Source organism: Falco punctatus, assembly GCF_963210335.1.
Source record: "Falco punctatus genome assembly, chromosome: 6".
Lineage (NCBI taxonomy): Eukaryota > Metazoa > Chordata > Aves > Falconiformes > Falconidae > Falco > Falco punctatus.
This window is the reverse complement of record NC_137585.1, coordinates 53,952,153-54,024,241: the sequence shown is the minus strand read 5'-3', so window position 1 is coordinate 54,024,241 and position 72,089 is coordinate 53,952,153.

Genomic DNA, 72,089 nt, shown 5'->3' with positions numbered 1-72,089 from the left:
GTAAGGTAGTGTAAAAATATAGTGTAGCTGGTGGAGTCTGAAATAAACGAGTGAAGAGCAAATCACTCCCATTCCAGTGTGGGTATCCTCCCTCCAGATAGGAGAGGCAGTACAGGCATTTGTCTGTCACTCTCTCTCTCTCTCTCTCTCTCTCTTTTAAATCTGATCCTCACAGATAGTGTACTGGGTCTGGCTGCAGAGTCCATTTTCTTACAGCAGCTGTTATGGTGCTGTTTTGGATTGGTGATTAAAACGCACCTGTTTTTTGACTATTGCTGAAAAGTACTTGCACGGCATTGAGGCTTTCTCTTTTTTTCTCCCTGCCACCTCCCACCCTGGTGAGTAGCTGCGGGTGGGCAAGAAGCTGAGAGGGGACACAGCGGGGTCAGCTGACCCAAACAGTTGAAAAAGATATTCCCTACCATAAAACATCATGCTCAGTAGTAAAATTGGTAGGAAGAAAAAAATGTGGGTTTTGTCTTCTAGTTGTTGTTTGGAGACTATCTGGACTTGGTCTGCTTGTGGGGTGTGTATAGTGATTGTATAATTCTCCCCGCCCCCCCCCCCCCCCCCCCCCCCTTTTCTTCACTTGCTAAACTGTCATTATCTCAGTTTATGAGTTTTCTTGCTCTTCTTATTGTGTTCTCATCCTGCTGGGGGCAGGAAGCGAGTGAGCAACAGTGTGGGTGCTTAGCTGCTGGCTGGGGTCAACCCACCACAGAAAGCAGGCTGCAATGTTATTGGAAACACCACTCCATGACCCAATTCCTAGTAAGGCTGCTAGTAAAATGGGAAATAGCTAAAGAAATGTGCTAGAGTTGTTCCTGCCTCACCAGTCTCAAACTATTCCAACTTCTAATCATGCTCTTTGCCTCTGCTGTTTGTTCAGCACAGCACAGGTCTGGTTCTGAAAACTGCAATCAATTATTTTCAGTTGTCTAAGCTCTGTTAAAATTAACCTGTGTCAGAATACTGATCTAGAATTCAGATATTTTCATGCAGTTCCTTGGTGAGAGCAGGCAAAATCAGGAAGGTGAATGGTCCCTACTGGGCTCAGCACAGGAAAATTTGACTTTCACTGTCATGGTGCCACTAGTCTGTATTGACCAAGTATAATGCATTTTCAGCCCAGATATCAAACATGGTAGCAGGTGCAGGGCTGAAGAACATGTCACTCTACGCTCTTTGAGAAGCTGTTATCTTCATGTATAGGCTGGAGCTTCTGCATTGTGTTTTTTTAGGGGAAGAACAGAGGTGGAGTGGGGGTGGTAACACGAAGAATTGAGAAGGGCTGATAAAGGTAGCTAAGATAGGAGCAATGATTGGGAGATCTCTAGCTTCAGGTGCCATACGTTCAAAGATGTGTAAGAACTAAAAGATTAAAGCAGTTTTGTTTCTTAAAGCATGCAAGCAATACCTTTATGGACTCAGTTAATCATCCAGAGAAGGCACAGGTCACCTTTGGTGTGCCATCCATGTCCAAAACAGGAGGATCTAGTAAGTAAGCAAGGTAAAAAAATAATCTCAGTGTTCTTTTGTAACACAACCTTCTATGTTTCAGAAGTAATCTGATCTCTACCAGAGCAGCAATAGCTAAGCCTTGTATCTAGTTAGCAATATAGTTATTTAACCCCACAAATCTCCTGTGGCTTCTTAAAAAAAACCAACAACCCTTTTATTCCAGCTGTGCTATTTTTCTCTGCTACGGTAACTCTTGAGAAAGCTGTATAGTGTAAGACTGTATTCAGTCTATCTTACCAGCAAATCACTTTCACACTTGGTCAGGTCTCTTTGGACTGGTTGTCTGCATTTACGCTCCTGTACAGAGCATCCTCAATTTGGCCTCGAGGCAAACCAGTAAATCATATGCTGACAGCATCAGTCTTGAGATCTGTGATGGCCTGTTCCTGCTTGTCTTCTGAAATGAAATCCTAGGTGCATCCAGCATGCTGCAATCACATCTGCTATGGGGAGGGCCCCAGCAGCTGCTGTGGAGGCTGAAGAGGGAAATGCTGGCACATCTGCCTGCATCTGCCACAAGGTATGATGGGGCATTCAGGCTGCAGGATCTAAACTGAGTGGAACCTGCTTCCCCTAGGTCTGGATCTACCTCAGGAGCAGCATGAGAATGAGTGCTAATGAGTAGTATGGTTGTAGCTACCTTGCAGGTTTCTCTGCACTTCGAAGTTTTTCTGGCATAGACTTTAGCTGATGGTAGACCCAGTATCATGGGCAAGCACTGTTCCTCCAGGATCACTTACCTTTTTGCAAGGAGAGTTTAGTGAGCAACTGAGATAATTTGTTGACCAGTGGATAAGTCAATCATTATTATTTCCTCTTGGCAATACTACACCTGTAGCATATTTACCTGGTGTATTTTCTAATGTCACTATTTAAGTAGTTTGTAAGCTAGTTTCTAGGCAGTATCCCCCAGATGGGGAAGTACTGATTCTGTGCCCATATAAACTGTGGTGCCACTTAAAATATAGCCATATCAGCAAAAATCTGCTAACTTTAGATTAACCTTAGATAGCTCTGTGATGTCTTTGCAGACTTAACAGACCAACAGCTCTAAGAGATAAAAAATCCCCATCAAATCTTAAAGCCAGCAAGTTCAGACTGGGGTAGATCACTATAATGGATTCCACATGTGGCTGCTGTTGAGAGCCAAGCACAAACTCAATAGCAACTTGCCACCATGACAGGCATGACTATGCATAGACAGCTCACTCAGATGGAACTATTTATTTTACCCCTATTAACTTGATGAAACTGAGGTACTTTTGTTGACATATACAGTACTGAGGTAGCATTGCAACACAAGAATTTAAGTTTCAAGTGGTATAGTTGCTACTCTTTATCTGTTGATTTTGCATATCCTGGACAAAACTAAAGGTAATCTCTCCAGAGTGGTAAAAATGCTGTCTGTTAAAAGTGGCAAAGACAAGGAAAAAGTACCATTCTTTCAGAGGGGGATTCTAGTCAAGGAGTTCTTTCTGCACTGAGGCACAATCTCCTAGCTAAGAAAAAAATACTCTGTTACCTAACCAATTGCATATGTTATCACTTGGTGTTACAGGGACTGCAGAGGAAGAAAAGATAAACCAGCTGTACATTATACTTGTGAGCAACATTTTTTTTTTTTATCTAATCATAAACCACATGCCCCAGTGTGATGTTACTCTGTCCAAAGACTGTCTGAAGAGTTCTTTATAGGCATGTTACATGAGGGCTTTTCTTGTTTATTTTGTACTCTTTTGGGGAATTGTATTCAGACTTTTGAAGATGGATTTTTTTATGTCGTGGTGCATACCAGAAAGTCTTTTTTTTTTTTTCTTCTTTAAATTTAGCCTAGTTTTCATTAGCAGAGTCACTCACATGTCCCATTAATATGTGAATTTATTATTCTCAGGTGCTTCTTGTGTGAGGATTTATTTCAATGTTTCTGGGAACTCAGAATAGCTGTGTAGGTGCACTAGAATCTGCTGCAGAAGCAGGTGAAGTGCTTTGAAGTGCTTTCAAATATATATTTTCTGATTGTTTTTCCCCTCTGTCTCTTTCTGCTCTCTTCCACCCTATTTGGCTCAAATTCCAATTTTTTGCTCACCTTGAGCAGTGCTTGGATCTCTATTTGATATTTGTTGGCCTGTTCTAGGCACAGGTCTTCATTGTGAGCTGTGGTCTGAGTATTTTCTTTTCTATTGCAACACCTACGCATTTTTTTTAGGTTTTTGTGCCTTTTTATTTTAATAGGCTAATAGATGTCGTCTATATGAAAGGTGCTAAAAGTATCTCAGAATAAGGCTTTGTGTAACTGTTGAGTAGGGGAACATTTGAAAGTGCTCACCTTTAATATGTAACATACTGTAGCTGTAACACAGGACTAGTATGCTCTTCAACATGACTCTTTGTAGTCTTGTGCCTACATACAAGGTAGATGTATCTTTCTGTGAACACCAAATCCTTATGCATGAGCTCACCTTGAAATGTGCGGATTGCTTGGCCCTTTTTGCTCCTGAGTTAATACACCAAACTGCCTTGTGGTTTCTGAGATGTTACCTGAACCTCAGCCTGCTTGTTTCTGCTTTATGCACTGTTTACTAGCTGATCTTGATTACATTTTCATGTCATCTATTCTAATAAATTGAGGCTGTCCAATCAACCTGTTCTTAACTGGACTGAGAAACATATCAGGTTGTGGTTAATCTTTGGTGTAGACAATGTGGGTCCCTAACTTTGAAAGTGGTAGGAGACCTGCACCTACACAAAAAGGTGCTTCCAAATGGCAGAATTAGAGGATGAGCTGGGTTGCCTCTCTGTAGAGGGAAGGTGCTAATCACTCGTGCGGGATTAAAATTTGAGATTGAGACACTTGAGTTTTATGGGTATACAGGTCAGTGAGGTCCACACTTCTGTTACAGCAAATAGGCACACAGTCCATTCAACCAGTGGAGCCTGGGGAGATATTTAGATCAACTGATGCTAAATATGAACTTTATGATGAGCTGAATTGTTCCACTGACTGTATTGGTTATGGTGGGAGTTTAGACATTAATATTCATATCTCTTACTTTGAAGTTATCTCAGCATTTAGATGTGTTCTAATTGCCTAAATACAGATGTCTTAGTACCATTAGAGATGGCCCCATGGTGATCAAAGCATCCACACAAGTCTGCCATATAGAATGTAGCATCTACAGAAGACTCTTGTCCTCAGGAGTGGCAGCCAGAGGCCTGCCAGTGCACATTAGTGCATCTGAATTGCCACCAGACATCTGTGTTGAGGCATCCAAATCCTATTCTTTGCCTGTCTATCAAGACCCAAGTGGTGGAAATGGCAAGGCTTCCTGGTGCCAGCTTGAACTGCAAAGAACTGGGGTGTGCATTGTTTTCAGTACAGCGTAGTTCTCTGATCTTCTGCTACAAAAAGAATATATTCTTCAGACTGCAGGAAATCAATCCAGAGAGGGTCTGAGCTGAGCATGGTTTTGAGGGTGACTTGATTAATAGGGCAGGATATTCTAAGACATGTGTTGTGACCAAATGGAAAGTGCTGTAAGTGGTTTTCCATTTTTTAAGTTTTGCTTATCTGGGACTTCAGCAGCATTGGTGGCCATATTACCAGTATCGGTCTATAGCATGTTGTGCAGAGAAATGCACAACATTTGAGTTGGATGCATTACTATTTTCTGCTGTAGGAAACAGAAATCAGAGAAAGAGGGAGGAAGCTAGAAGTTCTCTACAAACTTCCACATGTCAACTGCCTGATACGCTACATTGTATGTCTCTTTCCCCACAGAGCTGTCCGGCAAGGAATATTTACTTTTCGAAGGGATTTTCTTTTGTTCTGTTTGTTTTGTATTCACTCAGAATTAGAGCAAATACAAAAAATTTCAGTCTCCCTCAAACCTTTGAAGTTTTCTGCCCTGCAGCTGGGAAATGACTGGGTTTTTTCAGTGTTGAGGCCAACGTCATGCCATTTTCCAGGGAAGCTCTGTGGTCTGAGGAGCTTCCAAGGAGCTCTGCACATTTCGAAATTTTTGGGGGTTTTGACTTATCCCGAGCAGGTAGGAGGCAGGTATTAGAGCCTTCTGGCTTGGGACATATTGGGCAGAGCATGTATTTGCTAAAGCTGAAATTCTGAAGCTATTTCTAGATTATTAGTGTCTTTACAGCAGACCTCAGCGTCAGAAAGCCACCACTTCCACACAACTTAGCTTTGTAGCACACATGGTAAGTGCAGACAATGTTACCTTAAAACCTTGCCTTCAGTGCAAAGAAAATTACTTGTTACCAAGACATTTAAAAAAACATATTTTGGCCTTGGTGAACCTAATATTTTTATAAAAGTTTTTCTCCTTTAAAATTTCCAGGTACTTCTATCCCCACAGCAATACAGATTTTCTCCATTCTAATTCTGCATTGACTGTAATTGTAAGAAAAAAACCTGACAATTATTTATTACAGTGGAAAACAGTCATTACAGCAGAAGGAAATTGTAACAGAAATGTAACATCACAATTTTTTTAAATGATTTTCATTTTCCTAGGCAGGCTTTGAAGGTGGGTGCTGCTTCTTCCTACCTGCTCCAAAAAATAACACTAAAAAAGATTTTAGACTTTTTTTTTTTCCCCCCTCTGTTGTAACCCTGGTATAGTCCAAGAAAAAGATGGGTTGAAGAGTGTGTGTGAGGATTTATGCATGTCAAAGATTGTCTTGTCATACCAGAGTAAACATTTTCTGTGTTACCTTTCAAAAGCTTAAGATACTGAGTATTTGAATCGCTAATGCACAGTATAATTTTACTGTTGCCATAAGTAAAGCCTGTCAGATATTTGAGTCCCAGATGCTTTCTTCATTCAACAAAGTGATGTGGTGGCAGTTCATGTCAGTTGACTCAGTGCTTGGAACCATCAGTGGCATTGGGATCAAATATGCTAAATGTGACAAGCAGATCCCCTTGTGAATAGCAACTGAAAGTAGAAATTGTATTAAAATAACCCCCTAATGCTATTTTCAGATTAAAATGAATTTTTTTGTTATCCTTTCTGCTGCTTTTATAATCTTTGCTCCCAGAAGAGTAAATTAAGGGCAGTGGCCTAAATAACAGAAGAAACTTGATGGTTTACTTTCAGGGGGCCCAACCTCTGGTACCCAAAACAAGCTGAATTTCTGGGAGACTGTCTGCCTTCCCTGTAATGAGTGACACTGGCTTTCATGAACATGTAATTTCTTTTAAGCTTAAAGCTTCCCAGAGCAGGAGTTTAGATGCCATTTTTTAGTATGTTTTCTACCTCAGGAACCAGACAACTGAGGGCACAAAATCTCTGCTGGATAGAAATAACATGATGTTCAAGAAATCCCCTTGTGCTTATAATCCTTGGTCTTCCCATCCCCCTTGAACCATCCCATTCACCAACTTACAAACACAAGCTGTGCCACTGATGCTTTCTTTTCCATGCTAGCCCCTTACTGTACCCATGGGCGTGATTTCTATGACATTTTTGACATTGTAGAACCCTAACAGCTGTAACATCCCAGTGTTTGGAAAGCCCTCAAAATATGTAGTGCCAATGCCTAACGTGCACCCTGTGCAGGTGCCTGGCTAGGAGTACGAGATTGATATCTACAGTGTTTATCCTGGTTACTCCTTAGGCCCAAGAACAGTAACTGGTGCTGTCCAGATGAAGGTCCTTGCTGGTAGGCTCCGTGCAGCTGCACAGTTCTACGTTGCCCCTGCTCAAGGCATTTCTGCTCAGACAAGACTCGTGAGCTGTGGCAGTATGTGGCTGCAGGAGGGGACAATGAACAAGTGATAGTGTGAAAGGTCACTAGTTTTTCTGTGGGGAGAGCTTGGCACAGTAGGGAAGGGAAAAGGGTATGGAGGAGAAAGGCATATTAGAGAAGTGCAATCAGTTAACAGAGGGCTAAAGCAATTGAAGCTATTGGTATAATGTTTGGAGATTTCCTTGACCAGCTTAGAACTTAACACATGGTTTGCCTCAGGAGTAAGAAATTTTAAATGTTTCTTTTGCAATGTCTTTTATCAGCTAAGCACAATGCTGGTTACAACTGTTGCAGGGCTGGTGTAGGATGCCCCACAGGATGCTCTGGGGCACTGGCTATATTTCAAGTCACCAGAGACTTCAGAATGCCCAGAGCTCCCATCAAAAATAGGCCAACTGTGACACAAGGCAGTCCCTGTGTAAGAGAAATTATAAAGAACCACAGACACAGATTGTAAAAAAAATAAAATAATATATATATATGTATAGTATTTACCAGGTGCCAAGGATGGAGAATAAACAGTACAGTCCATAGTGAATATTTCTGCTGCTGCCGACAGGTTAGACAAGAAAATATTTTGCTGTAGCTTTCAAGACTCTAAAGCCATTTCAGAAGGGAGCCAGAGGACAGACAGGGTACGCTTAGCTGGTAGTAAATTATCTGTTTATTTCCTTGGCAAAAATGTTGGTATGTAAATCTCAATAGGACAGACACGCAGGGGCTGCCTAAGCTCTTCTAGCTCTCCTAAGATAGTAAGCCTTTTATGCATAATCTAACTAATCTGTTTTCAACTTTGTAGATTCTGACTTCCTGATCATACATCTAGTTGTTATCTGAAAGAGCCTCCTGTGTACCACATATGATGCATATCCAAATTGAAAATCTGACAGCTTTTCTTCACCCTCCCCCCCCCCCCCGCCCCCCCCACCCCCCCCCCCCCCGGCCTATTCATGCTTTTGTCTCTGTTTTAGGGAGTATCTAGTATTTGGTTTTTGAATAATCCATTTACCTTTCAAAGTACTTTAGAGAGAAAAGGAGTACTACAGGGTTTCAAAACTATAGTGACAAGAAGAGAGGAAAGGGCTGTGTTTCCAGCTGATACCTGGCACTTCATTGTGTTTAGAAATGTTTGCTGCTCTATGCTGTTTGACTGACACCACCAAGGAAACAGTATTTTTTAATTGCTGACTGCCTGTCCTAGTTTTGTGCTGATGTAAACCACTGCCACTAATTATCTTATTACAAGAAAGGGTTTTTATTCTCTCTCTGTCCAAATCCCTCCCTAATTAAGACCCTGGCCTTGTTAAAATCCACCCTACATCATTTATTTCCCTTATTAGTACCTTCCTGTCCCCTCTTTTCTTCTGCAGTGTTCTTGTATTTTTTGTGTTCATGTTGACAATATCTTAGGTTATAAATTGTTTCGGGGGCAGAGAGGGTAGTTTCTGGACTTTTTTTCTTTTTTTTTTTTTTTTTTATTTGTTTCTTTTTTTTCCGCGAGGATGCTGAAAAGGTTGCTTTTCAGGGCTACAAGGACTTCCAAGTATGGAAGATTTTCACAAATATGACTCTATGAATGACAACTGTAATAAAAATAATCAAATGCAAAAAAGTCTAGTTCCATATGAACTGATTTTATTTTTACTTCTCAGAAAGTAACATCTGGAAAGAATTGTTTCAGGAAAAATGCAGGAAAATGTCATGTGTCTTTTAGGAGTTTTGAATGAAGTCAGAGCAATGAACATGAAAGAATGAAATATATTTAAATAACCAGTAAGGAGATAAAGGTCCTACCTTTTATACACAATAAAACACTAGTCAGGACAATACTTTCTTGGTATTGAGCAAATACTGGTTAGTACCTGATGGTAATTTCATCACATAAATGTGCAGTACTTGAAACACTGATTTAGCAGGTTCTCCTGAAGGATGAGGATGACCCAGCCTATAACAAGACTCCAACACATTTCTGAAAAGGTAGTACAAACTAAAAGTTTCTGTAACTTTGTAAAGAAAACACTGTTAGGGCTGTCTTTGTAGAGGTGGGAAATGAACAGAACTCTTTGCTGGTCAGTGAGGCATATATCATCTTCAGTGTAAAGAAATAATGGGTTATGACTACTTTTACTTTTCACTGTAAGTGTTGTACAGAAGTCAATCTATGATGTGCTAGTAATTCCAAGTATAGTTTCTCCCCTTTGGAGTTATATGGGGGCAGATCACCATCTGATTTAAATAATTTTCAAATTTCATCATATTAATCTGAGTGTATTTGGCTTACGTGGCAATGTTTTAGTAGCAGGTGAGTTGCAGGGTGGCTTCTGTGAGAAGACACCAGGAGCTGCCCCCATGTCAGACTGAGCCACTTACAGCTGGCTCCAAAACAGACCCATTGCTGGACAAGGCTGAGCCTGTCAGCGATGCTGGTGGCATTTCTGTGATGACATATCTAAGAAAGGAAATGGTAAAAAAACACCATGCAGCAGCTGTGAGAGGAGTGAGAAAATGCAAAAAAACCCCAACCCTGAAGACACCAAGGTCAGAGAAAAAGAAGGGAGATGAGGTGCTCCAGGCACTAGAGTGGAGATTCCCCTGCAGCCCATGGAGAAGACCATGGTGAAACAGCTCATGGAGGCCCACAGGGTAGCAGATATCTTACCTGCAGCCCATGGAGGACCCCATGCCGGTGCTGCCACGGTATAAGCTGTTCCCACAGTGCGGTACCTGTAATCAGGACTTGTAAACGCAGGTAAGTTTGCTTGATGGAGCACAGTGTTTTGAAATACTTTGGTTTTGTTTATTTATTTTTAACAATTGGTATTATCTTTTTGATCATTTACTCAAGACTTTAACTAACTTTCTCTTGCTGGAACTCAGGCACTGAGAATATTATGGGGGTGACACGAGAAAATATTCATAGCACCAGTGTTTCATATGATGTTCTCTAGGGAACGATGAAGACTGTTGGAGAGTTAATGCATCTTTTGGGGGGTGGAGAAGAAAAGATTATTTGAGTATCAGAAGCCAAATAGAAGTATAATGTAGGATTTTTTCTTGTTTTCAAGATAAGTATCTTTTACATAGAAATGGTTGATCAGCCTTAAATGTGATGTACTTAGTCTCAAAGGGGTTAAAGTGACCAGTAGGAACTAACAAAGATGCACAACTTGGCAAGGATGTGTGATATGTATATACAGTGGCATTTGCCTCTTGCTAATCACTTGGGTATGTGAAAAGTTTAATTACTCATGTCATTTCTTCTCCTGTGCTCTAATCCTCCTGATCCTCTTTTGTGAGGAACAAGGATGATTGGGCTAGTAAAAACAATTCCCAGTGGTTGGGTAACCAACCAAAGCCAAAAGTTGGCTTTTTCTTTCTGCACAGGGAGGTCAGTAATGACTCTTGAGTAGCCTCTCATGATTAGGACATATCAAGTTTTACTTTTAGTGTGAATTTTATTGTTTTGATGATGTGCCTTCTAAATTATGTTGAGTACTCATTCAGTTGTTCCTTTTTTTAACTAACATTTTGAATGTTTTTTTTCATTGGGTGAGTTTCTCCAACAGAGAAACTTGAAATAAATTGTTAAACCAGTCACAGGGTAGTAGTATGTTTCTCAATGTTGGTAGTAACAGGATTAAGCTATCAGCAACACCAGTCATTTCTGATGGGGCAGAAAACTTCACTGAGTAGAGGGAAAATTTATTACCTTATTGGTACAAAGCTTTATTTGAACCTAATATGGAAGAACGCTGAGTGGTGTGTTCATCTCATTTTTGAACATTTTGGTAAAGAATTTTTCAGGAAATTATTATAGATATGTATTTTGCAACAAAAAGGTTAAAAACGTGTTCCCCTCATTTTTGAGCTAGGTTTACATGATGGTGGGATGAAAAGGCTGGTAATGCAAGTTTTGCTTGTGGAACAGGAAGAAAGGAAATTAGTATCAGAAAATATGGCCTTTAGTCTTTTCAGTTGGATTTTGAAGATCATTATTTTTGATGTTAAGTTTTTTTCAAATTAGCATTTTAATATTATATAGCTACTTTTAACTCTCCAACCATCTGTGACTAATTTCCTTTTGTCAAAAAAACCCTCTGCTAACATCTGTTTATATGCAATTACAATGGCAAGCATGTAGAACATTACCTCAAACTTAATATTTGGCTAAAAGCTTGGGACTCTGGAATGATACTAAAATTAACTTGCAATTTATTATGCTTAGACATGGGTTAAGAAAAGCATATTGAGTAAACAGTATGTCTGTTGACGCACTCTTAAATCTATAAAAGCACATTACTATCTTATTTTAGTTTTAGCCCTTTTAGATACTTGTTAGGGTAAAAAAGAATAGTAGTATGCAAAATTTTTCTTAATTATTCTAATTCAAAGAAGAGTATGCAAAATTGATCTTGGTTATTCTAAGTCAAAGAATTTTCCAAAACTTAAAAGCTGCTTGAACTTCTGATTAATTTCTTTAAATATTCAGGCTTATTTTGGTAAATATTTTAGTAAACTAGGAAAAAACCCTCAAAAGGGAAAATATATAGTGACTGTAGAATAGAAAACAATTTTTCATAGCTCTACAAAAATGGCTTATTTTGTATGAAAGGATTTCTCTTTCAAGGTATAAAATTTTAAAATTAATGAAATGTCTATGCTAACATACAGAAATTATTATAAACTGGAAGTGGCCCATGAGTTATTCTCCAAAGTGACTAAACTAGAAACATTTTTTTTCCCCCCATAATTTCGGTTTGCGTAGCCTAAACTGTAAAACATAACCATGGTAAAAATTTCTTATCAATGACTTTTAATTAGAATATTCCTTTGAATAAATACTGAAAGGTGACTATGTATGTTCTTTCTCACACAATATAGTATACAAAGTGTCAAAAAAAAAAAAAAGAAAGAAAAACAAAGAAAAAGTATTTCTGCTGTTATGGAAGAGGGCAAAAATAGATACTGCTGGGGTTTTTCTTGCATGTCAATGTACATCCTAGGTAGCAATGGAGTGTGACTAAGGTGTGGAGATTCTTTCTAGTAACATTGGCACTTTACATTTTATTGGTGACAGACAGAGTCTGCTGTGAATACGTGGAATGGATGCAGGTATGAGACAATGAAGATGGCAACGTTAGCTCACGAGATAGAAATTCAGTAATTAACTCCTTGTTCTTTAACTTTGCCATGGTTTTGGATTTTTTAATCACTCTGCTGTTTCAGCTGTCACAAATCGCTTTTATCTGTGCTTGGCAAGACTATAATGATACAATACTTAATTTTTACCTTAATTTAGAAAAGGAGTTTGGATTCAATCTATAACTAGGTGATTGGTAGCTTGTGAAATTACACTGTGATCAAGTCAGTGCAGTCATCAAAGAATACTTACTCTCAGTTTAATAAATCTACTGTACTGAAAAATGTTGTCAACTTTAATGTAATTTTTCATCTGCATAATATATTCTGCCATCTGATCATCTGCTTTTTGTTTATTCATTCAAAACCCAGCTTTTAGTTCATTCCACAAAGATCAAGAATATTGACATAGGTGTTTGTTCTTCAACCCTGTAACTGGACAGAGTAGTGATTTTGTAGTTGTTCCTTCCGAAAATGTCAGTGATCAAAGTGCCTATAAGTAGACATTTTACATTTTGTTCTTAATCATGAGGGAAAGAATAAAAGAAACTATCCTTAATCTCTGTATTAACTTTCAGAGACAAAACCCTACATTTTGCTTTATGGTTTCTCAGGTCTTCTGTACAAGTATTCCTTCAAATGTCTCCCACGAGTGTGTACTGCAAAGGATTTCACCCTGAGAGGTAAAAAAGTACTAAATCTGTTGTACAGTAGCTGAGATTTGGGGGTATCATACCTACATGTCTGATTATCTTTTATCACAGAAGAATAATTCTGGCTGGATTTGAGACAGGAAAGAAGGACAGCTAGGATGACAAAAGAACAGACAACAGATATCTTCTGAAGGGAGAATGAGAGAACATTTTCCCCTTTCCATTTCTTAACATAGCAAGAGAGACTTGAAAGGGATATAAATACTTTCTATCAAAACATCAAGGGAGTTCAGCAGTTCTTCCTTCCAGTACTGAACTAATGTACAACATTTGCCCCAGGTTCAATGGAGTTTAACATTTAGGTTGAAAATTAGAAGCTTCTAATCAAAAGTTTAATGAGGTTCTGGAAGAGACCTTGAAAGGAGAACTGAGCACAAATGAAACCTTAGCTTATATTAAAATGGAGCTTTGATGGAAGAGACTATATAAGGCAGTTGCTCTCACTCGGGGATTGTACCGTCAAAAGCATGCTGATGGCAGAGATCTATGTGAGATGCCCTATAGGGTCTCACCAAGAGGTATGCTGTCTTGTGGAGGGTTCATGGGAAATTGCTGTTCATAAATAATAAATAATAAATTGCTGTTCATAATTAGTTTCTATGATAGCTCTTCAGTGACTGCTATAGGAAGTAGCTGAACAGCTGTAGAGATGGATGTTTTGCATCCTGCTTGCATCCTTTTGCTTAGTATTAAAAGGTGCCGGTACTGTCAGATAAAGACTCGTCATAAAGGCAGCGTGTATGTGGGCATACTTAATTATTTCCATTTTACTGTGAGTGAGACTTTCTTGTGAGTCACTGAACTTTGGACCAGATGTGCATGCAAACAATTCTTTTGTCTTCTGCCCTGATCAATTTCAGTCTGATCACGTTAAATAAATCTTGAATTGGAGGAGGGCAGGGAGGGGGAAATTCAAGCCAGTTCCCCTAGTGAATGACACTTAGCACTTAATCCTTAAAGTGCTGATAAGGCTTTCTTCCCTTGAGCCCTCTCTAGGATGCTTAAAAATAAAGCAGCTGCATGAAAAATGCTGTTAGGTTATTTCATCTCTGTTTAGTGCCTTTGGTGTTTTTAAAAACAAAATAAATATTTGAATTTACAAGTGCTGATCTGGGATTTTTGGAGTCTTGTTTTTCAGTGCTAGACAATTTCTACTGATATTTCAAAATCCTTTGCAACTCCATCTGAAGAATTACTGTTTAGGAGCCTTAAGCCTCTTAAAGGCTGCATGGCAATAGGATATGAAAAGATTTGTATTTTATGTTTTAGTACCAAATAAAATCACTGGAAATTTCCATTGATTTTTTTTTTTTTCAGATGAAGGTCTCACTCTCTGTAGGATGTGATTCAAATCATCCCCTTCCATTTCCTCTGTTTCCTCGTCTTTTCTTTCAACTTATGTCTTTTCCATTCTTCTAGTTTGTGATCATTTTTTTGAAAATGATTAATACCAAGAGTGATACAAATCCTTCTTAAAGAATTCCACTCAGTGATTTTATTAAAGATCTGATTGTTTCAAACTGAAGTATATCTCTAACCTCCACTATTGCAAGGGGCTATCCTGACTGATCTATATTCTTGTTAAGTTGTGTTACCTCCTTTCATTGACTGGTATAGCATACTGTAAGTAATTTCGAATATGGAGTAGTTCTAAATATACTTCTATCAAATCTGCATTAGTTGTCACCAAAATCAGGAATATGAATCTCCTTAACAACAACAACACATTAAGAAGCAGGTATTCTTTATTACGGCACTGGGTACACGGGGGATCGCTCCACCTAATGTGCATAATTTCCTTCTCTCAGGTAGCTCTTTTTATGCAGTACCTGTATACATATTCAACATATTTTACAGAAAAGACATACATATTAAAGAAATTACTCAAAACTAGTTATAATATTTGCCCTCCCCCTCATGCATGCCCAGTTGCCCAAAGAGGGGTCTTCGGTGGTCTCGAGGGTCTGCAAATTTGTCCACTCCTTTATACAGTTGGCTAGAGTTCTCCTTTGTAGTTCCCATATATGGTCTTAAACCAGGTCATCTCAGTATCTTGCTTTTTCTCAGCCTTAAATCACTGGCCTTGGGCTGGTTTTCCTTCATCCTTCAGGGTTACCCCTTTGTTAGAACCTGAATTTATTGCTTACAAGTATACAAAGATTAGTTTCAAACAATCGAGGTGCCTTAACACTAACTTTTCAGACTTAGGGTACATGACTATTTCTAAGTTCTTAAGATTAAACCTTAACCCTTCTGTAGCATAGTGAGGCACCAAAAGAGAATACTGCCTTCTAAGGATGTGGTCACAGTAGGTCATAGGGGAAAATAGGCATCTTTCCCAGGTAGAATTTCTTCCTTGGCTACTCTAAAGATAGTACTTCCTATGCCAGGGTTTCTTACTCACCATTAGAGGCAAAAGAAGAAATTAGTCTACTGAACTTAGTAGGATTAAGTGCACATGTCTTAAAACACAATAAATGCAAGAGTCTGCAATGAAAGAAGGCTGAGCTGAATTACATTGTATTTGCCACAAACTAGGAGCGTGCATGTCAGCAGTGTAATATATGATAATGTATTCAGCTACAAGACCTGAGCCCTGATATTGTGCATTCATATGAAAGGAATGAATTTTTTAGCACTGTGCATTTTCTGTGTGTATCCGTCCTTGCTATTTGCTATATCACACTCATAATGAAAATATCTAAATGTACTTGGTTTCTCAAAACATAATATTAATGTAAATGGTCAACCCTCAAAATACATCTGATATTACAGATACAAGAAGAATTGGACAAATGCTCGCTATACCTATAATTGCTCTTAAAACCAGAGAATATAAAAGGAGATTGTAATTAATTTGGTTAAATCTTGTAGAATTTTAGATGCACTAAAACCTGTGTCTGTTTCTACAGTGAAACAAATAAATGGGAACCTCTATCCTTTAAAAGAAGTCCAGCTACATACTGAAAATGTGTAATGGATAACTATCATTAAGCTAATATTTTCTTTCACTAAAATTGTTCAGTCGTGATATCAGCTTTTTCATGCGCATAAGCAAAGGACAGAACTACATAGAACTTCAGTGTAACACTGATGTGCAAGAATACAGCCTAAGGAAAAAGGCCCTGCTGCAGCAGTAGATATGCTTGAGTACATTGTTCGAGTTAAAACTCTAGTAACTTCTGTGCTGAGTCAGAGCCTTAGAAATCAATACAAGTACCTACCAGCTTCTATAAACTGACACAGTCTAGTTCTTTGCACAGTTCTGCAGACCTAATTAGACATGGATTGAATTGCAGTGGTGTCTTTATCCCCATTCACTTGCAACACCTACCTCTGTGTGGTGCCCTTTGCTCTCTCCTCTCATATCCTGCTCTGACCGTACCCTGAATGGGTGTGCGGGCTTGGTCTGGGGAAGAAATCTCCAGAAATTTAGGGATGTAAGGAAGCTGAAGAAAAAGCGGACTGTACCTGGATGGGTTTAGTGATAAGTCAGGTTCCTATGCTGTATCAAGAGCCTGTTTGCTAATTTTTTGAATTGGGTAAGAAAAGATTTCAGATCTGAAAGTGTCTGTATACCCTCATGAACTTTCAATGTACACTTACATATTAAAGTTGATATCTTTTTTAAATGTTTCTGAGTGCATATTATGTATATAAAGCCACATATAAAATCAATCTTTCGATTTCTTGATGTGAATGAATGTTTTCTCTCCTTGCTGTATATGTACTTCCTCTGATATTTGTAGATCTTTTTTCCTCTGTGTTATTTATTGTAGGAGAGAGATTGTCCATTAAGGCTTCCTAGGCCAATTCAAAAGCTGTTATTTAGACTCCTGATTCCATTAGTGCTTACATCAGTTAAAGTGCCTAGAAGATCATGATGAACAGCACTCCCCAGACCTGCCCTCTGTTCTTTGAAAAACTACTACGCGTACTCTGGTTTTTCCACCTCTGATGATAATTTTAGGTAGAGGATAAAATGGATGAAAGAGCTGAAGCAGTGGGATGAGATAACATTGGCTGAATTGTGTAATGCTGTACAGGCAGGTCTGTTCAGCTACAGAAGGGCCTATATCCTCACTTGATAAAGTGCTATGCCAGTGCATTTTTCAGAAAGCTATGGTGTGTAGGCAGAATAAATGGAACTCAAATGTGGTGAAAAGGATTGTGCACGTATATGAAAATGCAATTACTTTCCATGAATGTGGCAAGAGAAAGTAAAATACTGTGTGTTACACAAAGTCAATAGAACTAGTTTTTAGTGAGCTTATACTTTCTTTATTTCACTCATGCTGGAAGGAGAGGTTGACTTTAGATCTGATGTCCCTATACATCACAAAATATCTCTCTGATTAAAAAAAAAAAAAAGTTTCCAGTGTCTAATTACATTCATTAGATCTGTTGTTCTACCTGATTGCACTTTTAATATTGAAAAAATCAGAAGTCCTACTGAGTTCATTGTGGCTTCTGATTAGAAAGCTCTAATTAAAAAGGAGGCAATATCATGAGATTTTGGTGACCAATTATACAGTTTGAATACTGAGTTCCAGTACTAAGTTCTACTGAACACCAAACAATATTCTCAGTCATCAGCTCCTAAGTTCTGTAAGACTGTGTACTTATTGCTCTCTGCAGTTTCCGCCCTTGACCTATTTGAGACTGACCACTAACCCTAAAGAATGCTCTTGCCAAAAATGCCTAACGATACCTTTACAGGTATGGCAATTTAGAATGTGATACTGACATCACCCCCTAATGATGTGACCAATGCTATCTCATTTTTTCCTGTGATATCCCTGCCTGTCTACATTAGTTTGTATCTCTTATATTTAGGTTGATGCAAAGACAGTGACTGTTTTTTTGGTCTCTTTTTCACAGTGTGTAACAGAAAATAGAAGTACCCTGAATTATGGTAAAATAAATTACAATTATTAAGAATTAGGTGATACTTTTCAGTGGTGAGGTAATCATATGATTTATGATCGATTTTGGAACCTTTAGGACTGCAAGGCATTTTAAATTTAAAACATTATCTTTTTCTCCCTATGTTTTCTGATAAAGTGTACCCCTGCAGGTTGTTTTTTTCTTAAATTCCACTCATTGTTCTTGTGTTTTTTCTTTAATGAGAAAATTGTGCTAGTTTCATCCAGAACCTGAACTTAACTATATATTACTAACATCACATTGGAGGTCACAAATTACTTCAGATAGGTATACTCCAGTGGGTTATTAAACTGAAATGTCCTCAGAATATTTTGTTCCTGCACACATCACTGGGTTGTCCCTATAGGTTAGTAACATCCTGTGAGTGAAGACCTGGTGAGTACTCAGCTTGCTGTTCTATGTGCAAGGGACAAACATCAAACCTTGTCTCTGAATCATCCTCTGAATCTTCCTTGGAATTGCACTCTGTTGGGCTGAAAGATTTGCACTGTGAATAAATATTAGGTGTTAAATTATTCCTAGGACCCATTGTATCTAGATGTAGCTTCTTATTGTAAGATTGCCTTACCTATTGACATGAGGAAAAACTACATTTGACATGTGACACAGAGTAGATCACTAACTAGAGGGTTCTATTGCCCTACATGTATTTGTTGCAATTACACCTGAAGAATCACAGGAGCAGAACAGAATTCCTCCCTTTGGTCTTATGAAGCAGCATAATTTCATTATTCAGTTATCATTAACATGATTCTTGGGGGAAAAAAATCCATAAAAAGCTCTATCTATTAGGTTTTTTAGACAGTAAAGAAAATAGCACTAAAAAACATCTACAGTGAGAATCCATAAGCTCTTAATGATGTGATGTTTTCAGGACTGATACTAATTTCAGTATTCCAGTTTCTTTTTCACAGGAATGAATATCATTATGAACTCTCTGGGACTGGTGTTATATAGATAGTACCTTGCCTACACAGTGTGCATACTTTTGCATTTGAATATTCTTTACTCAGCTTTTTTGAAAAATGAAATATTTAACAGAATCAATTCATTTTAGTTCAGATATGCTAGTCAGAAGGATGCAGATGTAATCAACATTTCCTGTCTCCCTCTTCCTTCCCTCCCTTTCCAAAAAGGAGCAATGTGCTGTAGTCAGCCTGATCATAGCTCACTGGGGTCTGACCACTTAGGGGAATAAGAGTCTGTCTTGCCTGCTAATCCCTCCCTGAGCATTGCGGTGGAACTGTATTGCCAAAGTGCTATTATCTCCTTTGCTGAACAAGCCCGTGTATGAACCCCATTCTACACGTTGCTATCCTACTGGAGTTTCTGTTGAAAAAAATGAAATGGATATGGTAATTTAACAGGAAACTGAAATGTCTGAGAAAAGTTGAAAAAGGTCTATCCAGACATGCCTTACTTTGCAATGAAATAGTGGCAGATTTCAAAAAAGGATTCTCTCTCTCTTAGAATGCAAATAAACACTGCTTTCCCTTACAGCCCCCTGTCTAGCTATGGAATAATAATTCTAGACAAAAGGTGTATATTGTCACCTGTGACATTTTAGCTTTATTATATGCTTATTTTTTTTCCATAAATTATAAAATTCTTCAATTATGATTAGATGTGTGCAGTGGTGAATCAGTTATTAATCAAATTCCCTCAAACAGTCACTTATGAGAGCAGGTACCAGTGCAATATGGAAAAGGGCATGATGAAGAGAGTATCTGCAGTCTAAAAGGCACCCTTTAGCATGATGCCATTTTAAACAGGGTGTTAACAGAGGTAAAGTGGGTGTGTATATTAAGGACTGTGGCAGAAACTGAGTTCATAAAAGCTTTGATGAGCTGGCTTAAAGGTTGAAGATATAATAAGCCAAACTGACAACAGAACATCTTTATGCTGCTGCTTCTTTTAACTATAGTATAAGAGAGAAGTGGAAGGGAAGAAAGAAGAAAGAAGGTAGGATGGGAGGTGGGGGGGGGAAAGAGCTAATGAGCTCCCCAAAACCATACTGAATATTTGAGATACTCCAGCATGACACTTCAGATACTCAGCTGCATTGATAGAGTCTTCATCTGTTGAGGAAGTAAAAATTGAAAGTGTGATTCCAAAACAGTATTAGACCTCTGCTAAGGGTCTTGATTTGGTGGGTGACCTCCCACTGGGAGAAGGGAAACATTTTTAAAGCAATCTGTTTAACTTCAGCATGATTTCACTGGTTTTCATAGGCTATATAGCTGCCACTGTGTACTTTACCAGATGCAGTGGCTATAGTCCCAGATATCTGCTACTTGGAGGATCCCCCTAACAAAAAGATGTCAGCCTGTAAAATGGCCAGCCTGTGTTTTTAGTTGCTTTGCATCATCAGTGTATGGGAGGGCATGCGATACCGGTCAGAATATAAAAAGAGTGATTATATGTGCTTTTTTAAAAAATCAGCTGTTTCAATGAAAAACTTTTCCATTAGCTCTGTATTTTGTTCAGCGTGATAAAGATTACACACTGATCTTAACTCAATTTAGTGCTTTAGAGGATTTAAATTTCTTTCTGTTTGTCTGTGATATAGTCAGACAGTAACCATCTAGAAAACCTTTGCTATTTCTTTCATAAGGGGCTTCTGGTTTGGTCCGTATGGGTTTGCTGGTAAGGAATTTATTTAAACCCTATCTCTGTGGTTCTATTACACCAATTATCATGTTCATTGATGTAGTGGCATATCTTACATCTTGTATATGATAAGCAATTAAGAGGTGGCTCTGTTGACACACTAGTTAATCGGTGAGTTTGGGTTCCATCATTCTGCTTTGTATGCACAGGAAAATCCTTTTTATGAGATAAAGCAGACAGATTAGCATCTTTGAAATTATTTATTTATCTGTTGATGAGGGTTTTACACGCTATATTTCCCAACATCCTCCTAACAATATGTTTCAAACTCCAGTTGTAGGGACTTGTTCTCAAAGTATGTATCTAAGCACTTCAAATCCATAAGTCTTTAGCTAAAATTTTCCAAAAAGATTAACAATCAATCAATGATGAAAAGTTCTATTCTGTGGTGTTTGTTTCACGCAGAATAACCAGATTCAAATGTAATTTAGTTATTTAAATATCTTCACAAGGGAGTTAAGAGCTTAAATACCTTTTGCAGATCTGAAACTGAACAGAGGCTATAATCATAATTTTATATAGTCAAATAATCCCCTGGTTTTTACATTATGATATATATATAAACATAGCATAATATCTTAAATCAATATCTCTACAAAAAAATCCAATAAGAGAAAACTATTGTGTCTCTGTGTGCTTGCTTTTACTTGTATGTAGGTTTAGTACATATATTCATCAGAATTAATAGCATTTTCATCCCAACCTGCTACAAACTGGAACAAGGTGATTGTCAACACCCTTTAATGAAATTCAGTCCTGGTGTTACGATCACTCCTGTGCCTATGTAAGCCCTCCAGCAACTTTTAAGTGGGGGATCAGACCTCTGCTCTTAACTCCCTTAGCAGAATGGAGCTGAGTGCCAAATCACCCTGCAGACTTGGGAGAGCTTCCCAATGAAAGGAGGAGTAGCTGTTTAGTGGAGAAAGCAAAATATACTTGAGTATAGAGACTACTGGTTGCCAAGAAAACTTAATCCACTTCGCTGCCAATATAACAATGCTGGAATGACTCTGCTAAGACTTCATGGCTTGAAAATTTATTTTCAGGCAAGCAGAGGACTTGAGCTGTGTGTCCTCATTTCAGTTTTGCAGAGGCAGGGAAGGTGGGTTCAGCTGTCAGATATTAAAGGAGACCTTCAATATTTCCGCTTTTCTTCACTGATCAGAAAATAAACACCCTAATACAAAGTAGTTTATCTTCACCTTTATGTTTATCCTGTAGCAGATCACACTGTAAGATTTGTGTGGTAAGCTAGTTGTTTTCATTTTGAATAAAATTTTAATCTTAGAGTACATGCTTTTCTGTGGTTACGTGTACTTGTCTCAGTCCATGTAAATACCTCATGCAGGGTTAGGCTGAGGTGTTCTAAGGCTTTTCACTGCAGCCCTCCTATCTTCCTGGAAGACCAATAGAGTTCTGCTGTCTGAGGTGTGAATAAGGTACTGATTCTGAGGGGATCAAAGCCTCTGGGGTGCTTCATAAATTAGGAAAACTTAAATGAATCAACAAAGTTTTTATAGCTGGAAGACCTCAAAAAAGAAGTTATTCATTTTCCATGAGAGCTGTTCTAAAGCAATAAGATCAATGCCAATCTTAATAGAAAATCTAAGGACTGTGAGTGAAATTATGGTTCACTGTCACCAGCAGAGCCAGGAATTGACTTGTGTGACCAGCTTGATGGTAACACTCAACTGCTAAGATTTGATTTAATCTGCAGTTTGGGATTACCATAGGAGTTTATAATCCCCAGTGACCTCCTTAGTAATGTCTGATTTCATTGTGGCCGTCATTACTGGTGAATCATTCATGCTTCATACAAAACATTGCCTGAGTTCTTTCAAGCTGCTGTACAAGTTGCTTAAGAAGCTTGCACATAAGGTACCTGAATATCAAAGTTCAGATGTGTAAGCTTGGGCTAACAAGTTTCATTAAGCATGTTTTTAGGTCTGCATGGCTTGATTATTTGGCATATCTCTCTTACATCATTCCTGTAACTGTACCTCACAACTCCAGTTACAAACAGTATTAACTGGGATGCTGGCATTTTCCATGCTGCCAGACAAATGAATGTTTAAGGAGATGTAGATACCCCAAGTCACCTGAAAATTAATTAACTGGTGTTTTCTATTCCACTGAAGTGCTATAACACCAATCTGATGAACAAAAACGCATTTACAAACAAGGCTAGAAATTAGTGTTATTTCTTCTTAAACTGAGAGGAGCCTCTTTACAAGGCAGACACATGCTAGGGAATCAGAAGGAATACTACTCTTAAAGTGCAGTGATGAGTTGCCTGGCCATTGAGAAAGCATGAAAGACCATGGAGAACCTCAGCTTTTGCTTTAGTTTAAGTAAAGTACACATTTAAGCCTGGAACACAGGTGTTTTCCTCAACTGGAAGTTTATTACTTTTGTTGGATAATCCTTTTCAGCATTTACTTCAGTCATTAAATAATTGAAAATAATGAATGGTTGGTTTCTGTCTGGTTGTGCTTCTAGCCCAGGCTTCACGGTCCTGTGTGCTGTCTAATCAGTGGTACACATTGTTACATTTGTTACTAGCTATCCTGCCTGAATAACTGAATTAGAGAGACCAACATAGTCTTGAATCAAACTAATGGTTTGTGGCTACTGGGTGCTAGGGGCAGAGGTCAACTCTGTGCAGCTGATCTTAGAAAATCCATGAGTACTTTAGGACTCTTTGAGGCAGTATAAGCAGCAGACTGTGCTACAGGAAGGAAACTGGATCTGGGACTGCATACACGAAAGTAATTTTTATCAACGTATGTGTGTGTCTCTTCATCTGTATAGATACATTACCTTCTGTTCTCATTTTTTCTCAACATTGACTTTGATTTTAATTTGTCTCTGAATTTATTCACATTCACCATAAACCTGTCAGCTGAAGAGCTAAAATAGCCCAGACAGGGAAGAAGAATGTACCAAATGACTGATATATCCAATTAAGGCTTCTCTGTGGAGCTATGAGATACTCAAAATATAATGCTGGTAATCATTCCACAGGGCAGAACATAGTTATATGAAATATTATTTTAATAAATGAATTCATCTAGGGAACGGTTGAAATACGGGAAAACTTTTTGTTGTCAATAGGAAATAAGGTTGAAAAACATAATTCCTATTTAATACATCCTCATAGATTCCTTGCTGGGCTTAAAATAACAGCTATTATATTATTTCTTCCATGAACTTAATTTTTCCATGAGTTGTTGCTTTCCTTTTCTCTTGCTCTGCAGCTTTTAATTTACGTAGAAAAAAGGTGAAACTTCACAGTTTTCTCATGCTCCTTTCAAGCTAGGCATGTTCTGTCCTTGCACTCTGTGTGAGGAATGTCTTGAAGATCTCAGGTAATTTCTTAAGTATTCTTCAGTCTTTGGTAGGTGTGTGTGATACAGATAAGTGCATATAGAGCTGCTACTGTGAAGAATGAGGCAGGTGTCTGTGCCATTGGCTTGCAATTGCCAATTAAATGGTGTGGAGAGGGTGACATTTAATTTCTGTGTTGCAGAGGAATTACACTTTGAAAAATTATTTATTTTGGTTCTTAAAGAAAATCAGTCTTTCCAGCAGTAAAAAACTTTTGAGACATTGGGAAACACATTAGAAAAAAAGGATCACCTGGATTTTCCTTTTAATAAAAAAAAAAAAAAAAAAAAGAGAGAGAGAGAAAAAAAACAAAAAGAAAAAAAGGAACTTCTTGGGAACTTTTGAGACATTGGGAAACACATTAGAAAAAAGGATCACCTGGATTTTCCTTTTAAGAAAAAAAAAAAAAAAAAGAAAAAAACAAAAAGAAAAAAAGGAACTTCTTGTGTTATGCCTAAGCAGCTACCACATCCCCAAAGACTCACTAAGTTGCCTCAAATGCATAGCAAATGCCCCAAAACAAGGGACAGCTGTAGGTGTGCATGGAGCTGGGAACCTTTATACGCTGAGGAAGACAGTTTGTAGGCTGCAGCCGGGATTATTGTGTGCTGACTGAGTGCAGGAGCCCGGGTCTCTAGAAGCGTGCACAAAGCGCAGGTCTCTGGAGGTGTTCAGACAAAGCTGAGGGCTGCCATGTGTCACTCACCTGTGGTGCTCTAGCTGAACATGGCTGGATGTGCGGCTAGTTCCCAGCTAACGGTATGAAAGTCGCAGAGCTCCTATTTGTGATAGGTAACCTGCAAGTCATAAAGTCTTGGAGCTCTGAGGCAATCCTCTTGTCGAGACTGTGGACATAAGTGATCAGGCTTTTGAGTGCCTTGCTAGTTAATCTGTTTGGAGCTCATTTTTCAGCACCCAAAACACTAAGGGGACTTCAGTTCACAAGACCACGCTAAAGAAAGTCTGAAGTAAAGCAGCCTGAAATGCCTTAGTGCGGACCTCAGTCCATCGGTACCGGTGATGCTGATTTAGGCAACAATACAATTCAGATTTGAGCCAGCTGAGTTTTACTATTATATTCCTTTGGTAGAAGGAATTCCTTGGTAAACACCACCACTCTGAAGTACCTCTTGCAGAGTGTCAGAATTAAACAGTATTTTGTGATAGCAGTTTTAAGCGATTATTGCAGGAGTAAATATTTCAGATCCAAGTGCTAACTGAGCACAGGGACTACAGGGAAACCATTTGTTGGTGACAGGAGGATTTGAGGTTGTGATTTTTCCCTTTTAACTTTAGCAATATAAAGATCAGTCAGATGTGTGATCTAAACCAATAATCCCATCTCACAGATAGATACCTGCATGAAGTTTTGAAGTTTAAGCAGAGGATTGGACTAGATGATCTCCAGGGGTCCTGTCCAACCCTGACTGTTCTCTGATTCTGTGATTCATCCTTATTTATAGCCTAACTGTCAACTTCCAGTTCAAACCGATGTAGATGTACAGCTTCTGTTGAAATTGACACAGATATTTATGTTAAAAAAAAAAAAAATTAATAACATAGGAAATAGAAGTGGTATTTAACACAAAGGATTACAATTTCCACTATGAATATCTTCTTGGATAACTGTTCTTCAGATCTTCTAACGACAGCTTTACTACCTCATGGAAAAAGTTAAGAGTAGAATAAAGGTTGTTTGACAGGGGATGGCCACTGAAAGGATCTCTTTACAATTGGCTGTTGCTGGTAGCCTTCTCTTTCTGTCATGAAGGAACACCTTTCCCTTTTTCCTTAAATTTCATTCTTAATCCTTAATCCTGAGGACACACATTGACAAATAGTACTTACAAACAAGTGGGTTTATGCAGTGAAATTGTTCTTTTCTTGTTTTTCTAATATCCTTATGGAATTCCATATTAATTGGGCATTAGGTATTTTATTGTCATTTGTTATGTGCTGGCATGTCTTTAAGAAGATTATTTCTCTGAATGGATATTTGCTTTCTTTACCCTCTCTAACTGTACTATCCATGGTAATGTACTTCTCTGTTTTCTCCCTATCCATGCACTTACTTTCAATTTAATGTCAAAAAGAGAAATAAAAAGTACATGAAGCTGATGGTGGCTGCCCTTGTCAATAATTTAGAATATAATGATTAAATAATATTTCACAACTTCAGTTATCAAAGCACTCTGACATTCAAGGTGTTGGTGAAAAATCCTTCCACCTGCCCATGTCGCCCCTGTCTCGCCCCACCACTGCCTACCACTCCTTCTGCACTTACTGTTAGAAATGTGACAGACCTAAACTGCAAATGCTGTTACCACATTTTTATCTGAGTATACAACATTTGCAATTCTGACTTAGAAACTGGAACTGCTATTGCTTGCCTGGGTAGCTCCTGAGTGTTTGTGTAAAAACAGTTTAAGATTTTTAAAAAAGCTTAAAAAAAATCTTTATAAAGCCTTTGCAAGATATGTGTGTGGTTTTGAGGTTGTATTTAAATATAATCTATTTAATGCAGCGTACTACATGACTATAAGGTAAGAGTTGAAATTCCACTACTCTAAATTCTTTGTTTATAAAATATCCATTTGTTGCACTTCCAGGGAAACAGGAAATAGGACCTCCATTTCCTTTGAAGAATATTTATGTAGTCATTTCTAAACTATGTTTTCTGACCATTATTTTCGTCATTTGGATGCCACGTTGGTTGCACTGTATGAGTCATGCTTCCCTTATTTCACTGGCAGAATGTCTTTGTTTCACAAATATTCATGCAGACCAAGGACTTATTGGTATCACAACTTAGATGAGAAACTTTTAAATCTGTAATAACAAATGTAACTTCTCTTCATTGCCTTTCCTCCCTGAAGGCACATACAAATCTTGACTTTCATACTAACATTTAACTATGAGAACAAATTCCTTGGTATATGCCCAGAATCATTGCCACTGATGAAGGTGTTTAGCAAAGACAAGGAGAAAGAAATTAATCTCAAATTAACCTTTCTTGCTATAAACACAAAATTAGATAAGTAAATCTGTTTCCGGATCCAGAACCTTTGGACACCTTGGTTTTCTTCCATCTCTGATCCCCAAAGTTTCTTCTTTTATTGTTCATTTTGTTATCCCAACTTCTATTTATCCTTTTTTTAGAAAGTTATACTCCTCTGTTCTGTTCTGTCTTCTCTATCTGCAGATATGCGACTTTTTCCTATTACATTGATTTTGGAATTCAGACAATAATGTTCTCTGATTAAAAAAAAACACTATTAGTTATTGAAAAGTGATAAGGCAAAATGACAGGCAGTTACTGTTACGAGCATGGGAATCTTAAATGAGTCACATTATGAGCAGGAGAATCTTTCTTGAGGCACTCCTTGCAAACTGTTCTCAGATGTCGGTAGGGGTGCATTTTTTGGTAAAAGAATAAAATGAAGATGACATGTGGAATAGCAATAATTTATTTTTTATTTTAGAGCAAGATAAAAATGTAATCAATAGCTATGAGCATGTGAAAAAAGAAGTAAGAAAGCTGATCCAGACTTGAATTAGATTTGTTCTACTGCAATATTAATATTGTGTTTATACACAGCTCTTACTGTAAAGTTGTAGTCTGACTTCTCATCCAAGATTTTCATCTTCTTTTTTTATGACTTTATTCCTTCAATTGTCAGATTTATATTTTTGCTTTAATTTTCCCTGTTAATCACTTTCATAGTTCATTCTTTGTACTTTAAATTCTATCTTCCCATCTTTTAGACTGTTTTCTCTTTTCGCTTCTTACATTTACTAACCTCCCTATTTTGTCCACGGTATTCAGTATATTATATTTATACAAAGGTCCTTTTGTGTTCTGTGTCAATTTTGCTCAAGATTAGAAGCTGTTCCTTTCTTGCAGTGATTCCTGAATAAACTGAACACATTAGTGCAATCATTTGGAAAAAAACCCCAACAACAACAACAACCACAAAACCAACACAACAATAAAAAAAAACCAAGTACTGAAAATAAAGGAGATCTTAACTTCAATCAGAACTGTGCCTGAGCCCCTAATTTACAGTCAATACGATGTGGTAGAATGATTTCCTGTACTTCTTTTAGAATGGCCTTTGACTTTCCACTACCCATGGATAATGACTCTCTATAACCATAAATTGATACTTATAGGCTGGAGATCTCAGAATACAGAATAGATTTCTCAATGCATATCTGAAGTGGATACGATCTGAAAGCTTATAGCAGTCTCTAAAGTGGCTGAGAAAATGCACATTAGCAGTACATGAGCATTAGGTTTAGTGCCTAATAAATTTGGGCCTTCTAGATACGAAGAAAGTTGTATTTTGATGATCTGCCCTTAAAGTCATCAGCATGGTCTTGAAGAACTAATTTTTGGTAAGCACAGCTGTTCCCATCCGGTGCCATGTTCTTTCAGCTAATGCATCCAGCATGTCCAAGCAAGGGTGGCTACCACTGAATGCCTCTTGCTCCTGTATTTTTTAATGTTCACCATTATGGTTTCTCTACCAAACAAGTGAATATGAAACAAAGAGCACTAAAAAATGCTTTTTCATGAAAAATGTGCTTTTGGGAACGTTTCCACTGCTTTTGTTTGCCTGAGGGCTCATATGGAGAAGGGGGTAAGACAATGTTAGAGACAAGTACCTGCCACAAGTTCAATTCTGGTGTGGGCTTACAAGTTGGAGGTGATGTTCAGTATTGAAGCATATAGAAAATGAAGGATGAGGAAGACACATGCTTGGTTGGCTATAAAAGGTTGCAAGTGTCTCAGAAATTTATTTAGACTAAACTTTTAGTTTCATCTTTCTCTACAGGAACCTCGTGTAACCCCTGCTTGTCTGATTCCTATGCTTCAGTGCCCGCTAGCTATTTTGAAGCTCTTTGGTCTGATATAACTCCAATAGTTTCATCATGGAGTTGCACAAAGAACAGCTGTCAATTAATTTCATCCATCGCCTTGTGCAGGTAACAGGCGCCCTGGGAAAAGGAGTTCAATGAGCAACAGCAGCTATGCTTCCTTCTGATTGTTGTGGAGGCCACAGGGGAAGCACAGATGCTGCCCTTGGAGCTCTTCAGATTTAGTGATCTTGATGAAATAGAACCAGAACAGTTTAAAAACTGATGTTCTTTAGATTTTGAGTGCTTACCAAAGAACTAGCAATATTTTTTTTTTTAATAAAATCTATATAAATGTAAGTTCAGTTCTGTGAAGAAGCCTCCTCTTCACATTTATCGTGGCTTCTTCTGTTACAGAAAGAAAGAAAAAAAAGTGTTGGTTTTCTTTGTTTGTTTTTTTTTTAAGTAAATAATACAAAAGTTAGGAATGAAGTCTCTATTGGAAAACTCAGTAGTTCTGTATTTTCTTTTTTCTATTGAATCCTGAAGTACCACCCCTTTAATTTCATTTTAAAAGCTGCTATATGCTTGGGGGCTGCACTATTCCTTCACAGCTCCTTCCCTGGAAAAGTCACCATTCCTCAGTTCCTTTCCTACATAGGCTGCTCTCTCATAAATAAGCAGAACCCTCACTGTTTAGTATTTTACTTCTATGTCTATATTAGGGTCAAGGAGATATCTCAGAAGAGATTAGAACATTCTCATGACATAAAATGGCAATCAACTAAAGGTCTCTATATCAAAAAAAATAATAAGTGATCATGAACTGAAACAAATAGATTATTTTAGCTCATTTGTTCATAGCAATTATATTAATGACATGAAATATGCGTGTTATTAACAGTTTCCATAATGCATCAAAAACTTCACGTGAGTTTGATGTTTGACCAAATTTACCAGCCATTGGTCACTATATAATTTCTAATACCGAGAGCATTATGACTTACATGTTTTTTGTACTTCTTATAAATAGGTAGATATGACAAACCTAAAAAGAATATAATGTCTTTGCACTACAGGTAGTATTAAGAGACAACTAACTTCTCTAAATATTCCTAGAGAACATTCTGTCTGAAAAAGACTGTAACATTTATCTATTATTTAATAGATAATTTCAGTTGCAGATTGTTAATCAGAGTTGTAGTTATAAGATATACTATTAGGCTTATTCTGTTTGGGGTTATATACAAAAAGACCTAGACAAGAGCAGAATCTGTTAATCAATGAATTTCATGATTTTTTTCTTTTTTTCAAGTTGATTTGTTCTTCCTTGTTACAGGCAGCTGTCATTACAAATGGTCTGTGAACACTTGGACACTGAGAGTACTGAGGTTTCCCAAAATTAAGGCTTTGGAGGCCAAAACCAGAACAACACAAAATCTACTGGTTTTGAGTGTGGAAGTCGCTTTTCATTATCCAAGTGTAACAGGAGGCTGGCTGTATAAGAGGATCATGTGTCCTTTAATCAGGAACTTAATTCAGGTTTTTGTAGATCACAAGAGTCTTGTGTTACGCCCCTGTAAAGGCTTGGTATTCTGCATGTTTGTAGTGACACTGTTATGGTACCTATATTCTCAAAGGACATCTGTGTTGATGTTGGTTGGGATTTTCAATGCTGCTGGACACTGGAGTCTTGGATCACTTCAAGGAACTGCAAAATTCAGGTTACAAATTCCAAGCAGCTGATTTCAAAGTTGGGTATGCTTAGCTGTGCTAGGGAATTAAGCCTTTCATCTGGTCCTCTGAAATCAGCACTTCACCAAGGCAAGGCACTGTTTCCCCATTTTTGATGATGCAATGTTTTATTTAATGTATTTAATTTCTTTTCTGATCTCAAAGAAATATGCATATTTTTGTAAATTGTGGTTACTGGACTATGAAGTGGAAAAAACACAAAGTACATTCCTTCTAAAAACAGTGCTATTTTGTGAAGAGTTTTAGATGTAAAAACATTCTAAAATAAGAAATATATTTCATAAAAAAAACCCTTGGTCATTTATAACCCTGAAAAGTTTTAAGTATTATATGTTATTAATTTTGCCAATATGCAATTAATGTTAAATACTTTAAAGGGTTTTTTAATGTGTAATTAAACTGTGATGTTTCTAACTTCTTCTGCATATCATATATTTCATGTTTTTCAACATAATCATGTGTCTCTTAAGGGTATTCACCTTCAGTAACTTTGGGTTGATTTCTACACTGAAATGGCTTCAGAAATGCGATACCATATGGGCCATAAATCTCTAGGGAGGTGACACATTCCAAGTCAATATTATGCATGCAAAACATTTACACAATTGAACAAAATGATTCCTTTCGTCCTGTTATGGCATCTTAAAAACAGCTTACTGCAGATCTACACAGCTGGCCAAAGCACCTCTAAAGCCAGGGTTGTTAGCTGAGTCAATAATTTCCATTTTAAAAAGTCATTAAATAAAAGCTATCAGAGCTTTCAAGGCAATTAGATTTTATCCCTGGAATGCAAGTTCTACAGGAGATTTTGTGCAGTACAATGTCTCATAATAGTTAGCAGTACTGATTTTGATTTATTACCATAGAAAAATGTGTGCTTTGAGTAAGAACTATCCCAATCCTTGAACAAACTCAGTGCTGGTTTCATCAGTGGTTAATGATTCACATAACTACTGAGCTGAGTGTTACAAAAAGATTCTTCCCTGGCTTTGCTGAAGAACAAGCTAACTAATGCACATGAAGTGTATGACATTTAATATAAATGGATGTCTGCAGTGGGAGGGAAGGTAATACCTAATCCCCTCTTCTTGGAAAAGCTGAGAAAAACCCAAAGAAAAGAGATCCAAAACTGAGATGAATATGTATTAGCTTATCTTACTGTATTGGAGCTGAAGGGATCCCCAATCAGTTAATGAAATTGAACCTACAGTTTGTATTTTTTTATAGATAGAAACTGCTACTGCTAATCAAAGTTGTATCTGTAGTTATTTTCACCACTTTTACAAGCCTAAAATAGCAGCACCTGATATTTTATTCAAAAAGATAGGTGTTCTTAAGGGTAAATGGTCTTGCCCCTTCTGTAACTGATGAATTTAGTAGATTTTTTTCTTGAGTTATAAGTATTCCTGGTTTGTTATAGATTATATAATTATACTGGGAGGTCAACCCTGACCGAAATATTCAATTTATAGATGTTAGCATCTCACCAGCTTCAGTGATAGACTAAAGACCTCGAACCGAATGAACTAATTTACAGAATGTATAGAATTTACAATATATTTGTGAACTACATTGTGTAATTTATAATCATCCTTACCCAAAGCTATGCTTCTCTTACAGTTTTCAAGTTTTCAGTGGTTTGAAGTATGTAATTAGAATTGCACAGCTTAAAATCATGGCTCTTGTGCACCTGCCGACTTTGTATTTACATTTTTCTTGGCCAAGCCTTCTTGTTTTATTGAGCTCTTACAAACTCTACAAATCCCTAAGGAAAAAAATCCTTTTTAAACACTATTTTCTAGCCATCTTGTTTCATTCAGGTCAAAATTTCTAAGTGTGTTATTTCATCTGGGGACAGTATGAAGCATATTTAAGTTAGTTAGAAATATTGTTTACTTTAGAAAAAAACTAGACATGAACAGTGGAAAATATTTCATTTTCTTTCTGTAGCTATTTGCATCAAGAAATTGATGGGTGCTAGAGATGCAGTCATGTACCCTACAGTCTTTACAAGAACACTCATGGAACATATAGGATAATGTTCAGAGGATTTCACAGAGCTCACAAATGTCAACAGTATTCATCTTCAGTAAATCCACCTTTGGCAAAAGTGTGGTGACATTATTCTCCTTCTTGGAGAACGAGAGAAAACCTAGGCTATTACACCAATGTTTTTTAAGAATTTTGGAAAGAAACTGGATTTTTCCATAAGTGACAACATTTGGAATTATAAAGCTTTGAAAAGAAGAAGGCTTGACCATTTAGCCACACATAAAATTTCAGCTTTGGTTAATGGGTCACAAATAGAAATTCCCAAGGGAAAGGAGATATTATTTTTTCTTCAGAAACAATGATTAAATATGTATTGAGATATCAAACCAGACATAATGGAAACTGTGAGAAATCATACCAGTTTACTTTTGTAGTTCTGTAATGCAGTATGAGATATCCTTGCATGACAGTTCTCAAGTTATTTCTGTGGTTTAGTAAGGAAGTCTTTAAGTTCTAATAGCCTATACAGATTTAACTTATTTACTTCTAAACAAGGCAACATAATCCTGAATTTGTAACTTAGTCCCACAAAAGAAAGGAGACTCTTATTATCCCATAGAGTCTATGATATTATCATGGAGTGGGGGATGCTGTATGTAACTGTTTTGTTAGGTTTTATGATGGGGTGGCTCATGTTAATATAGTTAGGCATAAACACAATTATCTACAGTACTGGGGGCTCAATTTAATTTATGAAGCAGTGGACATCATCTCTAGGTCTGTGTAATGAATATATTTTTATAATTACTTTTGCAGAAAACAGAAAGATATAAAGGGAGAAATCAGCTTAGAGTCAACCAAAAGAATAAAAGGACTAATGACATAAAAAGTGACTTGTATATTAGCTACTGTTCTTTTCCTTCCCCATCATTCTTCATCTGAATTTAACAATTTTTGTTTGTCCTGCTTATGTTAAACGTAACCCCTTTTCTTTCCTTTCACCTTTAGCAATTTGTAGCTTGTCATTTTGAAGTAGCATTTTTTATTTAAAAATTGTATTTTGAAAATAGCCAGGAAAGAAATTCAGATATTTCTAAAATTGTTATTTTACTTGGGAAACATAATAAAAAATCAGCATTTAAACGTTTCTATTCCTCCTATTCTGTGACTTCCTTTCAGTCAAAACCACTAGAGAGATATAATACAAATAAGTAAACAGCTTTGATTATCCTGAAAATGTTTTTTCTAGCAAACCAGTAATTTTCTTCCTTCCTATCCCTAATGATGTCCGTATGATTTTTACACAATTACTTCTCCCTGAAAAGAACTCTTTGCCATCCTGAGCATGAGTCCTAGAAATACTGTATACTGGAGCATCCTTCCTATGAGGAAAGGCTGAGAGAGCTGCAACAGTTCATCCTGAAGAAGAGAAGGAAAGCTCGAGGGGGATGTCTTCAATGTGTACAAATATCTGAAGAAAAGTTACAAAGCCAGGCCCTTTTCAGGGGACCCCAGTGACAGAGCCAGAGGCAACGGGCACAAACTGAAACACAGACTCTGAACATAAAGAAAAAGTTTTCACTGTGAAGGTGACTGAGTATTGATGCAGATTGCCAAGAGGTTCTGTGGAACCTCCATCCTTGGAGATACTAAAAAAATTGTCTGGATGTGGTCCTCATTAGCCTGCTTCTGGTGACCCTGCATCAGCAGGGGCATTAGCTGATGACCTCCAGAGGTCCCTTCCAACGTCCACTATACTGTGATTCTGTGAAAAGGCATAAATTGACATTACTGTATCTGATTTTCCTGTTTAGTTCTTAGGAGTATTAGTCAATTTAAAGTCTTAACAGCACAGAAAAATCTTTGTGTCTGTACGTCTGTGTGTACGCTGATATTGACAATAATTTCATTTAAAACAAATAAAAGATGAAATTAGCTCAGAGCTAACAGGAAATAAAGAAAAAAACTACACTTTTTGGCATTGTATGTTCAAACTATTCATGCACAGATGACACATTGCTTTTTACTATAGCTGATGCTATGATACGATAGCTGAAACATTTGTGTGATTGAGACTGCATGCATAGATAAATGAGTCATATAGAGGAATAGGTGTTGAGGATGAATCACCCATTTACTTAAAAAATATAAAATGTGATCAGAGCTGTCACACATCTGAACACAAGACAAATTTCAAGAATTGAAATATGGGGCACTGCCTGATTTGTTGAAGAAAATAATCAAGAAATTCCATAAACTGACTTATTTATAAAGAGGTGATTTCTCAGGCAAAAGCTGTGTTACTGGTCATGGGATTATTGCATGATCAAGGACTACTGGACTGTACACAAAGGCAAGTCCAAGAAACATCGCCTTCATACATACTGTGCTTTGGAAGACTATAAATAAATTACTATCCTGTGTAGATTTTGTCTTTGCAGCATTGTCTAATTATTTTGGCAAAATCTGTATTCACATGGTGGCAGAGTTATGCTGAATGTCAAAAGTCAAATAATATATTGAAACATTTTAAAAAACAAGGAAAGTCCTGCTCAGAATCATGCATATTTAAGATATCTTGTGCTGAGAGGCTGTGCTGAGTTTCTCTGTGGAACAAGTGTATAGTTTATAAATGAGTATTTACCACTCATCTCTTTCTTTCTTTCATGTTGAATTTAAATATTACTGAGATTTAATATACTGCCACTGCATTTCTTGAAAGAACTGCAAAGATCTTTCAAGTAACAAATACTAACACATCAACAACCAAAACAGGATCATGCAGTCATGAAGAATATTTTCTAAAAACCCATTTGTATACATGCCACTTCTTAATATATCTTCACTTTTTATGGTGGCTTCAAAATCATGCTTTGGAGCACAGTTACCACCTCAGCTCTTTTTTCTTTATATCCTCAAAGTTGTAATTGATTTATATAATTTCCTTATGTAACATACTAATAGAAATGAAATGCAATTTTTAAAGATTTTTTTCAGTTAAATCACATCACAGTTCAAGATATGAGTGAGAACTCTATTAGCTTGTATGCAAATTTGGTTTAACTCAGCTTACCTGCTTGCTATTACCTCATCTAAACTCAAAGACCTACATTACAAGTGGCTCTTTGAGGAGGGAATAGTAGGAAATGGAAGACAGAGATTCAGTACTTCCAGCGTGATTATTAGGTGCTTAGAAAAATCAGCGGGTGAATTAACCATGGAAAAATTCACACTTTTAAATCTCTAGCTTGATTTTTTCCCATATCCAGAGAATCAGCTCAAGCCTCTTACATTCAACTCCTGCCCCAAAAACCCACAGCACACCTAACCCAAGGTGACTAAAGCTTCTGCTGTAGGTGAAGCCAAAGGGCAGACCGCAGCTTCCCAGGAAGACATGCTGGTAGAAGTAGAAGCATGCAGCAAGTGTAGCTCTAAACCCGGAGGGTTTGAATGCTTGTCTGTAATAACTGGCTTTGAAAGAACTGCAAGGAGCAGTGGGCAAGCCCCAGCATGTTGGTTTGGGGTTTAACCCTTTTATTTGTGCATACTTTTTGCTGTTGAATAGTGTCCTCTGATTTCAGTCCCTTGATGTGCTGAATACCAAACCACAGAGGCTCAGGAGTTCCACAGCTTTCGTGCTCTGTGCAGTTGTGCCCTGCTCTTGGTGGTGGCTCTGATGCCTTTTAGGCAGTAAAGATCTCAACAGTTAGTGGACTTTGACCACATTTGTGTGTGCACATATGTAACACAACAGATGATTGAGAGAGCGACATTGCACAAACAGCAAGAGTCTTTGCAAGATATGGCAATATTCAAGATACTATCTTGTGTAATCAAGATAATACTAACAAGATGAGAATACTTAATTGGGAAATGCTGGAAAATGGAAAGAAAAGGTAATTATTTTTCCAGAAACCTTGTAACTTTCTCCTATATGTCCTTATCATGCTCACTACAAATTGCCATATGCTTGTCTCTGTAAGCTTAGGAAAAGCCAGCAAAACCCTTTCTGAGGGCTGATACACAGGTGCTACACAGGTGCATAAATGTGTGAGAACTCTTACATTTTAAGATATATTTCAGGGTAAAAAGCAACCCTGCCTCAATCCCTGAGGAAAATGTCTCCATGTTGTAATTTTGAATACCTTCTAACAAGCTGGCATGAGCCTTTCAGTTCCCACTTGTTGCACACTGGGCATAGATCTCCCTTGAACTGTGCTGCTTGTCACATGAAAGGAGTGGGTGGGTGGGTGGAAATCCTTTCAACCCCGGAACTTTGATCTGTCTATCAGTGCCCCAGGAAAGCCGAGACCCTTGTGCCCGACCAGCCCGTCAGTGTCCCATTTCAGGGATCCTTCACTGAACAGTCCCACTGGATCAGAGGATGATTTGACTGCCTTGTTCAGGGAAACACGCCAACAGCATTAGGGGACCCCTCAGAGGGTCTCCCCGCTTTGTTTAAATGTGTTACCCACTGCAGGCAACTGCTAGCGCCCGCAAAGGGCTCACACTAACAGTTTATGGACTAACACTCTTATTATAAAATTGTGACAAGTTAAGATTCGTGATTGCCTGTGATAGGGACTGTTTGCAAAAACAATCTGGAAATGATATACAGCCAAACTATATACAACTAAATTATAATCACTAATACCAGCTAGCATGACTTAGTTATTTAGCATGCATAAGACAAAGTTCTTACCCAATAGGCGTCTCTATGGGGGAGAAGACAGGTTCAGCTCTTCAACTGATCCCAGAAGTTACAATGGAGTCTTCTTCAGCTTCTCCCCTCATTCATTCACTTTTTATACTTTTCTTTACTCTCAGGCAGAGATTGAGTGATTCTAGTCATACGTCTTTATTATTGATTGGTGTAAACTTCTCTCACTTTCATTTAAAAACATAGTTGATAAGAAATAGAAAGCATATGCTCGGTGAGGGGTGGTCATGCCTTGGAGATGGGTAGCTTTGGGATGGAGGTGTGCGTTAGTATTATAACGAGATGATAATGAGCAAGATTCAGCTAAGGAGAATAGTTGCGCCACGGTTGTTGACTCAACAATGGACATCTTCTCATATGTTTTCCATTTGACAGCTGCTATGCAGCTTATCGGCTGTATGGTACCACCAAGTTCCCAATCCTGCAGGAAGTACAACAGAGCCTGGACACGGGTTCTCCACACTGCTCTGCCCTCCAGTGCTCTGCTAGGATAGCATCTTGTGCTGCCTAGGGAACCATGGCGGAGTAGAGTCTCTGCATGCCACCCATCCGAAAGTGGCAACTGTATTTTTCCCTTAAAAGGTTGTTATAATACTACAACATCTATTAGGTCTCAATTTTCTATGATTTCACCCCTCCAAACAATTTCCCCACACTGGTGCAGCAAGTCACTCTAAGACAGTATGCAAAGGAAATATTTTAATGACAGTTCTGAGGTTCTGGTGAGGCTGGGCCCCCTATCCCCGCAAGACAAGAGCAGCACCTCCTAATGTGGGAGCAGTAACATCTTCCTGGGTGGCAGGATGAACATCTGGGAATGTAAGAGCCACAGCCATCCTGGTGGGGGCATCTTACACTTCTGAGTCAGAACTGTGCTGGGAGAAAGATGACAGATGCTCTTGTGATAGTCCCTGAGCTGCTTAAAGCAGCTGAAGTTTAAAACTTACTAAGCTCTTTCTTAAAAGTCTTCAGATTTTGTTGTCCTTGCTCCTTCTATTGAAAGTTTTTTCTCAAAGTCTTACTCTTTTGATGATTAGGATCTTTCTTCTAATTTCTATCCTGAAGCTGGATAGCTTATATTTATTTGTGTTAGTTAGCTTACGTATTTGCATATCTTTTCACCTTTCATTTTGCAGCATTAAAAGAGCCAAGCACTTCTGTCACCCTATGGGAAAAAGTGTATCTTCTCACTGCAAACATGTGTTACAAGAATAGAGTTGAAAAATAAACATAAAAATATGATGATTAAATAAAAACACGTCTAAAAATTAGATTTCCTTTTTTCGCTGGTACATGGTTATTGTCTGTTTGAAGTAGTAGTACTTAAGATTCCATGAATTAAATACAATGATTTCTTAAAGGCTACACTGAAATCTGCTTGGGTGAAATAATAACCTTGACCTTACAATCTGTGCTTAATGAAACTTCCTCTTAATGCCAGTATAGATGGACCTGGGCCATTGGGGTACAATGGGTCCAGTGCAATCTTTAGCTTGTAAACTTGTGGCTCAATGCAGGGACAAGGGATACCAAGTTGAAGCAGCAAAATGGAAAACAGAAGCACACTGTCACCAGCACATTCCCCTTGACAGATAGCAAGATACTATTTCACAGCTCCAGAGGCCTGCTAGTTTAACCTGCGAAAGACTGAATTTGTAATGTTTTAGTTACTGATCTAGTACCAAAATAACAGCTCTTCTTAAGAGGACAGGTAATCATACTGAACTAAGCCTGGACATTTAGGTAAAAGATATGTTGGCACTATTGGAATATTTATTTCATCAAGTACTGAAATCTACAGGGGTAGGTGTAATACAAAGTAGACCTTGCATTTGTCAAGGCACTCTTTTTGTCTTCTAAACCTGTTCAGGGAACATAAAACTAATTCCGATACAGACTTTTGATAGGTCAGGTCTTCTTGGAAAAGCCTTGATGTGTTGAGGTACAAGAAACATCTCTAAAAGTAAAACAACTCCTTAAAATTTAAACTCTGAAAAATCAAGATAAATACTTACTACCCACCAATTTAAAACACAGGAAGAAAATCCATTCTTTCATATACCAGTTAAGAGCACAAGAATATTTGAAAATTGTCTATCATAAAGAAAAGCTTCCAGTTTTCCTAGCAAAAAACACATTATCGTAAAAAAAAAAAAATGGAGAAAGAAATATATATAGATAAGAAATGAAACTGAATGACAATCCATCTTTCCCTTTTCTTTTTTAGGAGTTTGGACATAAAATAAGAATTTTAAAAAAATCAGCAAAGTTTGAATTTCTATTTCCTAAAAGAAATCATAGTAGTAAGCAGTTTTCTTAGCCAAACTAATAATACAGAACATGTAAAGCATGAGGGTGAATGAAAATAAATGATTGGCCAGAGATTCAGGAAAGGTACAGCCACAGGACAGAATGACTACTTTTCTTCTTTTTGCAGTATGTTTGCTGACTTTGAGTGTGGGAGTGAAAGCAGAGCTACTTAGAATAGAAAACAGAAAAAAAGTGAGTAGCACATCCAAAAAGCAAAGCTCTGAGAACTTGACACAAGAAGAACTGAAGATCTGGTTCACAGAGTGAATCAAATTGTAGGTCAGTCAGAATTTTTAACAAATCTGTGAACTTGGGGATAGCTTTTGTTAACAATCTCTAAGAACTGCATCTGCTGGAGAAGGAAGTAGTGACTCGGGAGCTAAAGCAAGTCAGTTTATTTTCAAAAGAGAATGCATTTTTAAAGAACACTTTTTGAGGAAAGCAGATTGAAGACATGGAAGTGAAAGAAAACATAGTAAAACTGAGCATAGCTCATCAAAGACAACTAATGTCTGAATAACAGGGTATCCTTCGATTAAAATAAATAGTTTCTTAGACAAAGGGAAGTAGTAAATCTCATTTATCTGCTTGTCACTAAAAATATTGATCTGTGTCTTTACTGGAAAATGTTAGTCAAATTAAAATAGGAACTCAGTATAATGTTATGTGGTGGAGAAGAAAAAGAAGCACATGCTGTGATGAAAGGTTAAATCTCAGACTGGAGAAAAGTTACCAGTAGACTACTTTAAGAATTGGTCTTTGGATCAATCCTGATCAATATTTTCACAGCTGTACTAAAATTAAAAATGTTCTTACATTACCTGATCTAAAAACATTTGGCTCAATAATGCTAAAAAAAGGGGAAAAAAATCCCAAAATTGCCAAGGACCTGATGCTTATATAGGAGTTTAAGCATGCACTGAGGGAGTCAAATAAAAGGTAATGTCTAAACATGTAACTCTAACCTTGCAAATGCGTGTAGTTTTGGTACCTAACCCCAGAAATGCTATAAGTACCTCATTATTTGATTTTGGGATCTTAGCATTCCCTAGAGTGCCCTCATTTTAGTTGTGCTGAGCAGCTGTGTGCCCACTTTGTGAAAGAAGCACTAAGTAAACATGCAGTAGTTCCTTTACTGAAACATTTCCACCTCATGTGTGCTAATGCTCACCAAGAAAAGCAATTTACATAAATAGTAAAATGGCTTATTTATTTATTTTAGTATAAACTATAGAAGCCATACAGGGAGCAGGGCCTGGATTCAGCCCCTGGAGGAATGCCATACTGTGTGGTGTCACATTCTTACTTTTCCTTCCGCACCTATTTTTCCTCTCTGCCTCAGAGGACTGTGGACACTTTGCTGCACAGCTCTGTAGAACTGCTGGAGACTGAGTTAAGCCTTGGTTGCTTGTGGTGGAGGAGCAATGGGCATTGGAGTTTGCTCAGCAGGAGCAGGACAATGTGCCTGAGCCCCTCCTTTCCTGGGTGAGTGTTACTCTGGGAATGGTGAGCACCATCGTGCCCTTCTCCCAAAGCTGTGCTTCAGAAAGGAAAGACTGAATGCTACTTAGCTCGTTAGAAAAATGCAGTAAGCACCATCTCTAGGAAGAGATTCCAAGTCAATGGTTTGCAGCTGGATACCAACACCTCCCAGCAACCCTGCATGAGGGCTGCCAGACTGCAGAAAACCAGCCCTGACAGCAGTTCTTACTCGTGTCTTGGTCTTTGGATCTCATGTTGACCTTTTTATCACTCCCTGTTATTAACTAAGGAGACTAACCTTTTAACCAGGAGTTTTGGTTCACTGCAGGGTGTTTTCTGATGCCTCAGGCTTTTGCTGAATCTAGTCCTCATAAAGGATCAATTGTAATATGAACAGGAGTGGAAAATGGCAGGGAAGAAGATCTGGATATTATTGATTGGTAAATATGTCACTGAGCCATTAACTTGATATAAAAATATAAATGCAATTCTAAGTATGATATATTACATGGTATTTCCAGTAAAGAGAGTAGTATAGAAACAATAATGCATTTATGCATTACACTGATAATATGGCATTCAGTGCTGGCTACAGGTTTTATGTTTCAAAAAGTTTTAGGATGGAGCTTCGTAAATAAGTGAAAAGCCTCTTCATGCATCCTTATCTCTTATCCCAGGGACGGGACAGAAACTACTTTCTACGACTCCCTAAAGCATGTCTGAAACAGGTGGTCAGAATGATTTGTCTGTCTCTGTCACCTGGGTAGCCCAGCAATGTGCTCATTCTTATTAAAGTACTTTTGATGTTCACTATAAGTTTGAAAATTTTTCAGGAAGTAGAAAGCTTCCAGGAAAAGTGTTTAAAAATATCCTTCTCTAACCGAAACTTCCCTTGTCCACAGGAAATTCCCTAAGTACTAGGTGATTTTGTAGTCATGGGAGTAGGCAGTAACACTTTACTGGCAAGTGAAAGAAAGATACTGCATTATGGTTGGACTCAATGATCTTAAAGTTCTTTTCCAATCTAAATGATTCTATGGTTCTGACATTAAAAAACCAAAATAAATAAATAATCAGAAGAAAAATAAAGTTCAACAGCACTTACCAGGATTAAATTTAAACTAAACCAAGCTTTTTAATCCTTTTAGTCTTCAAAGAATGTTTTTCGAACATCAACTTAAAAAAAAAAGGGTTTGAGTCCTTTTTTACAAAAAAAGCATTATAGACACATTAGTGCAACTAGTAGAATGAAACTAACTGAAAATTACTGAATTAGAGAAAAGTGGATGGAATTTGCTTAATTAATCTACAAAGTTTTAATTAACCTCTCCAGTGGCCCAATTAAGGTTCAGGAGATGTATCAGAAGATATCCTCAATATAAAACCACAAATTACTTTTAATTGTGTATCAGTTGATTCCACCAACTAATTAGTTTTGTTCCTGGTTAAACAAGCTAAATTAGAAACATCAAATATATTGGGGAAGAAAGAATAATCAAATTGTGAAAGCAGCATTGACTAGAAGAAAATATGCAGAAGTTTCTCCGGCTGGATAGAAGCTCATTGAAGACTAATAGAAAGAGATTATTTTAGGAAGGTACTTAAAAGAGAATAACAGTAAAGTCCACTAAATTTGGAAATTAATCAGCATGATACCTATTCCCATGCTGAGTGGATGATGTTAGTATTTTTTAGCTGCCAGATCTTTTTAAACTTTTATTTCTCAAAGAGTGAGATTTTGTTCTTACAGTGTTTCTGAACTCTGGCCTTGTGATTAAACTCTCTTCACTTCACTGCTACAAACTGAAATAACTTTAGTATTTTGGATGTCCTTTTGGGAAGGTGAGTGTTTCTAACCCCAAGTGTATGCTGAGGTCATGCATCCTGATATGACTGCTTCTTAAAAGTCGTTGATCTCTCCTATTCTTTCCTGTTGGATGTTATGATCGTAGGTTTTAGTCATTAAATTTCTTGTGAATTCATTATGTGCATTTGAAAAACTTCCTTTGATATGTGGTCAGTTGAAACTCAGAGTAAAATTTCAACAAACTTTCTATATTAAATATTAATTTCAAAATGGGCTTCAGATATGGGGAACTGGAGTCATGGTCCCAGCAGCCTATGCAGTTCCTACACAAAATCTACCACATAAATGCTATACCCAGGATAGTATCTTTACAGTGAAATAGTTAGCTAAATAAAAGTAAAAGAAAAAAAATAGTTTGGGACTGGATACAAAATGTTTGCAAGTCTTCTGGGTACTCGAAACTATTGACAATTGTATTGCTGTTTTATGTCTTATTTAGATATAGGAGATTTACTTAAAGTTGTAGTTTTTATAATTAACTTATAGACTGGCTTTCTTAATGCTAGGAAAGGGGTAATAAATAGTAAAGTTTCAGGAATTGCAGGCCAAGGAAAGCAAGGAGGAAGACAGAAGTAGGAAGAGGACCTATTCTGAGAGTAATCATTTTACACTACACTTTTATGTTCTGAAAGTTTTGTTAATGTTAGATCTGATGAATTCTGTCTCAAAAGTACTGAGAAATGCAATTTCATTGGAAATTAAATATTTTATGAGGTCAGAGAGATTTCAGAAACATCTGTAACAAAATGAAATAATTTTTTGCTTTCTCCTTCAGGAAATATCAGAATGTCTGATAACATTTAAATAATTTGCATGAGAGTGATTCCATGTAACTGTGGCTATCTAAAGTTAATTTCTCTATCTTGCTAGTTTTCTAAGATCCGTTCACAGACAGTGAAGATATGGAGGTAGAATATGAATAATCTCACTTTTCTGTGTTTTTCAGTGACATAAATGGCTCCCTGCAAAAGCCAATCACTTTTCAACTCATGTAAAGGGAACCTATGTAACTGGGTTTGGGGTTTTTCTGCCATTTTTCTGTCACTGGAAATATAAAGATTTCTGGGTTTAGTTCTGATTGACTCAGTCCTGGGCAACTGTAAAAAAAATTGCGTTTCTTTTAAGGAAAAATGGTCACTGAAAACTGAAACTTTGTAGTGGTATTAAGATACTAGTTTTAAGGAAATAAACAGGGAGATAAGAGATGAGAAAGAGCTTTGTGCATCACTGGTGTGGAAAGTAAGAGATGTTGATCCTGGGACACACACAGAGGCCAGGCTCTCCCTGCCCAGCCCCCTGGGGACCCCCACCTCTTCCCCTGCCCTCAGCCCTGAACCCTAGCCCTGTCTCATGGCAGGTGGTCTGGGGGCTTCCTCTGTGAAGAGCCCTCAGAAAGGTGCTGTCCCTAGCCCCCTCTCTTGTCCTGTCTTCATCTCCCAGCTGGACCTTGGCCCTGGTTCATCATTTGCCCTGTCTGGGGCTATGATGGACACTATCAATAGCCACTGGCTCTGCCTGCCATGGCTGTTTCCCAAGGATGGAAAGTGTTGGTGAGGGCATGGCCACTGCCAGGGTTGCTCCCAGCTCCCAGGTCCTGGTTCCTATGCCGAGGGAGCAGCTGGCCCTCATGGTTCCCTGGTTGCAACTGGCCTGTGGATAAATTCTGGTGTCCAGGACAGAGTCAGGAATTGGAAAAATAAGACATATGAAAACAGACATGCAAAAGCAAAACAAAATTGTTGTTGAAAGTTGGGTCACGAAATTTGAAAGCCTGTGCAGTGGCCAAGGGCTGAGCCAAGAGGCTGAAAGAAGCAGAACAGGTTCAGAGCTTGGAAAAAAGTTCAGCAGTGTGCTCCTTGATTGTTTATTAACCCTTCCAGAGCAGCAGCAAGTCCCTTCTGATAAAGCTTGCAAACGTTAGCTTTTCATAGTTAGCAGCTATGAGTTTTGCTTTGACTTGTGACAGCATAGCAGCTGCCGGTCCCGAGGGAGCTGCTGCAGGGCATGTGCGTTTTCTTGGAGACACAGCTGTAGGGTTGGAAGCTTCTGGGTGGAGAGCAGAAGGCAACCACCCGACAAAAAACTCGGGAGTTTTCCTCTGAACAATTAGCAGAAATCGATGCTACCAACTGGACTGCAGAAAAGATGTCCCAGTACGTTATTATCTGTTCAGAAAAGATCATGGTGAAAATATTATCCATCCAGGCAGAAGATAAACCTACACTTCCTACTTTTTTTTTTTGTTTATCTAGTTTATTTATCAGAAAATTAGAATCAAATTATAAGTATCTGTTGTTTAGTGTAGAAAGGAAGAATAAGGGCAGTATAAAAAAATATTTTGGACAGTCACTTAGATACTCAGATCTTTTTGTAAGCAGATCTAAAAGAACTAGAAAGCTGTTAGTTTTTGAAATAAATTACCGTATCATATATTAAGAAAATTTGAAATAATTAAGATACAAATGCATTACATAAACATGTTCCACACTTTAAGTCTCTTACTATGCATCTCATCAATCTTTCAGCTGAGGTATTTTAAACGTTGCAAAGGTAGTCCTACATTCAGATTTGGACACATGTAACCACCATTAATGCAGGGTTAATTTGTATTGCACTCAGCTATGGATCATACAAGCTAGCAGAAACTTGTGAATTTTTTCCTAGAGTTTTAAATCCAGGTAGCATGACAGTATTTTCGTTTTTTATATATTCAGAATTTCATAATACCTTATACTAAATTAATTTTTAAATACAGAGTGTCTATAGTGTAATGGGAAATAAATACATGTTTATTGCATAGCACATGGTAACAATTTCATAGATTTTAATTGAATTTATTACATGGTAATATTATTAGATAAATGGCATGGCCCTGGGTATCTTTTTGAGAGGATGACATCATTAATTAACGCCTTGCTTACCAAGATGCAGCAAATAAATGTCAAGGACACAAACCTTTTGCAAACGGAGCTGTGAGCATCTTAAATGTTCCTCTCCATGCTTCATGTGCGCATTTAAAATCTGCACTCTGTCAAGAGATGCAGAAAAGTTTTTTACTTGTCCAAGACCTACCTGAAGGCTTCCTCTCACCTTGTATGGCCAAGGAATAGAGAGCACTAATGAAACATCAGCATCACTCTAAAATACTATTATTATCCCTGACTTATACACTTCTCTTTTTACAATAAAACCCAAATTTTAATTGCAACACAAATTACATAGTACAGACATAAAGCAGTAAACAAAGAACTAATTTGTGTTCCTTCTGCACTTATCATTCATTGACTAATTAGTTTCTCTCTCAGGTTCTGAGTGACTCTTACAAAGAAAAATCTCCTCAGGATACAAAGGTTAATTTTGAAGTGATTACAAATATTCAGCTAACATTATAATTAATAGTAATACTTAAAGCACAGCGGTCATCTCTGATTCCAATAAGGAACATTTGCTAATTAGCCAGACTATTGGCATTATTCAGGATGTTTAACTTTTCACTGTTCAATCAACTGAGCTCATGAAGCTGGGTAATACCTCTTTAAACCATGAAGCTGACAAAAAGGTTAAACCACTTCAAATGCTTAAGCATCTAAACAAATTAATCTTATATTTATGTACTTAATTTCATCCTGATAGAGCTTCAAACACTTTATAAAATACGGGCCAGATCATACCATTACATGGATATAAATCTTCCATGGACTCACAAACTTTTTTATGCTGTTAACAAAAAAAAGTAGAATTAATTCTAGGCCTACAGATCATACAGAATAATTTATCCACCAGAAAAATTTAATTTCTTAGTAACAACAGAAATGAGTACAAAGTAAAAGAAATTGTGATATTAGGCATGGTTTAATATAAAAAGATATTCAGTGCTTTCAAGTGGAAAATATTATATCCATTTAAAATAAGTTGCAGAAATGAAGAAATTTGCTTCTTTAATGTAACATACATGCATTTTATTGTAGCTCATTAAAAGTGCTCTGGGAATTTCTGAGCGTGGTCAGGTTAGGATACAGTGTAGCCTTTTCAAATCTGGAGTAGTTCTATTGACCATAGACCAGACATGAAACAGAAAATGTGTTCAGTTCATTATGACATTCAAAAGTCTTGTGAATGAATGCAGGTAACTCTACATGTGAAGTCTGCTCTGAGAGCTGTTAGTAATTCAGCCAAGGGTGCTCAAAAGTCTTTGGCAAACAAAAGTATTGCAAATTAGGACTCTTGAAAAAAAACCACCCTACATTAGCTTCATACAGCTGGCTGTTGCTAGTCCACGTTCCTTATTGAAGAAGGACTTATGCATTTGCTTGGGTTTACAGATACATCACAGTAAAGCAGACAGCAGATGCAACCATAATTTGTAGATACTTACTTCGTTCATCCACTGTGTCTTTTGCAGAGAACTTGGTTTGTTTGGTCTGTGTCCCCCCGTCCCAACCCCCGCCTCCCCCTGCACTGTCTTTACTAAACATACCCAGTTATTTATATTTACTTATCATCATTTCAATAACAAGTTCAAACTAGCAAATTTCTATTTTCTCTTATATTATTTATTTTTATTTTTTATTGTGTAGAAAACATCATGAAATGAATGAGTGTCAAAAGTTCCTCACAATGCTTTTTTTCCCCACTTTTTATGTCCTTGGCAGAATAAGAAATGGGCGTGAAATGTTTGCATGCTTGACTAATATGAGTCTTATTGTAACCTTTGTGTGGAAAGGTCTTTTTCTGATTCAAATCAAATCAATTTGAAAAGGTAATAATTTTTCTTAATGTCAAATAGAAAGAGAAAACTTGGATACATATTTTTTGTAACATTTTAAAGTTCAACCGGAAACTGCAATAGAAAGAACGGCTGCACAAAGCGTCATTTCTTAAATTAATTTTTGTTATGTTTTGTCCTGGATTCATATAGTGTATCTATTTTGTTCTTATTTTTAATAAGTGCTTTTTTAAAACAGTCATAAATTCTTGAGAACTGAGCAAAATTTTACATAGTAGCTGTTTCAACTTCTGTTTTAATATTTAGAGAAATAATAGTGTTTGTATGCTAATTATTTTGAATGTTACATATATATGGAAGACATCTGCTGGAACCTGACCTTTTCTGTAAAACCTGTTTTATATTATGCCTGTAAAAATATACTGTATTGTTTGTTAATGGTAAAAATCAATTTATTATTTCCACCGGGAATTAATAGTTTGTCTCACAATTGAGGTACATTATTAAATTATAACTACTGAAATACTTCTATTTGTTTGGAATTGCAACGTCTGGTATCTTTTTTTTAAGTGTAGAAGCTGCTGTGGAGCATGGGAAATTGATATCTTTTAATTGGTCTTTAGCTTTGAAATAACATGAGGAGGAAACTGCTATTCAAAAGACCAAATATCAGGTTCTCTAATGCACTGTTACTATGGGATAGAAAAAATATTTTCTGTGTAGTAGGCCTTACTAGGTCATCCCATTTTGAATCATCCATTAATATAAATACTTCCCTTTACAACAGACCGAAAAGTTTAGCCTAGAACATTTCTATAATGTTCTACAGGCATTGAGAGATTAGTGCTAATTTTTTGGGAAAATGTAGAAGCTTTTCTGAGCAGAGTTGTCTTGCTAGATGGGGGGAAAAAATGGATCTAAGGTTTAGGGGACTTTAAGCAGCAAAGTCCAAAACCTTGATTAGAAAATCCTGATTTAGTTGCCTCTTACACTTCCACAGCACAGAACAGCTTGGGCAACCAAATGTCCAGCCAATACCTCATGCCTGGCTGTACCCAGAAAATCAACAAAGCACCAACTACTTCCACAGAGATCCTGCCTAAGAGGTTTTTCTGACTATGGATGATGTTAATAAGATTGGCTTGTCATACAAAACAGTTGTGGCTCTTCCGCCCCTCCCCCCCCCCCCCCCCCCCCCCCCCCTTTCCACCTTAAGCAGTGGTAAAGACTATAATACAGGAATCAGGAGACAGCTATTTGATTCTCTTCAGTTTGTGACCAAGCAAAATTTTTTGAATTATTTTCTATTTTTTTTCTTTACTTGCCAATTGGTTTACATCTGGGCATATGATTTTATTCAGTCTGCTGTTGCTCTGTAAATCCAGTTTTATTTTGCTTTTAATACTTTGCAGCAATTGATTTATTGAGAATTACAGAAAAGAGGTAGGCAAGGTTGGTAATATTTTCCTGATGAGACATACAGTTCAGAACTCGAAGGCCATGTGAGAAGATTACAGACAGTTTCAGAGTGGTCAGGAGGAGGAGCAGGAATTGTTTACAGTAGGCTTTGAAGCAATGAGAGGGTAAACATTCTGCTGCAGAAGCCAATACTGTATATATTTTGCCAAACTGCTGTGTGTATTTATGAAACCCACAAGCAACATGATAATGTGTTTCCATAAAGTATTTGGAGCACCTAGAGTAATTATGTCATATAGAAAATGAAAAATAAGCAAGATAACTTTTTCAAAATTCAACACAATCTCAGTGGGTTGCAATGCCATACTAAAGCAATAAGAGTATAGTATTAGGCTGTGTTAAGCTGACTGTAACAGTAACCATGACATGCTAAGGGTGATTTAGAGGGTGGTTAAGGCAGAAAATTAATTGTATTGGGAGACTTTGATTATTCCTATGCTGACTCTGTGACAAAAATGCGTGATGCAAACTCTACTCTGAATGCTTACTTATTGGAAAAACTGGTCACTTAGCAAGCAAGAGGAGACATGAGTCTTGATTTACTTCTCTGTTGTGCACAGGATCTGCTTCTAGAATTGCTTCATGCAGCTGTTGGGGAATCACAGTTGGTAACACATCCAATTCAACTTCCATGTAGGAATGGAAAAACACATAAACCCAAGGCAGCAAATTTAACATGAAAAAAGAGGATTACAGGAAAATCTTTATATAAATTGCATAAAAATGTAAGTGAAAAAGTGAGCGGAAGCTGAGAGGGTAAAACATTCAGTGGCTGCTTAAAGTTTAGTTACAAAATTTACTTTATAGATGTGGGAAAATATAATCAATAGACTGTAAGGAACAGAAGTGTTTACTCAGGTTAACAGCAGAGCAAAGGAAATGGTTAGAAGCAAAAAGATTTTGCTGCTTTTGAAAAGTGGAAATTTTGCTAAATGGCAAATAATTTAAAAGGCTTCAAATTTTGACAGGTTAAAAATAATAATAGTATTCTACCAATTCAAGACACATTTTGAGCTGCATCTTGAAAAGCCAAAATGTTAGTTTAAAAATAATTTTAAATTATTTTAAAGGATGTGGGAATTAAGTCCATAAATTAAGATGTTGCTGCATTACAGCAATACTTTACAGGGAATAGATATCAAGAATAATATCAAATTAAGCTCATATAAGAGATTTTAGAAAGAAATCAATACAATGATCAGTAGGAAATCACTAAGAGTAGATTACGTGCAAGCTAAAGGGAACCAATTACGAAAGTGCTGAACTACTAATGTTATGTACATCTTACTGTTTAAATCAGCATAACAGAATTATTGTACATTCTTCACTGAAAACATGAGGGCAGGACTCAGCTGTGCCCCAAAAATCTAATACAGTGTCAGGAATCATTAGGAAAAGAGTTAAGAGGAAAGCATAGTTCTGAAAACATGTTTCTATTGAGTGATGTGTTGGTCAATCCATCTCAAAATTGATTCAGTAGAAGCAGAGAAATTAGAGGGAATGGCTTTTATGCAAAGAGAGATCACATATACCAGAACTGGAAAGACAGTGAAAAGAGTTATGACTGAAATTATAAAATGATATGCAGAAAGCGGATAGGGAATATTGACAGAAAGGAAGGAGTGCCTGCTCATGAACAAATTATCAGTTAGCTGGTTTAATGTGAGTAAAAGAAAATATTTTTCACTTACAGTGTGGAACTTCTTTTCATGGAGTCATCCACAGGCCAAAAATACAAAAGGACTACAGCAGGAATGAAAAAAACCATGGATAGTGTGTCAGTCAGTGGCTCCTGAGTCTGACAGTCTGGACTGAACGCCCGGTTCAGAATACCAAACTGCTCGTTGCCAGAAGCTGCAAAGGAAGAGTTACTCTGCTATTGTTCACTTGTTTAATAATCTTCCTCCGTGCTGCAGTATCATCCATGAGTGGAACCAAGATGAACTAGAGGGAATGGTGATCTGACAGGATCAGAATTGTTCTTACATTCTTATGAAAACACTCGTGAAAAATAGATCCAGAAAACTCCATGAAATAAAAGAAGGAAAATAGTTGGCGAAGTCAAAATTTTCACTTCAGAATTTTCTTAATAGAACTTTCTAATTTTTTTAATTGACTAATAAAATTATTACAATTTTTAAAGCCATACAGCAACAGGTGCTAAATACTTTAATTTATATTAAGGCCATTTTTATTTGACCATATAATTATGCCAATAACTCTGTAACTATAATTAACTTAATAACTATTTTTTTAATATTTTTTCTTTAATTGGTAAAAAGCTGGTTTTGTTTTTTTTGGTTTTTGGTTTTTTTTTTTTTTCCTGTCTTTTTAATTCAATGAATCTCCAGTAGTTTAGGAAAACAAGCCATTTTGTTGGTCACAAACCACTATTACTGAACTTCTTCCAGTGACATTTTATCAAAACTGTGATCGCCTGAATAAGGAAAAGCCAGAGGTAACTGTTAAAATCTGTATTCTGCAGATGTGTTATCCTGCTGAATTTGGCTCACACTTAATTTTGCAAAGTTTCTTCTCTGCCTGGTTCTCATGTGGCTCATGAGCTGTACATTTACAAATTGTTTATGTTCATGCAGATGAAAAGCTCTATGTTTGCACAAGTACAGTTCCTACATTTGCTGTCACCCTTTGACTTCCATCAGCTCAACCTGAAAATTATTTCTGTGTAAAAGGAAGCAAATGAACATAGTCATTATTTCTCCATATGAAAGGGAGGAAGCATGGGATATTTGGCCATTCCTGAAAGACTGAAAGGGGCATATAAATAAAACTCACTGGCAAAGTTGCTTGTATTTACTGCCATATCCTGGTTGTCCTCTGCCCCTCTTTTGCTCTCATTTTCATATCTCTTAGGCTGACATTGGAATTTAATTTATCTAATAAGAGAAATTCCCCTATGAAAGCAGGAGACAATTATTTTTTGCAAGGTGCTAATTCATAATATTATAGCAACTTCCAGCCAGCTGGTGGAGAGGCGGGAATAGTGGACTGCTAATGTATTATGTGTGTGACTTTTAAGATAAGCATCTCGTGTTATGGTCTGAGGGTACAACAGGTTCCAGACAGCAGTGAAACAACACCTTTTTCTCTTGCAAAAGCAGGATACACTTACATAATGCCAGGTATTAAATCACAATAACTTCTCATTGGAGACATGGGAAGAGTATATGCAAGCTTCTATACAGGAATAATATGGTGTAAAAAGAGCCTGTTGGCACCGAAAAGTTTTGATATCAGTGAAAAAAAAATCTCTAAAAATGAGGAATTCTTATCTTGAGTTAAATGGAAAATAAAATAAGACAGTTCTCAAAGGAATTACAGAAAGTAAGAAGTGTGGTAGAAAGCTAAGCTGCCAGAGCCAGCCACACTGTTTATTTTCCCCCTTTTTTTTTTCCCTAGTTGAGCAGAGGCATGAGTTTAAATGCAGGCTGCCTGTCTGAGAAATCATCTCTGGAAATGGCTTCTGTGGAGGTGGGCTGAGCGTAGAGGTTAGACTCAGCCAATTAGGAGTATGAGAAATGCGTTGTGTCTTGAACCATTTGACATCTACTAATGTACCAATCTCAGGGGTAAAATATAGTAAGAATATGAGCCTGAAAAAGTTGGTTTTAAATCCAAGTAGAAGGAAAGAGGGAGAGAGGGACAGAGAGAGAAATAGGGAGAGCACTTGCCTGTGTGAAGGCTGAGGTGTAAAAAACTAAAGGCAATTTCTGTGGGGGGAAAAAAAAGCAGAGAGAAAATCACATCCTACTTCTTGGATAAAATTCAGGCCTTAACCAGGACTAGTTATGAATATGTCTAGGGTATACATAAAACCGTTTACACCTCAGCTGTAAACTACTGTGGGGAGAACTTCTATAGCACATGCTAACGCAACACACAATGTTTGCATTTTGTTTATCAAATCCCCCAAGACTCTAATAAAAAAGTTACTCATGCTAAGAATAACATTAGCCAAAAATACTTCAGTTTTGTGGGTCTGCCACCAAAATGTTATTGCATTCACAAAAATGTTTATATGTATTCACAACTCCATTCCAGTATACCAAGCAGCTATCTGCTCCTCCATCTATCCTGCAATTTCATCTCTTCAGTCTTCTTTATTATTTTTTTTATGCTCTTAGTTTCCCCTTTATAATAGGAAATTTATTTTGTCTTGATGATGTGGGCAGTTTCTTACAGTAATTTTTCGTACGTATTTCCTTCAGTGCTTTTAGGATTATTTTTTATTATTATTAATTTCAGTATTCTTTAATGTAATTTAATTAATATTTAAGTAATTGCTGTGAGCTGATCTGTGTACATATCTGTAATCTATTCTGTTCTTAAAGAAGGAATTCTATTAAGAAAAGTGGAATGAAATTTTGCATCATATGAGTTTGTTCTAATGAGCAATATTTTATATATATACATTAAACTTTACTGCAAAATAATTTTGGAGTTTGTTCTTTAGATCCCAAAATTAAATGTTCTGGTTTGAAAGGAGAATGAGCCTAAAGGGAAAAAATGTATAAAGATTTATATATATGTGTGTGTGTCTGTGTGTGTATACATACACACATACTTATATATATGTATACATACATATATGTATACATCTAAGCTCAAACCACTGATGTTGGACTCTGCCTGGTCCCCATAAGCAGGGTCAGTGCTGGCAGCAAATGAAGATGGGTAAGTTGGCTGCTTGACATCACTAAGATGGAAACAGTAACCAAGAGCTATGAGACAGGTTCCTGAAAGAGATGCACCTTTGCTGTGGCTATTTTTATGTAATATAGTTACAGGTGGAGAAAGTAGAATTGAATTAAAGCTTGTGCCTTCTTCAGTCTTGACAGAAAGTCCATTGCCTTGATGTTCAGAAACGCATTTTGGATCAAGAGAAGCAAGTTACAGATTGTCAAATATCGCACAGCTTCTAGCCAGCTTACTTAAGTTATAATTAAGTTTGAAAGCTATATTTTATGATTGCAGTTTAAATCACTGTGAAATTTTGGTCAGATCTCATGGATGTGGACAGCTGGGGAATACCTAGGGAAAAGTTTAGATTAGCACTGCAGTGAAGACATGTTCATAGAGAACAGTGGATTAGCTAAAGATTTTCTATTACAATGAAAGAAATTGCATAAAAACATGCTGTCAGTCAGTCATACCGGTGTAGTACAGAGAGAAGCAGACCATGTGGTAAATCAGTCCAGCTATTTGGGCTGATAAACACTGTCTGTGTTTCCTGTTTTAGAATAGTTTAATGTATTCCTGGTGCTGTGATTTCAATGGTAGCTGAGTAAATTATACAAGCTTCAATTAATGAGTAGTTTTAAGATGCTCTGAGTATTTTGTAATAGTTTAAATCCGAGATGACCGATTTGCAGACAACAATGCTACTATCCAAATTTAAAAAGAAATGTGACAATGTCGCAGCCAGAGTGATATAACAATGTTGTATCACCTTTCACAGCAAGGGACTGAAACCAGCTGTAAATTATGAATACCACGAAGCAATGACAAATTAACTTCCTCAGCCAGACTTCTTGGCAATACATGTATGTTCTAAATGTATTTTCTGTCTGTTTTACCTACAGCCATGTTTGAACTGAGGAGCAGATTTTCTCCATAACCCAAACATGACTAGGCACCAGAGGAAATAATGAATTACCTCACCTAAATTATGCGAACCCAGATACCCGTGACCTGGTGTCAGTCCTGTCTCACAAAGTCTTAAAGCAACTTCATGTGAGTATTTAGCAGAAGACATGTCTGAATGCCATACTGGAGAGGTTTACATAAAGGGTAGCGGATTCTTTTAACCATGCTTTAAAGTGATTTTTTAAAGCAATGGAAAATGCCCCTTGAAATGTAGAAAGTATTAGAAAATTCTTATTTTGATCTAAGTGGATGTAAATTAAGAATTTACACTTCCTATTAATTGCAGTAAGGACCTGATTATTTTTTAACTTAACCTGCAACCTTTAATAGAGGAGACTCACATATAGTTTGTAAGAGGTAATGATCCTAAGCAATGCAGTGGCTGCAGAATGAAATAATGGAAATGATTTACGGTCAATGGCAAGTTGCTTAAAGCCATTCTTTAAAAGGTTTCAAGTTAGCCCATTCCTTTGCCTTTGTTATTTGTACCTATCAACACGGTATCTAAATGGTTTACAATTAAAACATCCAACAGCCTGAATTAGTGTTGCACACTCTAACTTCTTAAGAAGAATAGTTACACATTTTGTTATTTACTGCTAAAAGTTATTTGCTACTGAGCCATATCTGATACAGTTCTAGATAAAACTGAAACAGAAACACACTCATTCTGTATTAGTTGTCCCTATGGTTTTGTACAGTAATCTTTCCAGTCTTATGGGAAAGTCATGTCTATTTCTGTTCAATAGATATTTTAAGCATCTATACTATAAAAGCTAAAGGAGCTAAATTATAAAAAGAAGTATTCACTCTTCTTCGAGAAATCTGTTCCAAATGGCTCTTTCTCGTCAAATGATGTCTCGTCACTTCCTTATGTACCCTGTATTTTATATTCCTTTGTTACGCTTCTTTCTGAGATTTTAAACTCTGGAGTCAGACTGTCTTTTATGGATATCAACATATGATAGGTGCCTTGTCACTGTCACCTGCGACAGGGCCTTTAGAGTCCAGGACAATGTTAGTAATAATTAGCAGTAGTGATAACAGTGTTAGCAGTAAATATATACTATATTCAATTTTTAAATGGGAAAGGACAATACCCTCTGGAAATAAATTTGATATTTCATGCATAATATGGAACCCTGACTATTATCTATATCAAATTAGATTTGAAAGGACAAGTTTCAGAAAAGTTTGGGAAGAAGTTTAAGTTATTTGCAAAACTTTCCTTGCCCTAGTTTATAGTCTTTTTCTTGCTTTGTCTGCAGGACACCGTTTGGTATGAAGGGAACACCTTGTTAAGGTCTGTCAACATTTGGAACACAAGCTTAGCACCTGTTCCCATCTTTGGTAAACATATTTGATATAATTATAATACCATATGTTGCTGATGGTTGACAAAATATGATTAATACACAGCACTAGCTCTAGTCTTCTCATGCCACTTAAATGTCAGCAGCATATCCCTAAACATTGACAAGGTGGTGGTTTTTTGCTTCTGAGAAATGTAAAAGTTGAAATAACAAATATAGGAAGAGTACTTATTGAAATAGATGTTTCAAGTAGCTCTTTTAAAAAATATATTTTGCTTTTTACACAACTGAGAGACAGTATTTTCCCATTACCAAACCTCTCACATTCATGTATAGTATATATGCATGTTTCTGCATGGTCTTGTAGTAGCAGCAGAAATAGCTTGCAGTCCTTTACAAACTATCTAACATGCTATGAATTTACTCTTATCTTCTCTCACCTAACTGTTTATATGTTTGTTTACCTGTGAATTTTTTTACAGTCTTATGCTGCACTAGTACCTTATCCCTATTTAACTATAATCATAGGGTCTTGATCCTGCTGGGATCTTTGGTACCACACATTATAAGCGTTTCTAAGCAGTGTTTGAAATGGAAATTGAGAAGCCTTGGCAGGAAACTCCTCCTGTAACTTATTAGCTGTTGTCTCCTTGTGAGAAAAAGTGATGATATGTATCTGTTGTGCTCAGAGAACTGCCAGCAAGCATATCACTCCATTTTTGCTCATACCATAAACAATGGTATAAATCTGCCTGTAAATAAATAAAACAAAAATGGTAGGAAAATACAGAAAAAAAGTGTGGAAAAGAAGGGTGTGTCGAACTTCCAGGAATGCTCTGGTGAAAACTGGATATGTGTTTGGTCAAAACATGGTTCATTTAGAACTGTTGTTTCTTGTGGACAAGCTGGATTTGTGAAAACATTTATAGATTAAAGCAAAGGGATTGACAGTGTACAGAGTTAAGGTTTTAGGGCTTTTTTAACACCTTTTTTGACAGCTGAAACCTTGGATATATTTGTTAAGTTAGATATAGAACTTTCTGAATACTTAAAATTACTTATTTCAGTAGCCTTAATTCTACGGTGTTCTATAACATTAAGAATATCTTCAAGGATACATATAATTTAGAGATATACTGAGGTCTGAAAAGCAGTGACTATTTCAATTCAGCATTTCTAATCATATGTCCAGATTAATATAAATGCCCTGAATGAGGGTATGGAACTGTAAATAAAATAAAAAACTCACCAGCTTTTATCTTGACATAAAATGCAAGTTTTGCTTCAAAGCCTTTAATCTGACTGTCATCTTTATTCATTCACAGCAGTGAGCTTGTAAAGAGCTCTGCCTCTGCAGTGAAATACTACTGTATAGAAAGAGGGTTATCAAAAAGCAATGTTTGTTTGTTTATTGAAATCCCTATCAACAGAATGTCAGTCCTTTTGAAAATGAAACATTTTTGCTGTGAGTTCTGTGTCTGAGCAAACTGTTTCTATTAGATTTGGAAATGATAACATCTTCTGTAATAAGTCTTTGTGCATGTTTTTCCCCCTAAGGATAGAGAACTCTAGCAAAACAAAAAAAAAAAAACAAAAACACCTGCCTAACTACTGCTACCAAGCCTTCTTTAAGAAAATCTTTCTTACAATATTCTCAAAACTCCCCATCAAAACCAACTGAGATTACTTTTTGTCTATTAAAATATGCATTATTTATGCTGAGTCATCCTTTAGAACATGCTTTACATATTAAAAATCACAAGTATATAAAGCCCAACTTCTGACAGTAGTCATCTCATTACAGCTATCAATAAGTAGCAAAAATGTCTTGCTCTTTTTCAGCTTTCTCTATAAATTCCATTTTTAACATAAACCCATGGGTAGGGGAACAGATGTTAAAAAGAGTTTAAATTGACAAAATCTGCTTATATTCCAAAACACTGGAGTGAGATTTGCAAGCCTGACAAAACCAAAAACATGCAAACAAAAAGCTTGTTGTTGTATGAAGAGCATTTGATGGAACACATCGATGCAGGCTGGTCAGTCTTGCCTCAGTGCCTGGCAAGGCCATGGAGCATATCCTCCTGGAAACTGTGTTAAGGCACATGGAAAATAAGGAGGTGATTGGTGACAGCCAACATGGCTTCATTAAGGGAAAACTGTGCCTGACAGATTTGTGGCCTTCTGTGGTGAGGTTACAGTGTTGGTGGATACGGAAAGAGTGACTGATGTCATCTACTGGGACTTGTGCAAAACGTTTGGCATGTCCTGCATGACATTCTTATCTCTAAACTGGAGAGATATGGATTTGGTGGATGGACCACTCAGTAGATAAGGAATTTCCTGGATGGTCACACTCAAAGTGTTGTGGTCAATGGCTCAATGTCCAAGTGGAAAGCAGTGATAAGTGGCATTCTTCAGGTGTCAGTATTGGGACCGGTGCCGTTTAAAGTCATTATTGGAGACATGAATAGTGGGATCGAGTGCACCCTCAGAAAGTTTGCTGATGACACCAAGCTGTGTGGTGCAGTCAACACACTGGAGGCCGGGGATGCCATCCAGAGGGACCTTGACAGCCCCCAACATAGGAAGGACATGGACCTGTTGGGGCAAGTCCAGAGGAGGGCTACAGATGATCAGAGGGCTGGAGCACCTCTCCGCTGAATACAGGCTGAGAGAGTTGCAGTTGTTCAGCCTGGAGAAGAGAAGGCTCCGGGAGATCTTAAGAGCAGCCTTGCAGTACCTCGAGTGGGCCTACAAGAAAGGTGGAAAGGGACATTTTACAAGGGCATGTAGTGGTAGGACAAGGGGTAATGGATTTAAACTGAAAGAGCATCGATTTAGATTAGATATCAGGGAAAAAAAATATTTACTGTGAGGGTGGTGAGGCACTGGAACAGGTTGCCCAGAGAACTTCTGGATGCTCCATCCCTGGAAGTGTTCAAGGCCAAGCTGGATGGGGCTTTGAGCAACCTGGTCTAGCGGAAGCTGTCCCTGCCCGTGACAGGGGGGTTAGAACTACATGATCTTTAAGAACCCTCCCAACCCGAAACCATTCTGATTCATTTTCACCTGTCTCTTAGATAAGGGTAACAATGTTGCCCTGGTAGTGAAAACATATCAAAGAGAAAATCTGCCTTAAAGGCAGCATTTTCTCTGTTCTAATTCAACATCAGCTGGTCTCCTAGGCTGCTCAGGTGAATTATCTCATTGCTTTCAACTGGGGTTCTTCATGTGAGAAAGGTTTCAAGACAAGGTTCTCTGTTGATTCTTCAGAGTTTCGGGAAGAGTTTCCTAGTAATTCTTAAAGAACTGAAGGAACAGTTTATTTGTCCATACTGAAAAAGCAACCCTGTGGAACTTCTATGTCTGCAGCCTCTCTAACTTCAGAACAACTAGAACAGAAAGATGTTTGGGGCCTAATGTCCCTGGTATAGGTTTTATGGTCACTGCATTTTAATCATCAAGCTCTCAGAGGGAAGGAAAGATGATTTTATCCTCCTTAGATCAAGTATCTATGTTTTCAGTAGTCAGTTGAAGAGGATAGGTGCCTGTGAAAATCCCAGTTTGCCCGTCTGAGGCATCCATCTAGCGAGTAGGAAACATAGCTACTGTTTGAAGGTCAGCTGTTCTACACGTTATTCTAGTGCAAGGAAAAGATATGAAATAGTAGATGTTTGCATGTGGTGTGGATTTAGTCTTGAAGATAGGGATATGGTCAGTTTCCTAAAACATGAATGTGGTTACAGTGTCTATCACACCGATGTCATGGATCAGGCATCCACTAGAAAGGATCCTGAATCTTATTGGGACACTTCAAATTGGGTCTGTAGCTTTGAGATTGGAGTAGGATCCCTTTATGTTTTCTCTTTGTGATGATTCTTGCTTTATTGGATGTGCGCTCAGTGATCATGCCAGAGACTGACATTTTGCCTATAGACTTCTGTGGTGTTTAGTGAAGATACCTTGAGTGTTAACAAAGGCTTCACCAGTTGAAACAAACTTGCTTTCTGTAACGAAATTATTTGTTCCACAAAAAAATGAAAGGCTGTTATCTTCTATGCTGTTAATACAGACACGTCAGGGTCAGTCATGTTTGGCCACATGGCTGACATCTAACCACTCTCACAAACTTCTTCGACATTTAGGTTTACATATTATCAAGGAAAAAGTGTTGCACTAAATGCAGTGACATGGTTAATCTTCTCTGCTTATAAGTAGTAGATGTATTTGGTGGGAAATTTTATTAATGCTTTCACTTAGTTAAAATTGGATACATTTTCTTTTTTGAATATACTATATAGCATGCACTGAAACTTCAAAATATCATTGTCTTCCTTCCTAATTAAAAGTGACTGTGCTTATCTTAGCTATCAATATTTTTGTTTATCACAGTCATCATTCTCCTATTTTTAGATAGCTTTTTTGTGTTGCAAGTATAAATCCTACTCATGAAATCAGTAGTTTGTTGACATTTAGGCTAAGAAAGGACTGCATGATCAAAATGAGCATTTACTGTATGAGCAAGTATTTACCTTACAAACTTCTACATGTAAGGAGTCAGTACAGATTTCAAAGCATATCTGGTGAAGGCAAAGCAGGCACCACATAAAGAGGGGAACTGAATGAAACAGTTGAAATGAGAGACTCTGGATCATTTCCAGACCTAACCTGACTCTGAACTGAATTTTCTTGAAGATTGCCAGGGTTTTACTGTCCTGGGGAAAAATTATTTTCTAGCTTCCAGTCTCTGCTGGCACCTGAGATCGAGGTTGAAGGTGGGGTAGCAGGAGGGACAAGTCCTAGTCCTGGAAGAGGCACCAATCTGTCTGAGAACATGAGCAAGTTTCTCATCCTCCACTCCCTTCTACCTTTCCTTCTCCATTAGACAGAGAAATGCAACGTAGGGCAAGGTGTCATCACTCCTTCAAAAAGATGGTTAATTTACCTCACACAGTAATTGAAGAGGAAAGCTTAACCATAAAAGAAAGAAACATTCTGGTACTCCTGTAATTACAGCTTTCGATGCTTATTTCATGAAATATAAATTACATTTTAGTTGGAAAATGGCAAAATCAACTGGTTCACCTGTATCAGGAAGACATCCTTGTGCACATTGATCTTCTTGGTTATTCTGCTAGTCCAGGCAGAGACTTCCAAATGGAAGGTAAGGAACATTAGGGATGGATGATTGCAAAATATTATTCTAAGAATTTTATTGTATAACCTAAGACCTAATAAAATCAAGACTTTCACAGCTGGTTTTGTTTTTTTTTTTTTTTTTTTTACACTGGGAAATACTGAGGTGTGTCATGGTTTAACTGCAGTCAGCAACTAAGCCCCACCCAAGCCACTGGCTCACTCCCTCTGCATCAGCATGATGGAGACAATCAGAGTAAAAGTGAGAAAACTCATGGGCTGAGATAAGACAGTTTAATAGGTTAAAAAAACCCACCAAACATGCATGCAAGAAAAGCAAAACAACAGATTCATTCACCATTTCCTACCGGCAGGCAGGTGTTCAGCCATCTCCAAGGAAGCAGGAGTCCATCACATGTAACAATTACTTGGGAAGACAAATGCCATCAGTTTGAACATCCTCCTCTTCCTTCTTCTTCCCCCAGCTTTATATACTAAGGATGATTCATATGGTATGGAATATCCCTTTGGTTAGTTGAGGTCAGCTGTCCTGGCTGTGTCCCCTCCCAATTTCCCTGTGCCCCTACAGCCCTCTTGCCGGCAAGGCCTGAGAAACTAAAAAGTCCTTGACTTAGTATAAACATTACCCAGCAACAATCAAAACCATCTATGTGTTATCAACATCCTTCTCACACCAAAGCCAAAACACAGCACTGCATCAGCTAAGAAGAAAATTAACTCTATCCTAGCTGAAACCAGCACAAGGAGATAAAATGAAACACTTTCTATTCAACAACATCTATTCAAGATGAAAACTGAAGGTTTATTTAATTTTTATAAAATGTAATATTGTCTTGGCAATACATTTCTCTGCCATTCTGGTCCTGTTTCAAGGATAAAATCTAGTAAAGGAGAAAGGCTTAGATAGATAACTTAATTTTCTTTTCTGTTTGTTTGTAAATAACTTGCTGAGTGTGTTCTTGTGGACAGAATTCCCAATAATAAAGGTAGAAGCCTGAAATATTTGTCGAGAAAACGTTGCAATAATTTTACTACAGGACTAGTTATTTTACTGAAATTTTACTATCTTTTTTTCTTTGCATGTTGCATAACTGATTCATTTACAGAGACATCAAAAATAGAAAAACATACTATATTTGTTTTGTTACTTCTAAATAAGATTTATTGTGAAGACATACTTAGAAGCACCAAAAAATGTATACTTGAATAATGTTTATTTCTGTTTTGGTAAATTTGTTATGATTTTGTTAAAAGAATGAAAAATCATAGGCAAAATTAGATTTTTGGGAGGTTGGGATCATGGCATACAGCACCCTTTTGGTTAAAAGAGTCGTTTTGAATGAAATTGTGGAGAAGAGGGAAAATTCTGTTGAAAATGACGCTGTTCTAGTAATATTTGCTGTTAGTGTAATTTTATACCTAGAGGAATAGTATTATCTCTTCATCAGGTTAACACTATGACAATATTCCTTTCCAATTTGTCTTGCCTTTTTTCCAACAATCTGTAAGTTCACTTTGATACATACAAATGATTTTTGAAAAATACAGGGTTTAAATTCTTAGTCCATTAAGTAAAACTGGAAGTTTAGACAATTAAGTTCTTATACTGCAAGCTCTGTTATTTTAATTGACCTAATCACCATCTTTCTGTGTTTCTGATTTTTTTTTTCCCTTGGGAATACTAGGAGAAATCAGACCAACTTCATATTCATGTGAGATGATCTGCTTTGGAAGCTAATGTCCAGTATGTTTTTCAAGGCTTGTTCACCTAAAACAAGAATTTTCAAAGCCACAGCTTTTCAATTTTATGTTTACTCTTGAGAATTTCCCCAGAATTCTGTATCTCCCACATGTTTAAAGCTTCACCCAAGTGAGTCCTTTAAGGGACTTGAGGCCAAGGGATTGGATAAAAAAAACCTAAGCTCAGAAAACATAGAACAATATATTTTTTCCTCTTTTAAATTGGCAAGAAAAATAGTTTTATTTTTCTTTCCTGTATGTTTATGCATTTGTAATTTCAAATTTAGTTGGCAGCTTTCATTGTGTACCAGCTTGTTTTTGTCTTTGAAGTGGTTGAGTTCCTTGATATCTTGAATAATGAATGCACTGTCACTCAAAATAAGAACAGTATTTTTTTTTTTTTGTCAGGTCATGAAACTGTATGTCCAATTGCTGACATACTGTGAGAATTTCCCAACTCTTCGTTTTTTTATTGGCAGTTAATATCAGAATTAAAGTGTATCTCTTGTTATTTCTCTGCTTTATCCAGATAATGATTTTTATACTTTCAAAATATGAAACTGTTCAGTTAAGACATTTGTCTTTATCAAATAGGTCATATAGGTTATTTTCTAATAAGTATCACAGTGGTTTATAATTATAAATCCTCTATAGCTCTTTTGCTATTGATTAGGGTACTCATTTTCCATAAAGCAAACAGGATAAATGTTGGCATAAAACCATATAATCAGCACGAAATAAACTGTGGGTATCAAGAAATATTTTATCTTGTTTTGTCCAGTTATGAATAGAAGTTGGAAAGCACTGGGAGAAGAAGACAGCCTATAATGTTCTTACATTGTTTCTAGATACCTGAATTCCTTCATTAACACATCCAGGTGTTCATTATAATGCTCCTCTTCTTTCTAAAGTCGGTGGGGTTGTCCCTGCTGCAGCCATGTCAGCTAGTCCCTTCAATAATTTTGAGATCAGTTTCTCTCCACATCATCCAGTGTGTATACTGCTTCTGGGACCAAAATGCAAATTTGAGGTCTCCACTGTCAGCAGCTTTCACAGCCCACACTCCACTCCTGAAGGGTGCTCAGTGGAAGCTCCCTTGCTCTGCTGCAGAACGCCTTCTGGCCCTCTTCTTATTTGGGAAACTTGCAGTCCCTCCTGCTGCCTCCCCAGGCCCTTCCAGACAAACTGTGGCCTTAATCTGTCTCTAACCTTCTCCTGCCCCTTCTGCCACTCTCTCAGGACCCAGTCCTGATGTTTTAGTCCTTTCCTTGCATGTTCAGTAGGCGTATTCAAGCTCAGTCTATTTAATCATGTGCACCTATAGATTAATTTACTTATTCTAAAGGCTTTATGTGATGAATTCACCCTTATGTTCTTTAGGACTTTGAACGCTGTCTTCAAAAAAATTCTGATCTATGTTCACTGTCTCCCTGTCTCTTCACATTTTTCCTCTGTTTTTCCCCAGCAGTCAGCTTAATGTCAGCTTTGCTCATCTTCCCCTGGTGTGGTCTGCAAAAGTCACTAGCTACACTCAGCTGGGTAGCATTAGATTGTATTACAAGCATTCTGACATTTTATGTAAATAATGTAAGCCATGTTGTGTCCTAGAGCACAGGATTCATTTCAAAAGTCTTTTTAAACCTTTGCTGTGAAACTGTAATTTCAACAAATTCATTTTCTGTCACTTACATACACTCTTGGTTCTACTAGAAACCACTTTCAAACAATGCCTTACAGAGGGAGGGGAACACCTTATCTAGCAAGGAAAAAAGTTATCACTCTAAAGTGGTGCTATTATACCTAATTAAGGTACACACTTCCTAATGAACTTACGAAGGGGGAAGGTGGCTATAAACACATTATATTGTGTTGCAACTCTGGGGCCAGTATCCAGAGTTTTAATCCTAAAGTGCTCATGTTCAAATGATTTAATCTAAGCCTCATTTTCTTACTCTTTTAATCCCAGATTTCAAAATCTGTTGCTTGCTAAGGCTGTGGTTTCAAGAAAAAAGACAAACCAGCTGCGACCTCCCCCAGCCATTTTCTACTTTCATTAATGGTTTTGTAAGGTTAATTTGCTGCAAGTTCATCTGTCTGTGTCATTCTAAATGTGCCATGCAGGTAAGAACCAGCAGCAGGGTAGGCAGGAACTCCCAGGAGACCAACATTCCTACAGTTTACTGCAAAACTGTGCCTTTAGAGTTGGCAGCCTCAGCTCCCTGTATAAATCAGAAGAGGTTTATATTACTGAGTTTCAAGAGGTCTTATTTACAGGTCTGTAGAGTTTATGATTCTTTTCGTCTACCACATCACAACTCACAAGTCACTACAGTAGTGGAGTAAAAACTCAGCCCTCTCAATTCGTGTGTCTGTAGGGGTTTAAATGAAATGTGTGCAACTTGCTAAAATTTGGCAATAAAGGACTTACTGGATATGCAAGAGAAAATGGTACTAAACTCTAAGAAAGGCTAGAGAAAATGTATGTAGGTCTGCAACCTTTTACCACAGTAATTAATAAGAGCTGTGGCTGGTAAGATGAAGTTTTTTTGTAATAGAGCCCCTGACATCTTTATCAAGTTTTTTTACAATTTTTGGTGTGTATTCTCCACACTGTTTTGCTATATGCCTGTGATTTCTGTTTGGAAAAGCAAATGTACTTTCCACAGGTAATCTCTGTGAATGCACCAGTGCACAAACTGGGGCATCTCAGAGCCCTGGGCAGCCTGTGTTCCACTTGAATGGCAGATGGACGTTATCCTGATCCTGACATGTTCTTGTCTTTGCTCTGTTTTGTTTTGTTAGCGAGTCATAAACTACTTTCCTGGAATAAAAGGCCACTGCTTAAGAACAATCTTCACTTGTCCACCAAAGAGACTTAATAAAATGTCCATGAAAAGTTGAAAGCAGTACCACATTTATCACTTCAGTCTTAAATACGGGGCATTTTAATTAAATATGATTATGCATAGAAGAGATATATCCCTAGAAGCAGAACCTCCAACAGTATCTGTTTTCTACACTTATAAAATATTGAGTATTTGCATCAGAAATTCAAAGGGACTTGATGAAATGGTAGTTTGAGTTGCAAAGCTTCTTTGCTGATCTGGTAGAACATTGCAGATCGTAGAAGGAAAAATTAGAGTACAGGATAGTTGAGCCAGTATAAAAGTTGCAGATGCAGTGAAAAGACACGGAAGTTTCCTCTTGCTGCAGAAACAAGATACTTGCCCTGGAGAATGAACTCATTACCCATTCCTGGAGTAATGCTGGCAAGCTTCTGAGTGAATTATTTTGGCAACTGGTTTTGTTGCTGGAAAATCCAGTTCTGGGTAGATCAAAACGTGTAAGGAGCCATGCATACACAGATATAACTGCAGTCCTTTTGCCATCACTATTACAAAAGACTTCAGCCAGCACCCTGACAGGTTGCTAGGTCCTGATGTCACATATAACATGATATTAAAAAGTTTTAAAATTCTCCTTGTCACTTCACCTACAGGATACTTCTGCCCTGTGTTTTCTTACTGCCTGAAACAATATGCTTGCACTCCATGGGCTAAACTTGTGTACTATGATAATTAATTAATGATATTGGGACAGCAAACTCACAGAGACTCCCTAAGCTGGCCATAACTCAAAGAGTTGTTGAACCAGCCTCAAACTGGAGTGATGATAAACCATTTTAGCTCTGCCTGTTTCTCACATCCTATTTTCCTATTATGCTAGTCTTTGGAAACAGAAAACTAATAGAACTGAAAATACTAGAGAGAAGAGCAACCCAGAATATGCATGTTTGGGTCATTACAGATTTACTGTTACCTTGTTATTCTGCAGTATCAATTCTGTCATCTGCTTAACTTCTTAACATGTTTGAGGTTTGATGGTGATCATTACACCAAGTTTTGAATGAGGGAGTTAAGATACCTCAGAAAATCCTGGAGAAAAAAGAAAAAACAAGAGAGCTTCAGAAGTGATTGTTGTTTTTCCCTGTGATTTTGTCAGCTGACAAGTTCAGTTGGAAATTCACCTGGATCACAAGGGATTAATTGCTCTGCCTTAGAAAGCCAGCATTTTTTATTTTTTTTTACATCAGTATTTTCTGTGGTTGTGATAGAAGTATAGCAGTATAAAATGGAAGATATAATAATTTGAACATACTTATGTGCAATAAAAAATCTGTGATGTTTAGCTAGAACTATAAACATTTAGGCACTATGGTTTGATACTAGTTGATGGTACTACAACAGTTACTGCTTCATGATTCAGGCAGTATCTTTACCTGGGTGAGTGACTTGAGTGTTAATGACTAAAATATGAAAAATAATTACTGAAGAATCAATTTTAAATGGAAATTGAAACCACTGAATTTTTATATATATGTTTGTATCTCTTTATTCCTATTTTTATAATTTTAACAGGTGTTCACTTAGTCAGGTACTGGTCTGTTTGTGAAAAAACTGTTAAAATGTTGATTTTTTATCTCTTCATATATCTGTTGAAATCCAGACAAATATTTTTAAAGTTAAATGTGCTGATAGAATAAACCGTGAAAGGAATAGAATCCCAATGTGCTAAAATTTTAATTCCACTGGAGAGCTGATGGAATAGTTAATCTTTTTACATGGAAATTTTTTTTGTGTATCAACCCAAACTAGTATTCATGTAGTAGCAGAGTCCTCTAAAAAAGATCTACCATTTCAAGGAAAAAAAAAAAAAGCAATTTAGGTTTGAAAGTTAGCACTTGAATAATTTTGTACTGCAATTTGAGAAATAAAGAAGTGACTTGATAAAAGCAGGTCAACATTAAATTGCAATAAATATTTTTCATCTCTCCTCTAAGACTAGAGGCTAACCTACATTTCTGAAGCAGTCTCCCAACTTACTGACAATTCTGCAGACAAAGTTAAATTGTTACAGACAGAATTGTTTGAAAGTTATGTTTGTTAGACATCTTCCTGTCAGGTTAGAGCCGCAAACAGGACTGGTGATCTTCTGAGTTGTTTCAGTAATTTCAGTATGCCTAGCATATTACGACACTCATTGGGTGGTTGATTCAATCTTTCCCACTGTCAAAGCCACAACTCTCATATCATATTTGATTAGTAATTACTTGTTTATCTACCTTTCCTTTCTGAAGCTGGGAAAAACAGTGATAATTTTGATTAAATAAATTTGTTCTGATTTCTTTCAAAAGGAATTGGATTCATGCACATTTTACTTTAAAGACCTGAGGGGAAATGATTTGTTGTCATTTATTGTGAAAATATGAAAGCTGCATTCGTGCTGCTCTTAGAAGGTTTATATGAAGTCTGTCATGGCCCAGTGTTAAATAGCAGCTGACTTCAGCTTCATAACTTTATTAACTCACATAAGCACTTCTAAAGTTTTATTCCTCAGTATTTGCCTTTTGATCAAAACCAAGAACAGTTTGGCTTCTGAAAGACTGAAGATTGAAACTACTTTGAAATTCTGCCTTTTTCACTTAAAAATTATTGATTGATTGATAATAGGATCATATAGGAAAGAAAATGGATTAGTCTTTTACTGATGTGCAGAATAACAATTGACATAATAAGTTAAATAAAATTAGGTTTTACTCAGCTGGCATGGTAAATTGAATCTAATCGATGGAACTGGCAATTCCACTCAAGATTTTCTGTTAACCTCCTATAGTACTCCTTCAATCAGAAAGCAATTTGGATGTTGTTCTTTATAGCTAAGCAATGAAAAAGTGTGGAGTCCTTTTAAAAGATTTTAGTTGATTGTTTTTAGGAAAAATAAATGCCTTTGTTCTGTGTGATTTAAATCGGGGAGTTGTGAACAGTCTCTTCATAATAATGTTCTTTAGTCGATGTTATACTGCAACCTATTAATATGTTATATATAATATATACATTATATTATATATATAATATATAAAGATATATAGCTGCAACCTATTAATGTGTATATTATTTTAGAAATATGAGCCAGAAGAAGAAATATGAATTCTGCAGAAAATTGTATGCAAAAAGACCACAGAGTGGTCAGAAAGGGTATAAAATGGATGTCTATAACTTGCAGGTCAGGATGCAAATAAATATTTTGTCTAATGCTCTCTGACTCTCAGCCTGTCAAAATATACAAGGCAGTTACTTCTTATTATCTGCTAGTTGGCTTTATCATGTTGATGAGCAAGTGCTCATTCTCTCCAGTTTATATGTCAGTAAAATTCTTAATTAGGTATGACCTTATAAAACGTATATCTATAGGGAAACAGAACTTCAAGTATTGCCATAATTGTGCCTCACAGAATTAGTGCAGCTATTTAATAGGGTGCTATGCTCAAGTCAATGTGCCTTGTTCTCTCACCTGGGAAGATTAACTTATACACAAGTACGAGGATGCATGGCCTGGGTATCCCTGTGTACGGCACTCTGCACTGGGGAGACTAATCTACAGCAGCTTTTTCAACTTGCTGAGAAATCAAACCTAAACCAATGTTTCTCATTCAATCTGGCACCTGGAATCTATTAACATGCTGTGTACCTAAACAAAAATGTAAATTGTCTTATTTTTCAGGGAATAATTTAGATCTAATCAGAGCAGGTTGCTTGGAGGTAAACTGTTGGAGTTGTGATAGTGAATTTGGCATTCCAACACACCTAGCAACATGAAGAAATGGAGACAGCTGGAAAACAAGACAATTGGAGAATAAGATCCTATTTCCCAATATCTTTATATAAATATCTTTATATAAAATTGACTTAACATCCAAAGTTGTTTGCTAACTGTAGGCTGTACTGAAACAAATAAAATATTTGAGGTAAGAACCCTTACTTGCACACCAAATGAAGTCTAGGCTCCTGAGGTTGACTCTGGTTGTTACCAGACCCTACACCAAGAGTAGCATTTCAGAACAGAAAATTGTCATGAACTCTGCTCTACTCTTAAATGCTTTAGCACTTAAGAGTTATTTGACTGCCAGAAAGAGAAGCCGCAGGATGAATTAGCCCATGTTGCTCAGTAGACCCTTACAAACAGAAATATTCCTTAGTTAAAAATGTAACCTTTAACACTGATAAACTATGCAAGAAAATACTTATTGACTGCAAAAGCAAAGAAGCAAACAAAGCCATTTCCCTGGGACTAGGAATTATTTACCAAACTGCAACACTGTCTGATTCCTGACACTCAAAGTTTCCCTTTAACTATGGCTGTGTTTTAAATCCCTTCTTCCCCAAGTCCCACTCAAAGAGTAAATTAACTCTGGCTGATCTTGACTGCTTCTGGTACATGAGCCAGCTTGTTAAGTGTGTTCAGTACCTTTATACCACATTTCAGCCTACCCTTAAGTGAGTCAGCAAAAGCTATTTAGACTTTTCCCTGCAGGATCAGCTCCTGTAAAAATTGTCAGTGTTTCAGTTGCTTGTGTTTTTCATCTCTGACAGCCAGAACCTAAGGTAACATCAGTTCACAAAAGAGCAGTTGGAAAAGCTCATAATGGAATAAAGGAAAGAACCAAAATAAAACAATGGTTTTTACTCATCTCTTCACCGACTTCTTTCTACTCTGTGGCCAATATCAGAACTCACCTCTTAAATGTTTGTGCAGTTTCTTAAACCCCAACATTTTATATTCCTCCCTCTCTCTCTTGACAGTGATATTCCTTGCTCCCAAATCTTGCATTTACTTTTCTGCTGCCTCCACCCAAATTCTGACTCTTGCCTCTTCTTTCATCCTCTGACTAATGCCTGCCAAACCCCATTCCTGTCTTTGCAGAGCATAGGCTCATCATTTTTCTCCATGTCCTACATGTCTCAAAACCCTACAGTCATGCTTTCCAAGTTCTTTCCTTGACTCTTTCATATCTCTAACAAAATCTGTATTCCCTATATAAGGCTTTCTATATCATCCCACTTATAAAATTCACTGCTCTTTCTCTATCTGAGGCATTGTTATATTCCTGCTATGCCTACAGCAATTTCCTACCACCTATTCCAGAAACAGCTTTTGGTCTGCCTTTTCCTCCTAATTTTTCCAAAATTCTTCTTATTTCAATACTTTTTGGCAATGACCCTGCAGTGGCTGCTGGCATTTCACAGAAAATGCTTGTTCCAAAAACTAACAGGGCATGTCTGTCCAAAACATGTAGAAGTTCACATATGCTTGGGTTGTCCACATTCGTCTTGCCTGTCATTAGACACATGACTGAGGGGCCTAAACCTTGAATAGAGCTGCCTTATGGATTCCCTCTTAGGCAGCTGCGAGAGAAAAAGAGGCACCTTCTTTAGGATCTGAGTTACCATATGAGGGCATCTGTTTCATTGCACTGGCAATAGGCATACAGTGACTAGTCACCTTGTTTAGGTGCCTAAAGTGAGATGGAATGAGTCTAGGTATGGCCTTGACATATTAATGTCCAGTAAATAATTACATTTTTGCACTGAGCTAATCAGTTTATTCTGTTAAAATAGACTCAATACAGTTCAGCATGAATTCCATTACAAGGAAAACAGAAGACAAATATTTTTCTAGACAAGGATTAAACATAGAAATATAGTATTTGCAATATTAGCAACCCAGTACTTTGGAGGTGTCATATTCACACTTGTTCAAAGTAACAAGTGAAGTTAGAGTTTCCCACAGTGAAGTAAAGGCTATCTTAATTACCCATAAGTCATGCTTGATTTTTTCCCCATTAAAATAAGTGTAGAAATTCAGCTTACAGACATTCTAAATGTCACCTGGAAACAACAGTGTGGTGAGTGAGACAGAGGAAGAAAGGGTAGGATAAGTACTTGGAGGAGGTAGCTAGGGGGTGAAGTTCTGTCAAACAAAGAAAATATTCGAATAAATTAAAGTTTCCTTTCAATTTTTAAACTCCTTCCTCTCT